Source organism: Acipenser ruthenus, chromosome 4 (genome assembly GCF_902713425.1).
Source record: "Acipenser ruthenus chromosome 4, fAciRut3.2 maternal haplotype, whole genome shotgun sequence".
Taxonomy (NCBI): domain Eukaryota; kingdom Metazoa; phylum Chordata; class Actinopteri; order Acipenseriformes; family Acipenseridae; genus Acipenser; species Acipenser ruthenus.
The window spans coordinates 50,100,761-50,165,576 of NC_081192.1; the positions used below are offsets into that span (position 1 = coordinate 50,100,761).

At 38.5% G+C, this 64,816-nt stretch overlaps 3 protein-coding genes across 16 annotated transcripts in view; 1 reads left to right on the top strand and 2 right to left on the bottom strand.

Annotated features, from left to right (window-relative positions):
* The window catches only part of LOC117400371 (A-kinase anchor protein 9-like), a 166,556-nt gene extending 147,040 nt beyond the window's left edge, over positions 1-19,516 (top strand). For 10 of the 12 annotated variants that reach the window (XM_034918696.2, XM_059022497.1, XM_034918713.2 and 7 more), the window contains 16 exons: positions 158-297; positions 696-887; positions 1,213-1,401; positions 1,809-1,956; positions 4,125-4,341; positions 4,562-4,712; positions 5,629-6,267; positions 6,489-6,709; positions 6,954-7,062; positions 9,811-10,002; positions 11,366-11,566; positions 11,840-12,069; positions 16,984-17,078; positions 17,259-17,376; positions 18,254-18,387; positions 18,645-19,516. In XM_034918696.2, the coding sequence (XP_034774587.2) occupies positions 158-297; positions 696-887; positions 1,213-1,401; positions 1,809-1,956; positions 4,125-4,341; positions 4,562-4,712; positions 5,629-6,267; positions 6,489-6,709; positions 6,954-7,062; positions 9,811-10,002; positions 11,366-11,566; positions 11,840-12,069; positions 16,984-17,078; positions 17,259-17,376; positions 18,254-18,387; positions 18,645-18,688 (3,020 nt within the window). In that variant the 3' untranslated portion in view covers positions 18,689-19,516. The remainder of the gene's footprint in view (positions 1-157; positions 298-695; positions 888-1,212; positions 1,402-1,808; positions 1,957-4,124; positions 4,342-4,561; positions 4,713-5,628; positions 6,268-6,488; positions 6,710-6,953; positions 7,063-9,810; positions 10,003-11,365; positions 11,567-11,839; positions 12,070-16,983; positions 17,079-17,258; positions 17,377-18,253; positions 18,388-18,644) is intronic. The other 2 variants (XM_034918699.2, XM_059022498.1) reach the window with 2 other exon arrangements.
* Positions 19,517-23,952: 4,436 nt separating this feature from the next.
* LOC117399525 (lanosterol 14-alpha demethylase) lies at positions 23,953-30,731 on the bottom strand. Of its 2 annotated transcripts, none has more exons than XM_059022499.1 (11): positions 30,638-30,731; positions 30,326-30,404; positions 29,579-29,677; positions 29,284-29,460; positions 28,423-28,549; positions 26,813-26,987; positions 26,400-26,519; positions 25,827-26,022; positions 25,533-25,628; positions 24,556-24,724; positions 23,953-24,447 (listed from the first exon to the last, which is right to left on the bottom strand). In XM_059022499.1, exons 2-11 carry the CDS (start codon positions 30,341-30,343, stop codon positions 24,269-24,271), a joined length of 1,356 nt encoding a protein of 451 aa, XP_058878482.1. In that variant the 5' UTR covers positions 30,344-30,404; positions 30,638-30,731; the 3' UTR covers positions 23,953-24,268. The 2 variants fall into 2 exon arrangements, with proteins under 2 accessions (XP_058878482.1, XP_033854662.3); XM_033998771.3 differs by having other exon boundaries at positions 30,219-30,404.
* A 5,809-nt stretch (positions 30,732-36,540) lies between these two features.
* Positions 36,541-59,619, bottom strand: LOC117400520 (krev interaction trapped protein 1-like). Of its 2 annotated transcripts, none has more exons than XM_034000603.3 (17): positions 59,415-59,619; positions 56,515-56,692; positions 54,845-55,004; positions 53,085-53,174; positions 52,819-52,948; positions 52,255-52,498; positions 51,820-51,935; positions 51,205-51,348; positions 50,808-50,964; positions 49,587-49,694; positions 49,329-49,485; positions 47,748-47,899; positions 47,264-47,430; positions 41,366-41,453; positions 39,906-40,112; positions 39,120-39,236; positions 36,541-37,300 (listed from the first exon to the last, which is right to left on the bottom strand). In XM_034000603.3, exons 2-17 carry the CDS (start codon positions 56,614-56,616, stop codon positions 37,211-37,213), a joined length of 2,229 nt encoding a protein of 742 aa, XP_033856494.1. In that variant the 5' UTR covers positions 56,617-56,692; positions 59,415-59,619; the 3' UTR covers positions 36,541-37,210. The 2 variants fall into 2 exon arrangements, with proteins under 2 accessions (XP_033856494.1, XP_034774571.1); XM_034918680.2 differs by lacking the exon at positions 59,415-59,619 and adding an exon at positions 56,189-56,304 and having other exon boundaries at positions 56,515-56,632.
* Positions 59,620-64,816: the final 5,197 nt, after the last annotated feature.

The following is a 64,816-nucleotide window of genomic DNA, read 5'->3' on the forward strand; positions in this document are numbered from 1 at the left end:
TGAAGGCTATCTTAAATTCAAAGCCGCAGGGAGGGGATGTACAGAAACTATATTATGTTATATATACTTTAGTGTATATGTAAAGTAATAAGGTTATTTAATTTACTCCAGTTAATTTATGTTAAATTCTCATTAACATTTTGTCAACCCCTTTCAGATAGCAGCTCAGACTGGAGTCAGAGAATGTATTATGACTTTTCCGTTCAAAACCAGGAGTACAGAAGCACTCCAGAGGAAGCCAAGAGAGACAATGAAATGCCTCAGGCTTCATCAGAGATGCTACCTGACAGAATAAAGGTAAGTATGGGTTGGAATGAACTGTCAAATGTTTACAATCTGCTGTCTGCCCCAAATGAATTACCTTACACCTGTCTTCTTCCTAAGCAATTACGATTTAAGGTTTACAGGGATTAGGCAAGACCATCGACAGACTTCCAAATCAATAGCAGAATTTTGAAGTATACACTGTAGAACACTGGATACTAGAGCAATAAATACAGAATTGAGTACAGTATTACATGGAATGGCTGTAGTTAGTGACACATACAGTTGGTCAAAGCAATGTGAACTCTTAGCATAATATCTTTAGACTATGGACCCTGCTTTTTCCTCTACCTGTACTTGGTGAGGACTGCCTGCACTACTATTTTTTTACAAGAGAACACTTCATTAAATCACTGATGTTCTTTCCATAGTACTTGTTGCGAGAAGTACATCAGGAGGGAATGCAGGTGCTTTCCCTGTCCGAGGTCCCTTGCATTGAAGGGGAGATTGGAACATCAGAGCACTATTCTGAAAGCTGGCAGAAAGAGAGGCAGGCACTCCTGGCTACGGTGGAGTCACTCAAGGTTTTGATTACCAACATGCAAGTTTACAGCGATACTGAGGTAAATATGTATTGATCAAAATAAAAATATATTCAGGAATTATGTATATAGTGGTAATGAAAACGCATTTAAAACATAATGTTAAAACAAGCAATATTAAGTGGTTGTTTTTTTGTTCAGTCTAAAAAGCAATGACAAAGAAATGTTAAAAATGTACTTGTTCAGGCAACTACATTTTCTTTGCAGTGAATAAAATATCTGGGTGAGGATCACCTGCTTTATATTGCATTTTGGGATGATTTGTTCAATCAGATTTAAAAAGGACCAATATATATCTGATGCATTGAGAAGGATGTTAAAACATGTTTATATTTGTGCCCTTTAGACGTCTTTGAATTTTGCATCAGCTGAAGGTGTTGCAGACTGGCGTGGAGAGCTCCTCCAAGCTATCCAGCAAGTCTTTTTGAAGGAGCGCAGTGTTCTTAAGAGTGCACTCGAAACGCATATGGCATCACTAGAGACTAGCGACATAGTTGTACATCTGAACCAACTAGAAAACTGTCTGCGTGAACAGGTGAAAAATCTGTGTATCAACTAGCAGGAACAGTTATTCATCTCATATCATGATAGAGAATACTTTCTCAAAATGTGTTCTACAGCTCTTCTGTCATTTTACTGGCCCCTTTTAATAAGTGTAATGGTTGAGGTTCTTCTGACTTTGTTTAGTTGAATACTAGGTGTGGCTGATGAAAAAAATTGAAGGTGTGCTCATTCACTATAGTGACTCATGCCTGTTTTGGAGCTGATATATAACACCATCTGGAACACAATATCCTCCTGACCTGGAGTCTAGGAAGAACCCTGAATGTTGGTAAAAAAAAAAAAAAATACCATTCTGTGGGCAGAATTAGTTTTTTCCTTCTTATATTATTACTTTTTTTTTATCAAAATCCAAACTCTAACAATGTTTTGCCTTGCCAGGATGTTAAGAACAGGGATGCCATGGAGATACTTCAGGATGCTGACAGGAATAGTCTGCTGATGGAGATTGGGCAGCTGCAAGCACAGCTGCAAAGGGCTCAGCAAGGTGATAGGGCTGCAGCCCAGCTGGCTCAGCAGACAAGCTCAGGTACAGGCTTTTAGTACAATACGTGATTCACAATTTCTACGGTACAGGATACATTTGCAGTGCTACCTCTTTATAACGCTGTAGTCGGGAGCCATAGTTAAGAGACCTGTGCTATTTGTGTTCCACCTTATAACGAGACTACTAGTGTTAGTGTAATGTTAAAGAAACGTGGTTAAAGAAAAGTGGTTAAAGAAACAGGCTTGTAACCAGAAGGTCCCCGGTTCAAATCCCACCTCAGCCACTGACTCATTGTGTGACCCTGAGCAAGTCACTTAACCTCCTTGTGCTCTGTCTTTCGGGTGATGTGTAATTGTAAGTGACTCTGCAGCTGATGCATAGTTCACACATCCTAGTCTCTGTAAGTCGCCTTGGATAAAGGTGTCTGCTAAATAAACAAATAATAATAATAATAATAATAATGGCATTATGGGGCAAATGGGAGCCATGACCAATATACATACATGACCCTTTTCACAATACTTAAACACATTTTATTTAAATAAGATTGATATTAATGAAACTTTTCTAAAGGGGATTTGGGTTAATGCTGAAGTTTACACTACAATGATACAAAACTGAACGGCGAGGTTTACATTTTAACTTGTACAAGTGTGCACTCAGCCGCCTTGTAGAAAATAATGAACCTTACAATTGATAGCTAATGTTTATAGTGTAGTTTCATAGCACACAGTCAGGACCTGGTGTCACGCAGGTCGGCTGCGTGATTTCACACTGCTTTTGATAAAGCAGGGTTGACCTGGGTGACAGACGCAAGTACACAATGCGCTTATCAGTGCCCCGGAAGCAGCTTGTTACAGACGCTTCCATCCAAGTTTCTCTGGTTTGAACTGTCGGCCCAAATGTTGATTAGAGCAAATGTGTCTTCATCCCTGCTGCAATCTGGCTCATGGTGTGTCTCAAGCAATAAAAATATGGCTCCTTGCGGAAGTGAAACCTTCACGCAGGCGTGGCAGTTTGGGGTTAAAGCATGTCAATCCACATCCTGAGGTGGGTCGCTGGGACCCGGGTTAACCTGGGTACGACCCAGGTACGTTGTTTCACACTACACGGGTAGCCAGAACCCGGGTTCGGACCTGGGTAGAAGTGCCAGTGTGGAAGGTGCATTGTACTACTTCATCACACACATAAGTAACAAGAAGACATGTTAATCCCAAATTTTGGCATGGTTTTTTGGTGCCTGTTACGAGTAATACAGTTCTTGATATTTAATTCTGTAAGAACAGAAAGTTAAGGGGGAAAAATGAAGCTTTCAGAAACATAAGGCATTTTTTTTTAAAGCATAATGAAGGGTTTACTAAATTAACACATTTTTCATTGCCATTTATTTAAAATGTAACTAAGAAATCTAAAAAACAGAGTGAAGGAATACATGTACATTTCAATTTTGTAACCTTTAACCCTTCACGGTCCATTTATTCTGCGCGTCTCAGGCACGTCAGGTCCAATTTATTTTCACACACACAGTTTATTTTAGACGCACTGTTTAAAAGTGTTTTTTTGGACAGTAAAACAGGTTTAAAAGGCATTGCTTATCAACAGGACACTCAGTACTGCATCTCCAGGCCCGCCCCACCCCTTGTTCGCTGTATTTGTCACATACCTCTTCATAGTCGTGCATACTGATAAATCATCTCCTGATCGCTCGTTTTATCACCAAACTCCTCATTAATGTGATCCAAGTCTTTATTTTATTACTGTAACATCTCAAAAAGCTCTGCAAATGTCCGTAAATAACAATATATTCTTTAATAAATGAACTGCATATACTGGACTTATACTGCTAAACAACATAAAATTTAGTTTGAAATTCTTCCTCTTCCGTCTCATCATCACTGGAACTCCAGTCCATAATTTTTGGCCAGGTTGACTGTATTGGTAGAGGCACGATGTACTTTAGAAACCACCGCTGCAGACGCTGTTGTGTGTCCACCAATTTTGCGGTATCGCTCCTCACCGTTCCCCGCTAGCGGTGCCATGCCGCTCGTGTGTGTTCCAGGCTGAGGCTGCCATCTGCCTAATGTCACAGCTGGTATGTTTTTTTTTTTGTTTTTTTTTCCCCCATACCTTGGTTTGTGGTTTTTCTCATATAAGTCCCATAGCTATGGACTATATACTTTGTAATAACTACATTTTTATATCTCCCTTAGATGGACATCAGGACTGCACATTGCAAGACAATCAGGCTAGTTTCGTAGAACTGGAGGTGAATCGTGTGAAGGAAAGTGGAAGTGAGCTGAAGGATCGTTTCCACGCTGAGAAGATGGTGATAGCTAAACTTAAGAATGAGCTTGCGCAAACAAAACTGGAACTCGAGACAACCCTTAAAGCGCAACAGAAGCACTTGAAAGAGCTGGAAACTCTCAGGTGATTTTCTTTTTCTTTCTTGTTCTTCAATATTGTACTGATTTTAACACTGTAACATACCAGCACTAGATTAATATAGGGAATAATATTCATTCATAAAGCCTGTCTGTTTTGTTTGTATAAAAACTACTTTTATTACTAAAGGGTGCCAATGGTGCCTCATTTATTTGAGTAATTTCTCCTAAAACATTGTACTAATTACCGATCACTGTCTTAACAGGACTGAAGTTTCAGAAAAGACTGCTGAAATGGACATGTTAAATGATGCTCTGGCAAATGAGCAAAAGAAATCCAGAGAGCTTCAGTGGGCATTTGAAAAGGAGAAGTGTAAAGCAGAACGAAAAGAAGAGAGAGAAAAAGAAGAATTTGAGGTAAATAATAATAATCTTTATTTTATTTAACATTATTTATTTAAAAATTGCTGCAAAGTGCTTCAAGTGAATAAAACATTGACAAATATTAATAAAAAAATGCAAGAAAAGCAATGAAAACAAAATAAACACATAGAACAGTAAAACAAGGCAGCGAGTAAAAGGAACGTCATTTTAGCATGAAAATGCTATATTATAAAAGTGTGTTTAATCTTGTTTTAAAAGTAGTGACACTTGGCACAGAGCTAGGCAGATCATTCAAGTGTTTTCGGGCCCTGTAACTGAATGCTCTACAACCTGTGTTTTTTTTGGTTTTTGTAATTTGTGGGACAGTAAGCAACCTGGCATTCTGTGATCTGAGTGGGTGTCTAGGAATATATGGTATTAAAAGATCATTTAAATACGATGGTGCAAGGCCATTTAATGCCATTAAAAGCAGCACCTTAAAATCTATCCTGAATCGGACCAGAAGCTAGTGCAGAGATGCTAGCACAAGAGTACTGTGACCTTGTCTCTTAGTCCCAGTTTAAATTCTAGCTGCAGCATTTTGTATAAGTTGCAGTCAAGATATAACATGGCTATGAGTACCATGAGAATAGGGCATTACAATAATCAATTCTAGAAGATACAAAAGCATGCATCAATCTCTCGGTATCTGAGTGGGAAAGAATACGTTACAGCAAATGTATATTGGGTATGATGTGGCTGTTTATATGACCACATTCATTAAAATATTTTGTTTTAACTCCAAAACAGTTAACCTGTTCCAAAAATTGTTCAATTAATTACAGTCCAAGAAAGCAAAGCATTTCATTCATGGTCTCAAAGGCACATTGGCAATATTGTATTTACTTTTGACTCAAAGCATGTACATTACAAAATACCTGTACATACCTTTGCCCCCTTTTAAAATAAGGACTTGAAGTTCACACTGGAGCAGGAGCGACAGGTAGCGGCCAATCAGAAGCAGCAGACAGAGATGGAGAAGGCCCTTCACCAAGCCCAGCTCTCCCACGAGCTGAGCCGCATATCAGAGCTGCAGGTGCTGCTGGATTCGGAAAAGGCCCGGGCACTGGAGCTGAACAGCGCCCTAGAACAGGAGAAAGAGCTGCGTAGCCAGCTGAATCTGAGTCCACAGCGGCGACTGGAGGCAGGAGAATCGGCAGCCGATGCTGGGTGTAGTCAGGTGGAGGATGGTGTCCAGACCATGAAAGAGCTGCTTGGTGACCTGCAAGGCCAGTTGGATGAGAAGCACACCCGCATCGTGCTGCTGCTGGGGGACATGGAGAGACACAAGCTTGAGGCAGTGCAGGAGAGGCAGCGCCACTGCAAGGCCCTGCAAAAGGAGCAGGAGGCTCACAGGCTGGTGCAGGACAAACTGTTGCAGCTGCAACTGAAGAATGAAGAGCTCCAGAGGCTGCTGGACAGGGAGAGGCAGCTTGTCGTCAGACTTCAGCAGGAGAGGGAGCGGCTCCAGGAGAGCCTCAGTGAGCTGCAGGACCAGGAGAACCAGAGAGAGAAGACAGAGAACACAGATCATCCTGATTCTCGAACGGTGAGCTGTCTGATAAGCAAGCAGTAGCTACAAATACACAGCCAGTGATTAGAAATGTTACCAGAGATATAATTAACATTTTTGTGATACAGAAAAGTATGCACCAAACTAGTCAGCCAGATAATCAATCTCATGATGACAATTCCAACTAAAAATGAAAGAATATTTACTTAATGTCTTTATTGAATACCTTTGTTGCACTTCTTTATCTTACAATGCAGAGTCTCTGTAGAGCAGACATACCTGTTGACAGAACGAGAGATTGGGTGCTGCAGCAGAAGATTTCTGACGTGCTGAAAGTAGGCGCCCGCGGTCACTCTGTAAATGAAATCAATGGAGGAACAGCTGCACCCTCAGACTCAAAGCATCTTCACGGCATCATCCAGAGACTTCAGTTAATTGCTTCTAAGCTGAAAACGCTCACAAGCAAAGCTTCCAGCAAGTAAGATAATTGACTGAATTTAGAATTCAAGATTTGTGATAAACCAGTTAAGAAACAGGCTCGCTGACTGATGGTGTTCTCTGATTATGTTACCAACTGCATTATTAATGATATTTGCACTAAGGAGATTTGGAGACTTAAAAGGCCAGGTTTAAATGTAGACAATAGTGAATAAAACTGTAAATAAAACCGTTGTTTTCTGTTGTTTTTCTATTATTGATTTTTGTTTTTTGCATTGTGTTAGGATCCCGTTTGAAGCAGCAGATGATGAAAATCTTATTTGGTTGCAGAACAGCGTTCAGGACATTGTGTCTCAGCTTCAGCAGCTACCAGCAATCCATCCTAAAGAAGAGGTAAATAAGACACTTAGTGTGACTTCCTGTTATCATAAAAGTCAGTGATGCACTTCAAGATCTTGTCAACCCAACACAGTCAGACCTGGTTAATGCGTACAGAACATAATAACATAAGAAATTCTAGAACGAGAAAAGGCCATGATCGATCGCTTAATGCAAGCATGGTCTGTTAACAAAAAAAGCCAAACCATTTAGTTAGTAGGGGAAATGAAACCTCTGGGAATCCGTGTCTAAACGGACCGCCTTTCCTCCAGGCGGCTAGCTAAAGGTCTTATTATGGTCACAGAGAGGGTTATACAGTATTGTTCATGACAGCATTGTCTATTCTTGAAGGATCCGATAGTCTCTGTTTCAACAACTGTCCGGCAGCGTGTTCCAGTGGTTCACCACCCTTTCTGTGAAAAAGCTCCTTCTCCCCTCGGTTCTGAAATATGCCCTTCTTCCACCTGTGGCCCCTGGTTTTGTTCTCTGTGACCTGTGAAAAATAATTCTCAGCAGTTACTTTGTTAAACCCCTTGACAATTTTAAATACCTCTATTAAGTCACCTCTGGCTCTCCTTCTTTCTAGGCTATACAGATTCAGCTCTTTCAGTCTGTCTTCATATGACATACCCTTTAGTCCTGGAATTAATCGTGTTGCTCTCCTCTGTTCTCTCTCCAATGCCTCAGTGTCTTATGATATGGGGATCATAACTGGACACAATATTCTAGGTGTGGTCGGTACCAGTGCTTTGTATAATTTTAATATAACTTCTCTTGATTTGAATTCAACTGTCTTGGCTATATAACCTAACAGTCTATTTGCCTTTTTTATAGCTTCTCCGCACTGTCTAGTTGGCTTAAGAGATTCATCCACTACTACCCTCCTCAAGTCCTTTTCATACATAGCCTCCATTATTTCATTACTATTCATGGTGTACTTGCCTCTAATGTTTTTGCGCCCTATGTACAAGACCTTGTGTCAGCCCAAGCTTGAATCTTGTCTAAATCTCTTTGTATTATTAAAGTTGCAGATTGAGAGTTGACTACCCCTCACAGTTTTGTGTCGTCTGTAAATTTGCATAGTTTACTGATTAAGTCTTGGCCAGAGTCATTTATATAGATTTAAGAATAGCAATGGTCCCAATACTGATCCCTGTGGTACCTCACTTGTTACATGACTTCAGTTTGATGCCTGGCTTCTAATTATAACTCTCTGCTTCCTATCATGTACAGTTATGAATCCATGCTGCTACTTTACCATTTATTCTTACTGATTTAATCTTTAGATATAGCCTTTCGTGCTGCACTTTGTCAAATGCTTTTTGAAAATCTAAGTAGATGATGTCATACACACTGTCCTTGGCCACTCTAGTAGTCACCTCCTGAAAGAAATCTAGTAAATTAGTTCAACCAGATCTACCCTTCCTAAAGCCATGTTGGCCATCACCTATAATATTGTTACTATATACACTGCTGTGCAAAAGTCTTAGACATGTTGCATTTTTCTACTCTGATTCTTTATGAGCATCAACAATTTACTCAAAGCCTCCACTAGTGTTTTCTACTATTATAACAACATTGACTTGCATGAAGAAGGAAAAACAGAGTGAAATAGCTCGCATCACTCGGTTTTCAAGGTGTGGTATCCGAAGCATAATCAACAAGTACAGAGAAACATCATCTGTAACTGACAAACCCAGGACTGGAAGTCCCAAAAGGCTGTCAACAAGGATGAGCAATACTTGAAGATAATATCCTTAAGGAATATAAAGGAGACAAGTGTTGAATTGACAACAGAACTGGCAGAAGGCACAGGTGTCGTTGTCTATCAAATCAACAGTACGAAGGTCACTCTTGAAATCAGGACTTAAAGGATGTGTTGCAGTAAGAACACCTTAAGAAAGGGGAACAAGACTAAAAGGCTAAAATATGCACAAGAACACAGAAATTGGACTATGGAACAATGGTCAAAGGTGCTTTGGACTGTTGATGGGTGGACAATGACACCTGTGCCTTCTGTAAATTGTTGATGCTCATAATGCATCAGAGTAGAAAAATGCAAAATGTCTAAGACATTTGCACAGCAGTGTAAATATTTCTCCATTTTGGTCCTCCTTATAGTTTCCATGATTTTACATGATTGATGTTAAACTTATAGGTCTATATTTCCCAGGGTCAAATTTGTCTCCCTTTTTAAATATAGGAACAACATTGCCAATTTTCCAGTCCTGTGGGATGGCTCCATTATTTGTAAATTCATTGAATATATAATATATGTTTACATGGAGAATTAACAATTGCATTACTGAATAGGAATCTGGATAACTCAGTCACTGGGTTTTTTTTTTGGGGGAGTTATTGTGTGTCTGATACAGCCTGCTAAATTTGACTTTTGAATCTCAGGGGTATGTACAATGACTTTAAAAGTCCTTTACTTGAAACATCTTTAATCATTTTCCTGAGTTTGAGTGACCTGCCAATTTCATGGTGTTATTTTAATTGCATATTTCATTGACTGCTAATCGTGCAATGTACTGAAACACTGCTTAAATTTCAACTTCCTTGTTAAAATGTATGGCGTTTTTGATTTTGAGTAAAACAAATAAGGCTGTAAATATGAATGGTTGGTTTGCAGTAGTTAAATGTAGGATACCTGTGAGCTGTAATGGTTGCTGTGTTTACCTATTGGTCACATGATGAGGGGCAATTTGTTTGCCAATTTCATTCCATTTGGGCGGCATCTAACATAACGTGTCTCTCCAGCAGAGTGTGCTGCTCCCCACAGGCAGTAGTTCCTCCAGCTCCTTGACAGAGCGGCTGCTGAGGCAGAATGCGGAGCTCACCGGGTTTGTGAGCCGCCTCACCGAGGAGAAGAACGGCCTGCGCAACTCTCTGATCAAACTGGAGGAGGAGGTGCGGCACTCCCGCCAGCCAGGTCTCGGGGGGCTTCGTTATGTAAGTGGTCAAATACGACTTTTATAAACATCCGTGTCTGGTCTCCTTGCTTAACCCTTTGCGGTCCTATGTCGAACATTACAATTTTCCTTTTCCGGTCCGATGTCGCACCCTGTCCAACATCATCAAAAAGTCATAAAACACAGGTCTCTAGTCGTTTTTTCTCCGGAAAAAGCAGAGAAAACCATTCAGTGGCTGAGTGAGAACAATAGGAGCCGAGGGAAGCCGAAAAAAAAGGGGCGGATCTGAGCAATACACATAGCCCCGGCACCACAGAGATAACACGGACATAAACAAACAAGATAGCTGCTTCTGCATCCAGCGCTCAAAGAATATCACAGACATTTGCAGAGCTTTTTGAGATGTTATAGTAATAAAATAATGACTTGGATCGCATTATTGAGGAGTTTGGTGATAAAACGAGTGATCAGGAGATGATTTATCAGTATGCACGACTTTGAAGAGGTATGTGAAAAATACAGCGAACAAGTGGTGGGGCGGGGCTGGAGATGCAGTACTGAGTGTCCTGTTGATATGCAGTGCCTTTTAAACCTGTTTTACTGTGAAAAAAATACTTTTAAACAGCACATCTAAAATAAACTGCGCGTGTGAAAATAAATTGGACCTGACGCGCTGAATAAATGGACTGCTAAGGGTTAATGATCCGTCGGCTGAAAACTAAATCGGTTCAGCTTTTCAGGTTCGTAACAGGAGATTGCAACATAGTGTGCACCATTGACAATGAAATTTAAACTTCAGTGGGTTCTCTCCTTTGTAAAATAGCAAAGTATTGAAGTGCTGAGTTTTAAACTTCAATTTGATGCCAGCAATTCTATGAAAGCAGGTTCAGAGGCACCAACGATATATGAATTATAAATTCTATAGTACAAAATCAGATTGTTTTATTATGTTCTAACTGTATATACTGTACATAAGTATATTAGGTCCCTAAAAAGACAATTTTAGTCCTGGTAATCAGAATTTGGGGAATTCACTATATTCCATACATTTACTGAAATAAATCCATCACTGCTTCTTAATTGCAAGGGAAGATAAAACAGGTGTTTCACATCTCTCTATGATCTTCCTTGTAGTAGTTTAATTTAATTCATCAAAAAATTGTGGATTAAAAAAATAATAATAATAAACCATTCTACATAATCCAGCTCCACAATTCTACCAAATGTAAGCTTTCTCACTGAATTGTCAGTCAGAATTGTACAATTATTTATTGAAGTTATATATTTAATTATTTTAAGTTCAGTTAGCAAGTAACATTTGTTGTATCCAACTCCATTTTTTCTTTTTTTTTTTTTTTTGTTACAATGACAGTGGAAAATTAAACATGTCCTATTTTGTAAAGTCCAACAGGAAGCCCCTGGATAACCAGGATACCATTGATGTTCTCACATCTGATCAAGAGACCTGGAGTAGGGAAAAAGACAACCTTGAAAAATCACTCAAGCAGGCGGAAACACAAGTGAACAAACTAAGAGCAGAGCTCAGAAGCGATGTATGGTACAGAGATATGACAGGGTCTGACGTGGACAATGTAACATTAAAGGTATGTTACTTTTAGCATGCATTTATGCACTGCATTTGCACCAGTGCCCACGAGAAGACACTTATGCCAAAAGAGACAGGATCAGCTGTACATATTATATAATATGTAACCTTCAAACCTTGTAGTGTTAAAATGATCATGACTGCAGTTTTTGCAATAAAAACTGTACAAAACCAATCGAAAAAAACACTGTTGGCATCAGTTATGATGTGCTGTAGTTTGCAATTAATCTTTCTCAGATTTTAATAGCCTGCCATGTGTTTGTATCCCCAGAGGATCTATGGCAAATACCTGCGAGCAGAAAGTTTCCGCAAGGCTCTTATTTACCAGAAGAAGTACCTGCTGCTGTTACTGGGAGGCTTTCAGGAATGTGAAGAGGCTACCCTCTCCCTTATTGCTAAAATGGGTGGACGGCCGTCTCACAACCTTGAGATAATAACACCTCGCTGCAGAGGTTTTACCAGGTTCAGATCCGCTGTCAGAGTTACTATAGCCATTTCCAGGTAAGCCTTCTGATATGTCATCTAGAATTTTTTTCTGCCATACAGTATGACCTTTTATTGTCTTTCAGACAATCGGGTGTCTTAAGGAAATACAGTGCTTCCCCTTTTATTAAGCTGTAGTCAGGAGCCATAGTTAAGAAACTACTAGTGTTAGTGTAATGGCATTATGGGGCAATGGGAGCCAAGACCGTACCGCCTTATAACCTGTTCCGCAGTAAAAGGGCCGCCTTATAAAGGGGGAGCACTGTATGTATAATGCGTGAAATAAATAATTATGGCAAAAGTTGCCTGTAAGCCCACCCTTCATTGCCGCCAGTGTCTGTCAGCACCAACACATCTGATCTACAACCCATCATAAACTTGCTCAGTGTCAGCTGGCCCATTCTGTCACTATTGAATTTAATTCTGTCTAATCTCGTCCTGCGAGAAAATGTACTCATTATCATAAAGTGTTATTGTTGCCATTCTTTTTATTGTGCACCTCCCAGCACTAAACCACGAGAAAGACGTACTGTATCTTTGGTTAATGACAGACAAGCAGAGGGAGGGGAGCTGTTATGTTTGACTGAGCTCAATATGATGCGCTTCCAGATATGTTCAATCACACCTGTTCACTGGCAGTGTCACTGTGATTTTTCCGACTGTGAGTACCATGCCAACTCAAAGTTTAAAAACAAAGAAGTAATAAGAACTGTCTAAAGCGACAGTGAAGTGTTCTAGGATTGACCTAATGTTCAGGTAAGAAATGGGTGCACAGCAATTCGTCCCCGACAATAATAATAATGTTAATGTCAACTTAGTTGTCAAGAACTGCCAAGGACTAGATTAGACAGAATTAAATTGAATTGTGACAGAACGGTCTTAAGATTGCAATACTTTAAAATGCAACGAAGCATTACACATTCTAGCTCCTTTCATGTCTTCAGTGTATATAAATTGCTAATTTATATAGACATTTCAGTGACCATTGCTGTTTTATAATCCGGTGTTATTCCCCCCCAAAACACCAATGCTAAAAATGAACACACAATAGGTAGATAATTATTGTTTTGCTGAAACTCTTACACCAAAAAAAAAAAAAAACTGAGCAAGTAGCTATGACATGGTTCAAGCATCAGCTCTCTGTTTTATGAAACAAGTAGGAGAGCGAGTGAACAAAACACAATCTTGAGAAGTGTATAGGTTTCTGTTTTTATTTATTTTTGTGTAATACATTCTCACTACCTTATGTAGTTCTGCTTTTTAACTAGTAAAACGCATGCTTTCATGAAAGGGGTTAGAATGCAGGTGCTTGAAAACAGCATGTTGTTTTTTTTCCCTGAATCAAGTGTCCAGCAATGCACCATAACAAAACTGTAAATCCTTTGCAACTGTAAATTAAGAACCATGAAACCTATATAAAGTGTCTCAAATGTAAACAGCTAACGTTATGTACATCCAGCCATTCCCTATCAAACATGAAATGTAACCATTACCTGTAAAGATCCCAGAACCTGAATAGAATACCAAAGCTGCGCACAAGCCATGCTCGCCCCCAAGTACTTAAGAGTGCTACAGACACAGGTACTAGTATCATTTTCCTTTCAGATCTTGAGGGGAGAGCATGCAGATAAGTACCGGTTACTTTTGTCTGCATATATTTCGCTACTAACGCAATAATTATTTGAAATGCTGTATTTTTAGTTTACTAATTACACATCAATCTGTTGCTTGTTACTTCCCATAGTGGTGTTGTGTTTAGGAATGATATTCTTATTTCTGAACTGTAATTGTTATTACTGTTTTGTGATGATAACTGTTTTGTTTTGTGAGGAGGTAGACTCTGGCAGCCCATTACCAGTCTATGTATCCCTGTCGGCAGAGCCGTTGTCATTAATTAAGAGGGCCACTGCAAAATTGCAAGTGCCCTGGCCTACACATGGGACAAGGAAACAGTCCATCATTTGACGATGAGCCTGTTATGTCTACCGTGTCCCCTCCCCCAGTGCACCCGGATTTTCTTTTTGAAGTCCAATCGTCATGGGATCACGCGCTGCTACAGCTCCAGCTGTATCCAGGGCAATGGGCTCATTATACAGCCTGCATGACGCAGAAAAAACTGGGGTTGGCTTACTTTCCTCCTGTAGACGTTGCAATTGCCTCGCTGGTGCAGGCGCCTAAACTAGAGCTCTTGACCAAGGACGCTACCTGCCCTGACAAACAGTGTCAAGTCTCAGAAAACATTCTGAAGCGGGCTTACTCAGCCGGTGCATTCACCGCACTCCCTGAGAGTCATAGACCCTCACCACAGCAGCTAGAGGAGCTGCACTTGGTGACTAAAAACCCGCTCCATATCTCCACACTGAACAGACAGGTTGTGGGAAGTAATCTTGCTGCAAGAAGACAGCTTTGGCTTTCCCAGGCACGAGTGTCTGATGGGGATAAAGCACCGCTGTTAGACGCCCCCATTACACCAGGACATACTTTTGGTCCTGCGGTAGATGAGATGCTGCAGTACTCTCATCATGCATGGGAGTCCACAAAGGAACTGGTGCATCTGCTTCCCAAGCGGCCACCCCAGGTGCACAAACCAGCGGCAAACTGGCACCCAAGGCTCCAGCAGCCTCAGAGACCGGCACAGCCGGCTGTTATTACAGCCAGAGGCACACCGTGGCAACTTTAACAAGTTCCGCCGCCAGCCACAGAAACAAAGACCTCAGGCTAAGCCACAAGCCCGGCAGTGGCACTAGGGCCCTGCTGCCACAAGCCCAGGGTTCCTTTTCAGGGAACCACCTGGAGTATTGGAGTCAGTGCACCACGGACAACTGGGTGCTTTCTATTGTACAGACCAGCTATTCTCTCCAATTCAAGAACGGTTCCCCTCCCTTTCGGGGCGTGACTACAACATTAGTCACATACCCACGAGACGCTGCAGTATTGTCTCGGGAGGTGACAGCTCTGCTACAAAAACAAGCTCTGCTACGGTGCCACCCCTCCACTTGCCTCAGACCAATCCTCGACCTCAGGCAGGTCAACCTGTATCTGAGGTTCAAAATGTTGACCATGCGAGAGCTGTTGCAGTCAGTCAGGCTAGGTGAATGGTTCACCATGGTGGACTTAAAGGACGCATATTTCCACATCCCCATAAAGCCAGGGCACAGGAGGTACATGCGGTTTGCTTTCCAAGGAACAGCGTACGAGTTCCGTGTACTGCCATTTGCCATCTATTTCTAGGCGTAGCACTGGATAGCATCACCAGAAGAGAGGTTATCACCACGGATGCGTCCAGCCTTCGCTGGGGTGCTGTGTGGAATGGTAGTGGTGCCTAGGGGCTATGGAACCCCCCACGAAAGGGTAGCCACATAAATCTTTTGGAGCTGCAGGCAGTTTATCTGGCCCTGCAGAATTTAACAGGAGGTTCAAGGGAGACACATGCTTGTCTGGACAGACAACACTACCGTGGTGGCTTATAGAAACCACCAGGGCGGCCTTAGGTCTCCCAGCCTCCATCGTGAGACCTGCAAGCTGTTCCTCTGGGCACACAAACACCTCCTCTCACTGCGGGCGGTGCACCTGCCTAGGGTGGTAAACTGGGCGTCAGTCCTCCTTTCCAAGAGAGTTCCCAGTGCCTCAGAGTGAGGCTTCACCCCGAGGTGGTGAGCCTCATTTGGTACAGGTACGGGAGAGCAGAAATAGATCTCTTTGCCTCCCAGGAATCGACCCACTGCCCCCTTTGGTACTCCAAAACAGGAGACGGGGACCCGCTGGCAATAGATGCCTTGCCACACAAGTGGTCGAGGCAACTGTTGTATGCCTTCCCACCGCTCGCCATACCCTGCTGTGTCTAGAAAAAGTCAGGCAGGACTGGACCAGGGTGCTGTTATTGCTATTCCCTTACTGGCCCAGGAAATTTTGGTTTTCAGCTCTGATGCAGCTCCTGAGCAACCAGCCTTGGAGCCTGAGCAACCAGCCTTGGAGCCTGCCCAATCATCGCGATCTGCTCAGTCAGGCGCAGGGAACCTTATGGCATCCGAACCATCTAGCCAGCTCTGGGTCTGGCCCCTGAACGGCTGCAATTAAGCCATCTGGGTCTGTCCAGTAGGGACATTGACACCCTGCAAAATGCCAGAGCAGCGTTCACACGTTCCCAGTACGTGGTGTCTGCCTCGTGGGTTTCAACCCATGATTTGTATGGCAGTAATACTGCAATTTTTGCAGGACCTATTTGATGAGGGGAAATCCCCATCCACGTTAAGGTCTATCTGGCAGCCATTTCGGCCTGCCATGTCAAAATTGACTCGGTCTCCCCAGGAGCTCACTTCCTGGCAGGACCATTTTTGAAAGGAGCTCATGGAGCGAGCATGGCTACGTCACGGGCGCTTGCGCACAGCGTTGCTATTCTATTCAGGTTCCGGGATCTGTACAGGTAAACACCGATTCGGTAATGGTTACATTTCTGTTTCAGGGAACTATGGTTATGACAATAACCCAACGTTCATCATTGTGATGCAGAGCACTCTCCATTGCCTGACTAAGTTTGTATTTTGATTTTATTTTTTCAAAGCTGCATTGTTCCATTTTTACAATGGAAAAGTGACCCGTATTTTATTTTTGTAACAATTAGGATGCAAATCACCCAGAAAACATTGATTTGTGTTTGTTTGAATTACAATTTCATCAGCATAATAGGCTCTCTATTTCTTTTTGGTTTTTTTTATGAATGAGTATGAAATCGCCTTGGTGCTCTTGGGTTGGATTTGTTTTGCCTTTTTGCCCCCTAGAACTGCCTTGGTGCCCCTGAATCTTCACACCCAACGAAGGCAACATTGCCTTGCCCTTCATGACCTTAACTTCATGCCCTGTATGATCTTCATTTTCGCTGTGTAGGTTGTCGTCTTTATTACCTTGTTAGAACAAAGTCACTTTGTATTTCAGAATGAAGTTTCTGGTCAGAAGGTGGCAGAGAGCTGCAGGTTCAGGGTCAAGCCCATCATCCAGTGTTAACAGAAATGGATTTGGTCAGATAACAGGTAAGAGATCAGTTGCAGTGAGTAACAATGGAACTTTATTTTATTTTATTTATTTTTTCTGATGAAAAAGGTCTTCGTATTTCCACAAACTTGATTTAAAGTTGAAATTTATCTTTGTTCAAATATTTCTCATCCCTGGTCCTTGTTATTTTGGTGCTAATGACTTTTCAATTGTTTCAGGTAATGAGGCAAGAACAGGCTCCCCATACCTCCATCCTGGGGGTGTTGAAGCATATGGAGACCGCAGAACGAGGTCAGAACTGGAATCCCCAAGGTCAACTCTCTCACTGCAGCAGAGGTACGACATGCACTTTGTATTCTTCAGCATCTCTTTAGTTTTAATATGTTGCAAGCATGCTTTAAATATGAATTTTGAAATCCGAACAGCCACATAATGTTATAGGTGGTAATGACCAATGTATAGTACAGATGGGTGGTCCTTAATCCTTTACAGTCCATTTATTAAGTGCGTGTCAGGCGCGTCAGGTCCAATTTATTTTCACACGCGCAGTTAATTTTAGACGCGCTGTTTAAAATTTTTTTTTTCCACAGTCAAACGGGTTTAAAAGGCCCTGCATATCAACAAGGCACTCACTAGGCATCTCCAGCCCTGCCCCACCCTTTCGTTCGCTATAGCTTTCACATATGCTAAGAAATAAATAATAATAATAGTCGTACATACCTGTCAATCATCTCCTGATCACTCGTTTTATCACCAAACTCCTCAATAATGCGATCCAAGTCTTTATTTTATTACTATAACATCTGAAAAAAGCTCTGCAAATGTCCGTGATATTCTCTGTGCGCTGATTCAGTAACAGCCAGCTTGTTTCCTTATGACCACCCCTATCTGATGCCAGGGGCAGGTATGACTATTCATGAGATACGCCCTTATTTTTATTTATTTTTTTTCTTCGGCTTGTCTCGGCTCCTGTCGCTCCCACTCGGCCATTGAATGGTTTTCTCGGCTTTTTCCGGAGAAAAAACTACTAGAAACCTGTTTTTTGCATTTTTTTGATGATGTAGGACAGGGGCCAACATTGGACCGGATAGGAATAATTGCAATGTCGGACCAGGTCTGACATAGGACCGCAAAGGGTTAAGTCTTTTTTTTTTTCTTTTTAAGAACTTGTGGAAGCTATAATAAGAGTTTGTGTATTTGTGTTCTACTGTAGGTATCAGCCAGCTGAGTCAAGTGCAGGTTCCCTCGCTTGTTCTCACCTCCAGAATTATGATCCTGACAGAGCACTTACAGACTATATACACAGACTGGATGCACTGCAAAGGAGACTTGGGAGCGTACAGTCAGGTAATGCAAAAAAAAAAAAAAAAAAAAATGTTGCATGCTACTGATTTAAACTTGCACTCGGTTACATTCATATAAAACGCCATATTGGAACAATCTACATTTTGTGTAATATATTAATACAACTTTTAAAAGTGTTCTTTGTGACATGAAACCAAAGCTACAGCATTCTTGATGGTCAGTTTTATGCAACAATAGCAGTATAGATGCCCTTGGATGTGGGTTTTGTGAAATATGTTCTTTTTTCCTCCCCTTTACAGGCTCCACTTCATATGCTCAGTTGCACTACGGGACAAGAAGATGAAGTCCTTTGGGTATACACACAAATTGACTTGAAACTGGATTGCCTTTTCTAAAGATGAGCTGCTGTGTTTTTGTATCACTGTTTTGTTTATATTTGTGGGACCAAAGTAAACTTGAGTGTAATACTGTACCTGGTTTTCTTGCCAGTATATAAGAGGAAATAGCTTTTGTGTATTAGTCTGCTTTTTTGTTGTGCATAAAACAATCGGAGATGGTTTAAATGTATATTTATGGAATGCTAATTTAAACAGATTTATTTATAATGCTGTATGTATTGTATGGGTGGAAGAAAACTAGTGAATGTTGCTTTAAGTGCAAAGCACATCTGTGAGAAGGCTACTAAGTTTTTACTATGCTGTCCTTTATTAATTACTGGCATTGTGGACAGATGAAAAAGTTTGTAGAGACATATTTTTGTAATGGTAGAAAGCTTAGAATTTTATGGGCATTTTGTTAGTTTAAAAATAAAGACTATTCTAATATTTGAAAAAAAATATTCTGTAATACTGTGATTATATTAGATGTAGCAAAATCTGTTTTTAATTTTGCAATACATTTTAAATAACTATTTTTCTTATTTTAGCAAATGCAGATTACATTCTTTTTCTGTAATTTAAGAATTTAAATCATCTTAAATGATTTGTTCCATGATACAGCCTTCAGCAGCTCAATTAATCTGTGTTATTATTTTACATTTGGTGCAATAACAAGTATTCACGCAAATGTTCATCATTTCACCCTAGATTCTTATGTTATGGACATATGTACTGTACAGCACGTACATTAGGGTGCCTCCAACACAAATTAAAGTTCACTTTCTCTTTTAAAACCGTGCTACCATTAATTTAAGGTGCAGTTCACAAGAAGCTACAAGTGGTTAATGAAAGGTCTTATCCTAGCTTGATGAAAGTTTTAACTAAATGCACACCATTGTGTATCATGTATACAACAAGCTACCAAACTGTAGGAATATCTTAGTGTATCTTGCAGGGGGGGGGGGGGGGGTTATCACTGAAATGGATGCAGCACTGTTTATTAAGAATATTAGAATTATTATTTTAAAAACATTTTATAGGCCACTAAAATGTGATTAATGTGGATCACAGACCACACCTACCAAAAACAACCTTTTTGTAACACGTCATGCATGATGTTTCAAATGGGAAACAGTTCTCAGCCTGTACATCTGGCCTACAGGTTTGTAGGTTCAGCTTGACTTGACTGTTTATGTAACACATGCATGGATCTATTACAATTTTGTACTTGTCACAAATTACTTTAAACACTATTAAAAAATATATATATATAATTTTTTTTTTAAAATAAATATATCATTGAGGTTTTATAGGAAACCTCCATAAACACATACACACATATATACCGATATTATGGGTATACCCATATTAGCCCAAATAAGGCTTTTTTTGTGAAAATAAGATTTGAAAAATACAACTCCTTGTCAAGGCTGTTGCGAAGGTGCATATTATGTACAGTATATAGTATTGAAAATGGATAAAACTAGCTGCAGTGACCATGTGGAAAAGAGTGGATTGAAAAGGGGTCAAGTATCAAAGGGATTACAAAGAAGTTATGATGCAATTTTTAAGATCATGGTTTTCAGTTATCATGCTGTGAAAAATTCGTGTCGCCTAAAACAACACAAGCGGAGACAAAACAACTGCTGTTGAACCACCACTCAGAGCAAATCTTTTTGTGCACTGTGGGTTGGCTGTTTCTTAATTTCCTTGCTTACCTAACTAGTAAGTAAGTTACAGTATTTCAGTTACATTACTATTTTTGACAGAAACCTAAGGTTATAATATCGGCACTCACTTTTAAAATTATATAGAGACTTTAATTATTGTGTGTGCATCATCAGGATACAAAACATGTAAGTAGTTTTTATGGCATTACCATATTGAAATATAAACCTGTATTTCTGGATTAAACAACTATCCGAACTTTACTACATCAGAAAATGTGTACCACTGATGTAATGGTGAGTAAAAAACGTTTATTTTTCCATATTAGTTGCTGAAGTTGTCTTATCTGCTTTATATAATGCAATCTTATCAATCCTTATGTCTACTGCACATTATTGCCATGTTTGTAATTTATCGTCCACTGTCAGTGGTCTCTGTTCCGTGACAGTCTGTGTGTGGCCTGTGATCACAGACAAAATATGACAATAATGGGTATTATAGGCCATAAAAGACAATCGCTAAACTAAATTACAGACTATAGATACTGAAGATATAAACTAATTACAGACTATAGATACTGAAGCGTATATTATTGGTAATCACATTACAATTTTGGAAATTACACTCACCATGGAGTGTTGCGGATCTGTCACAGGTTTTGGAGGGTCCACAACTCTTTCTTGTCGATCCCCATTTAGTCGCTGCCTCTGTTGATCAGTGGGATCGCGCTGCCTTGCTGCCAGTTCAAAAATGTAGGGTTGTGGTCCCTGTTCTCTAAAATTGATTGGGTCTTCGACTTCATCTTCTATGTTTTCAGAGGCAGTCGCCATGTGTGTTTACCGTTTCGTACGTAACAATTTTATTTCTATTGATGAAATCAATACAGAAATGTACTGGTGTGTTTGACCTTCAAGATACACTTAAATGGGATCTGCAGAATAATAAATATGCAAGTGATTTCTGAATATTTCAGCATACCCATAAAGGCTTGGAGTACAAATGAGTTTTCATTTTGCAATTGCATTATACAGGCAAAACATGGAATGTGTGTATTTTACTCCTTATCAATCATAAAAACATTGAAACTCCACAAATGAACTTCTCACTTAATGGTCGCTTTAAACCTTGCTATATATGCTGCAATACAATTGAGAAAACAAATATAAAATAGACACTTCTTTATTTAACGGAACCTTAAATAACAGTAATAAAGTAATACAGTAATAAAGCTCCTAATCAGTTTGGTTGTGTGCTGCTGTAAAAAGATTTTAAAAGTTGACCATGCAAATTCAAGTTAAATATTGATATTCGCTGGCTGATTTCTGCTTGTATACTAATTTAAAGATTCTGCTCCTAAATTAAAATTCTACAAATATACTTATATTTGAAAATCCAATAGTTTGCAAAGGAGATGAAAGACAGTAAAGCAGTAAAAACAGATGCATCATAAGTAAACCTGCAGATGATGAGACTGATAAAGCACTCTGAAGCCCAAACTTATAAAGGGGAAAAAACGACCGCAAAAAGCCACTTAATGTGCGTCTTCAATACGGCTGTACTCGGCGGCAAAATAATGACCTATTTTATAAGACTAATTAGGTAAAGCAGGCGATTACGCAATCAAACAATTTAAATACCCCTCACTGCAATTAGCAGTGGAGAATTACACACCTCTCACAATAAATAGCAAGTTTGGGTCAACCCTGTGTGTGTACGCTACACATTCCAAAAGAAAATGAATGGCACACAAAGACTGCAGCCTGGTACTAGTCATGGTGATGAGGATGCTCTGAAGCAAAAACTGAAAATAACCAATATGGAAGTGGAGATTCTGTTACTCTTCATGAAGATGTGTTACAAGCTCGAAGTACATCACCAGGACAAAGGAATAAAATATGGAATGTGTGGTGGAGTTTGTAATCTAGGTTGCTTATACGCATCATCCAGTTACTGTGCTTCACATGTTAGTTCAACTTCTTATTTCGTATAGAATAATTCCAGGTGTACAGACTTTTCAAACTTCAGAAACAATAAGTTGTATTTATTTACATCCATGGCAGTCAAACGGGTGGAAAATCCTTCCATTGTACAGCAATATGTTCAACAACAATAACTCCATACAGCTTCATACGAACAGTCTTCGGTTTAACTACGACTTATATCTTCTTAAATTCTTATGCAGTTAAAACTCCTATTTCTTATGTATGTCTGTATTTCTGACTCTCTATGATTTTATCTGTATTGAATTATATCTGTATGGTCTATAATATAGCTACATTATTCAGATGTGCCTACAACCAGCTGTACTGTATTTGCTCTAGCTACAAACTAACTGCATCATCTGTCCCTCTGTCTTTTTTTTTTTTTTTTTTACCATTTTCTTTCAAACTTGAATTTAACAATACTGCCTGAACCAGTATTATTAAATACCAGAATGCCATATTACAAAACATAAATTCTGTAGGCATTACTAAAATAACGGTGGAGGATGAGCCCTCATTGTATTGCATGTATACGAGACGTTTTCTTTAGTGCGCCTCGGAATATCGTTCCATCTTTTCTTAATCTCCTCCACCTTTCTTGTAATAATGCCTGCACTCTAGAAGTAAAGGCTGTCGTTAGAACCTTGCTTTGCAGCTGTGGGGAGACCTTTTTAAGTGCTTTTAAGAACCTTTTATAACATGCATTATATATTCTGTATTTGCAGACTTTATTTTCTGTCATGTAAGCTATGAAACATATATTGAAAATTGGAGTTTGCAAAACAATACGGTATTATAAACCGCAAATGTTTCTTTGTCCTTGAAAATGATGTCTCCTTGCTGCAGACAAGTCTCTCACATCACCTTGCCTTTTATATAGCCTACTGTCTGACTGCGGCAAATTAACACCTGCTTTGCAAAATCCCCTTCCAATTTTAGCGGTTTCGTTCAGAAACGCCCCAGAATTACATATGCATATTACAGAATTACATATGCATCAAGGGCTAACGTGCACAGAGACATTGCCCCCACAGATCACATCTTAATTGTGTGTTTATGCCATTGCTTATGTTTTATAAATCCCATCCAAGAATTCAGAACCCTCAGCACCCGTTTTACGGTCTTAAAACATGCGCAGTCCTTTTATAAATCTGGGCCTGAGTGGCATACTTGTCATGGAGAAGGTAAAATTACTGTACCAACAAATGTATCCCTTCAGGTGAGACAGATTTCAAAGCAAGTGCAACTGTACTAGGAACATTTTTGTTTTTCGAGCCAAAAAATCTTTTACAGTTAAGTTTAGCATTTTCCCACTTTATAGTATGATTTTAAACCTTTCAAACCATAACAATGAGTATTTCATTACTGTGCTGTATCCTTGTATTATTCACCAAATTAAGGCTGTAGATAGCAGGTATATATATATCCGTTCCCAAGGTGTTCATAACTCTGAGGTCCAACTGTATTTCTAGTATTTGTTCATTGCTGGAACATTTGATACTCATTTCACATAAGCATAAGAAACAGAATGAGTAATTTCAATGTAATGTATAGTTGCTGTGATTCACAGTCAAGATAGATTTTTGCAAGCATCTTTTATTTAATTAGAGCCATTCATCTGCCTATATAAACTTTATGTATATAAATCAAATATTAAGTGTTATATACATATTAAACAACATACAAATTTAACGATTTATCTTGAAGATTATTTTTATATGCCACACACCTCCAACCAGACAAATTTCAAACGACATATACAGGGGAACAAATGAATTCAAGTAATGACATATTAGTTGAAAAGATTACTTTCTACTTTTCACCATGTATATCTGTACATCAAAATTCTCTTTCATGCATGTATAAATGAGTCATTTCATTTGGGAACTGAGCTGGTTAGTGTACCCGCCTCTTATATCTTATTATCGGGTTATTTGGAGTGTGAATCATGGTTGTGTAGTTTACTGAGGGAAAGTACCCGTCCACAAGATCAAATTCATACAAACGCAGCATTGTGGACCAAATTGTCTTGATTTGTACATAGGCAAAGTTCTCACCAATACAACGATGGCGACCTAGAATAAAGAAACAGGAAGTGTGGTTATATTTACTTTCTTGAATTTAATCTTTAAAATTCAAACTACTTATTGTACTTTCTAATTCACATCTTGGCACTAACTTACCAGCCCCAAATGGTATGTATGCAAACTTCTCTCCTGCTGCTGGGTTGTCATGTAGGTAGCGATCAGGGTTGAAATCCAATCTCTGGAGCCAGGTGTCTTGCAGTCTGTGGTTAACAGTAGGAGACACGCACACTTGATGACCGGGAGGGATTGTGTAACCTGCGGCCTTCTGCAAGAAGAGAACCAAACAGAACTGATGAGAAAGACACAGGCTGTTTAAAATGACACAATAACAAAAGTTTAGGGATATCGCTGGCGAAAAAAGTATTCCCCAGAGACCAATTAAACTTGAGAGGTAGGAACAGGATGGTATGGATTCTACTGTTTTAGGGATCCTGTCATAGCATGGCTATAGGTGACTGCAACAGCACCCCCTATGACATAAAGGTGTTTAATCCAAAGGGTTATTCCAGTATTAAAACAAGCTCCAGCTTCACCTTTTATTTCTTTCAATCTAAAATTTCCCCAGTAAGGAATGTATTTCATAGTGCCATTCAATGCCAAGTCAGCTGAATGATTGCAAAGGTTGCTAAAGTTTTTATAGTTCTTCTGTTGTGAGGCAGCTCCATCACTGAAGTAAACAAGTTTAACATCTTCAGAGAAGAAGGAAGCTTCTGGTATGAACTACACTGTATGTTGCTATTTCCTGTAACTACTGAAGTTAACAAATTATTTTTTGATACCAGTGTTATGCCAGTAACAACGAACCCAGGTTTGCTCTTTTGCATAAAGGTCTTGATAAATCTGGCCCAATCAGTTGCTTGTACTTGCATATGAGTATATAAAAAGGGACATGAAAAATAAATGTAATATTTCCCCAGTCAGTACTAATACTGTATCTTTTCTGTGAATCCAAATAAATGGCTGCAGAATAAAACTGTCTTTGTAAATTATTATAACCACCAAGTGAAAGGTCTGTAGCAAGTCTGTGAATGAAAAAGCAGAGGAGGGGGCAGGGTGGGTTCCTTTAAACGCACTTGAGGAGTCCTTGCCATTCTCATCATGGTCATGATGGGGGGGCGAAGTCTTAATGTTTCTTTTAAGCAGCGATCCAGTAAGGTTAGATCCTTAATCTGTAGAAAAAAAGCAGAGTTTTGTTTCTGTTTAGGGCACTGTCAAAACCTTTAAGGTTGTAAGATGCTCAAGAAGGGTTTCATTTTAACAAGGCTGACTGTTTTATTCAAGGCATCGGTACATTTGCTGTCTCAGATTACTGATGATTAACATGGTTAGACACACCAAGAGGAAACTCAGTAAAATGAAGAGCACACCTGGTCATACTCGAGTGGTGACAGCTCTTCCCCACACACTGCTTTCTGTTCTGCGTAGCAGCTATCCTGCAGAGGCTTGTCTTTGGCCAGGAAGAAGCCCAGCCAAGCACTCGTAGTGGAGGAGGTGTGCTGGCCAGCCAGCAGCAGCCCAATCAGCATTCCAGCAATCTCATCATCATTCAGAGGCCTCCCATCTCTGTAAAGACACCAGAAGAGATTAGTAGCCTACTACCCTCACAACAGGCATGGCTCTGGATTCATTGATAGGCAAAGCATTGTGGAAAATCGTACAGTCCCTTTCTACACTATATTAGTGCCAAGTTTAGAATAAAAAAATATGATTAATTCAGAGACAAACATTTCCACTCTTGTTTGCAATGCTGAAAATCAGTTAGGGTTCACATATTTATATCACTGGGTGGGTGGCCTCCCCTCCCCATTTATAAAGAGTGAATGTTCCCTTGATATTCCCATTAAGAGGTATATGTGTGCCAACTGGTATTATATATAAAAACAATTACCAGATAACCCAATGGGTCTGGAGTAATTCAAAAAAGCTTCTCTGCTGCTTACTTGTAGGTAGCATCTATTAGAGTCTGCAGAATGTCATCCTCTTTCTCCTCGGTCTGTCTGCGCTTCTCAATAACCTTGTAAAATATGTTTTTGACCGCCAGGTGTGCTCTGTCCCTCCGCCTTAAAAGAAAGGTAAAAATAAAAATAAATGTATCTGTTTAAAAATTGGGATGCAGAATACTACCCAAACATTATACAATTATAATTTCAGCCATCGTTTTATCAATAAAAAAGACAACTGGAAGAGCACAAGAAAAATAAAATAAGTAGAACCTGAAATCAGTATTAGGCAGAACAATTATAACTTTTTTTTTTTTCCTGTTCCAAAAGTTGTGGTGAGCTCTGATAACCAAAAAGTAAGAAAACAAGTTGAAAAAGTTGACTAAATGTAACTGGACCCATGTCTTTGTTACCTGAAACTTGGCAGGGGAAGCCATCCTGGGAGAAGCCATGCAGCGTGAGAAAAGCCTCCATCCAAGTCTGCATACAGCTGAGCAACCTTCTCATCCAGCATGGCCCGGACCTCCTTACCGTGCAAACAGCGGCTAGCCGTCAGGATGATGAGCTCAGACAAGGCCTCGAATAGGTCTATAACAAAGAAACACCTCAGAATTAAAATCACACTGGTGAGATTCAATGCACAGACTTTGTGTAGGAACATCTCAGAATTAAAATCACACTGGTGAGACTCAATGCACAGACTTTGTGTAGGAACACCTCAGAATTAAAATCACACTGCTGAGACTCAATGCACAGACTTTGTTGTAATGTCCTGACGGCTGCTATTTAGTAGCATGCTTCTCAGTATGAACCTGGCTTCAAATCCAAAATCGGAAACCGTCCTTCTGTACTGTAAAACTGGGATGAAAAGAAGATTCTGCACCTCTCTCATCTAGGCAAACACTGAATACTGATAATCTGACAATAGTTCATCGGAATCAACTTCTCCACAACAATACGTCTGAGGTAACTCTTTTTGGCATATTCTTTCAAACTGGTTTGTTCAGTTGAAAGTACAGTGGAACTCTGTTTATCCATGCGGGGGGGAGGGCGCATAGGTCCACAGATGTGTGAAATCCGCAGATAAATGAGGTGTCATTGCGTGTGACTAGAATGCATGAATAAAATACAGAAACTAGTAATGTAAACCAAATTAGTGTTTACTGCAATACAATACATTACAAAGACAGAAGAATGTTTTTTCTTTTACTTTGACAGTACTCCTAGCAAAATCTTTTCAAAATGCAATACATCTCCAACCCCATTTCCCTAGCTTTTTCTGTTACTTAAAAAAAAAAAAAAAGATTAAACACTAATAAAAAATAAATATACTCCAAAAAGATAAAAAAATAAAATAGTACAAAGCTACCAGATCATAAGACATTCAGCTATTCAGCCCATCAGAGCTCACAATTGTCCTGTAAACTAAGTCGTGTGGCTAGCAACTAGAAATATCACAAGGTATTATTGCTAATTTATTCCACCCATTAATATTAAATAATGGTAGCTAAGTGTTGCTGGTTTTCTGGGATTTCAAACAAATCAATTCTATTAATTTTTGTAAAACTAAATAAACAAGCCTGCTGTGTAATTTAAACTTACAAGTCTTACATTTCAACAAAATACGTACCAACAGAACTATTTTTTTTTTTTTGTAACAGCTTTTTTTAAACAATTCACTGCTACAAGTTGTTCTTTTGAACCTTGACAAAGTCCATCATAGTCTCTTGTTTCAGTGAGGCAAAATATGTTTGCTGGGCTTCACTAAGTAACTGGCTCAGGAGAACTAATTTTACAGAATTTATTTGCTGTTCATACCACGAATCCTTGCATCTGTAGAGCTGCTGTCTTGGCGTCGACTCCACAGGTTAGCCTGACGTGTGTGTGTGTGTGTGTGTGTGTGTGTGTGTGTGTGTGTGTATTAAGTCTATATTGGCAATAATGTACTGTATTTCAGAGATAAAACTCGTCATGGAGCCGCGGATAAACAGGGTGCGGATAAATGAGGTTCTGCTGTACTTACTTTTTTCCCCGCTGTCCCCCCAGCGTTTAAAATAGTCCTTGGTTTCCTCTTCAATCATAGGAATGTGTTTTTTAAACTGGGAAATGTTCAATCCCGTCTTTAACATTTTTTTCTGCTCCAAAAAGATCTAAAAGGTAAGTGAAAAATGAGCATTCAAATCTCTAACATTTACTTCTAAAAAATATTTTTGCACCTATTCCCGCTAACAAGACACTGTACTTCAAAGCTGTATGCTACCTTAGTTTCCACAGACTCAAGTTTACAGCTCATTCTTGGTGGGACATACGGTTAATTTAACTAATTCAATCTACTGTAGTTTGTTGGCCCAGAGTGCCACATGTATAATGTGGGCTTGGTATCTGTCCATGGTGCTGATGTGTTTGGCTCTCTGTGAGAATAGTGCAGGGTTCCCAAAACAGGCAGAACTGCAACATCACAGCGGGTCCTACCTATCTCTATACACCAAGTTACTGACATTTTAATATGTTATTTCTACTCATGAGCTGGGAATTATATTTCACACAGAAAAAAATAATGCATTTTATTTTGATCTCATAATTCTGTAGGTTAATATCAAATAGAAATGCACTACTTGACTAAATAAATTAGAAAGCTGTGATAAAAAAAAAAAACAAGACAGAACAGGGACGCTTAGTTAGGAACTCACAAGAGGCACAGCAGTTGTACAGTCAAATCTGAAGGCCTGTCATTTTGTAGTGAATCTCTATTTGATCTGAACCCCTAGAATGAATGGATTAGCTATGTAAACATGTATTAAATACAACACTACAATTCTGTATTCTGTCTCTGCCTGTATAAATATCCACAAATGACAACATGCTGATACCTTCATCCACTTACTGGGTTAGGCACATCGTAAGCAACTCCTTTTCCAAAAACAGGTGTTGTAAGCCGGGAATACACATCTTCAGCATTTAATTCTTCATTTTTGCTGTTGAAAATCAATGTTGCTGCATCACTGCCTAATAGGTATGTAAAAGTGTTGCCCACCATTGTAAAACTGAAAACAGGCCCATACTGTAATAAAACAAATATATACATCACCTTTTAAGTAGATGTTATTACATAAATCAAATGTCATTATAGCCTCATCACTGATGGACTGTTTTATGATTTGGAAATGTTAAAGTCTTACCTTTTCATATGCATTTTCAAGAAATTCAATCGGACTCTTTCCAAATGCTATAGCATGACCGAGAAAAGGGATACTTGATGGGATATATGGCGGGTATTTCTGGATAAGAGGGGAAAAAATGGTGTTAAAGGTTATTTTGTGATTCTTTTGGCATCAAAATCACCTGTGACCTGAAGTTATGATAACTGCATACATCTTAGGGTGCCACGGGTGTGCCTACAGATCAACTGGTGAATGTAAACAAACCACTGCCAACAAGGTCTGCTTTCACATAAAGTATACAGAAGGAAATAGATTGAATTAACAAGCATCACCAGGAGTTAGCCTAAAACTGATAACGAGTTCATTGCAGTCATCAGCCGCATAGAATAACCACTGAGCAGAATGAGGCAATGAACAATTGAGTACAAACATTAAGTTACTTTTTTTTAGTATCCCATTAGGGTCTTAGCAAGTTGTTGTATTTAAAGCAGTAGAATATGGTAGCAACCAACTTGCTGCTAAAGTGTTTTGTCTGGAGCGCTGTATATATTGGCCAGCCAATGGTTTTAAACTGACACACAAGAAACAAAACAAAAAACAAACAGGAATGCACTCGCCTATTTTACAATGAACAGAAAACATTTACATTTATACATACCAATTCTTTGTCATGTGGCTGGAACTGTTTGAAAACTGCTTTTGAAAGATACCCCATGCTCAGGATAAAAGCGGTGGTAAAAAGGACCATAGATGTCAAATTCTCACCAACTTTTTCCACCGCATCTGTGAGGGAACTGCCAGCCTCGAAGAGCATCTTTACAATTCACAGGCTATTCCACAGCACCTAGTATTAAGAAAAATAACAAAATTCAATTGCAAATACACGATGTGTTCTACACAGTGTGTCTGCAGCGGGCAGCTTCACTTTTGCAGAAACAGCTGTACATACACTCAGAATCTCGCCACCCAAACACAAAAACTAATATACAGCCTCGCGGCGAATCACTCTATCTTTAAGCATGAATTAACAAAAAACAACTGTACTCTATCAGTAACGAGTAATTTACATTCGGTTACCTCTGTAAAACGACAGTGTGAAAGTGTCGGTCTAATCCAGTATCATTATAAATTTACTGTCAGGTGAGTCGGTGACCAGACTCGTTGATTGGGCGGCGTGATGATTATATGTCTGCAGCTCTGCGCTGTGATTGGTTAACAGTTCCTGAACTGATGTCTGACTATATGATGTCAGAGTGTGCTCGCCAGTAGTGGTGCTGTTGGTTTTTAGACAGCGCAGTATATAGACGCAGTGAGAATAGCGTCAGTAGAGTGTTAGTTTAGTGCAGGACAAGCGTAATAAACATCATTAATGTTAAGTAATAAACAGAGTTTGTACAGTACTGTCAGGGCCGGATTAAGGGACGTGGGGGCCTTACACTAACCCATATTTTGGGGGTCCCTATGCATATTATGGTGAATAGTGTTATTGGCATATTGGTTAAATCGGCCCTGAGATGGAGACAGAGTGTGAGCGGAGCGAGCCAATTGTACATGGAGCGGACATTTCGATATAATTTTATTTAACATCATGAAATCTAAGAAACCACAAAATGGTATCTCGAAAGTAGTGCAGTAGTAGTACAGTATTTTGTGTTAAATTAAGAAATGTCACCGCTTTCAATTTGTCGAAAACTACAAAACGATATGTACTTTCAATATGTCAACGTGACATTATTATAGGGCGAGATGAAAAACTTTTATCCATAGCTGTAATCCCCCATAAAATCTACTAAATAAAAACACTGGTTTGTTTTTCAACGTTTTTTGTCATCTATATGTAGTTGTATGAAATGAGCGATCTGCGTTTAGCAAAGAAACATACAATACGCTGCTGACAGCAAGTAGCCTACTACTAGTGTTAGAAAATATAGCCTTTTACAGTCAATTATTTAGTACAAATAGTGTTGAACTACAGAAATAATTTTAAAAAGGCAGGAAGGGTGTTTATCAGGCCTGATGTATAAACTACTGACTTGTTTGTCCTTGTATGAAATATGGTAGGGATTAGACACTTCAGCAATTGGCTGTGATTGGTTAATCCACCAACGGCAGCCAAATAAATTGCTCTGGATTCAATTTGCGCGTCACCGCGGGACTAGCGGTATCATTCTGCGTTTATCTGCCCAACACCACATGAAAGCAATGGAAGCCATTCAGGCGGCCATGTCTGTCCAGGGCTTAAAACGACAGATCTGAGTAGCCCAAATGTTCCACATATAAACTAAACGAATTCAGCTACATTGAATTGTATTAATGGATTAGATTTACATTAGCTGCAACAACTGATTTGGTTATAACATAAATCTGTGGTTTATATGCATCTAACCAAAGCATCAGCATTTTTTAATCAACAAAATGTGTTTATAAACTAGCAAAGCTTAACTTTCATGGTAAATGAAGAGGCTTACGGACATGAAACATTATTGTACAATGTATTGTTGTTACCTGTTAAGTCTACTATTGTCCACATATCTTTTTGACTTGTTGAACAAAGATGTAATTGATAACTGTGTAAATGTGTGCTGCGACATGTTTGCTACCACTTTCCCATACCGCACGAACCTTCCCCCCTGTGTACATGGATTAGTGTGGGTGGGTCATGTGACCAGTCCAGACCAGACCCAATGAAAACTATCATCTATGGTTGCTAAGGAATACAAAAATAAATCAATAAATAAACACTACTGGCACCAGAATTTAATGTTGCTGGCGCTATATATGTGGTACCCCAAATTTGCACCCATGAGCGTTTTGCTCACGTAACGGACATTCAATCTCAGGGCACGTGGCCCTAAGCAGCAGCCTCGCTTGCCTTGCCTTAAGGCAGGACATGTCTACGCCTAACTTGTTTTATAGTTAGCTCTAGAAATGTCTGACGGGGACGAAATATTCTGGGTTTACTGTAGGGTCGTTCTTTCCTCATCCCTTCCCTCTCGTGCTGCAGTCAAAGAATTGGATGTGCTTCGATATTCTCCATTGTAGATTACAGCTCAGTAGCTGTATCAGCAATCGCAGTTTAAATAAAACACGAGAAGGGGCATGTCTTACTTAGAGAGTGTATTTTGGTGTTTTGCAACTTTTGAAACTAAGGTTATTTGCTAAATACATTATGAATTTCTTAACAAGCTGTAATGCGAGTGTATTTAAAAAAAACCGCAACGCCTAAAATACCATTGCGCCACTGACTTATACAACTTTTGAAAGTTTACAACTTATCTGGAGTCGCAAAGGTTTATGACCTGTTTTTCCCTCTGCCCCTTTTGAAAATCTGGCTGTTACTGTACTGCGTATCATCTGAACAATAAAAGCAGTGTTTTTCTATCATTTTGTGTTTCCTAATCCTGCAATCAAGGTGTACATTGTTGCCATGGTTGCAGCTAAAGAGGAAAAAGCATGTCTCTAGGAAACGTTACACCCAAATGTGAAAATGAAATACACTAACTACATGTGCTGTAAGTAAACCTTAAACCTATGAATAATGAAAGGCATACTAGATCCGATCGCTGCTCAGTGAAATTGCCTGCATTGGATTTTGTGTTGGCAACCACAGGAAAATAAGAACACAAGAAAGTTTATGAATAAGAGGAGGCCATTCGGCCCATCTTGCTCGTTTGGTTGTTAGTAGCTTATTGATCCCAGAATCTCATCGAGCAGCTTCTTGAAGGATCCCAGGGTGTCAGCTTCAACAACATTACTGGGGAGTTGGTTCCAGTGTCCCACAATTTTCCCAAAGGGGCATTCTCTGTTCTGAATGCCCCTTTATCTAATCTCCATTTGTGACCCCTGGTCCTTGTTTCTTTTTTCAGGTCGAAAAATTCCCTTGGGTCGACATTGTCAATACCTTTTAGAATTGTAAATGCTTGAATCAGATCACCGCATTCAGGACTAAATAGATTAAATTCTTTTAGCCTGTCTGCATATGCCATGCCTTTTAAACCCGTAATAATTGTGGTCGCTCTTCTTTGCACTCTTTCTAGATCAGCAATATCCTTTTTGTAATGAGGTGACCAGAACTGAACACAATATTCTAGATGAGGTCTTACTAATGGATTGTAAAGTTTTAACATTACTTCCCTTGATTTAAATTCAACACTTTTCATTATATATCTGAGAATTTTGTTGGCCCTTTTTACAGCTTCTCCACACTGTCTAGATGAAGACATTTCTGAGTCAACATAAACTCCTAGGTCTTTTTCATAGATTCCTTCTTCAATTTCAGTATCTCCCATATGGTATTTATAATGCACATTTTTATTGCCTGCGTGCAGTACCTTACACTTTTCTCTATTAAATATCATTTGCCATGTATCTGCCCAGTTCTGAATGTTGTCTAGATCATTTTGAATGATCTTTGCTGCTGCAACGGTGTTTGCCACTCCTCCTATTTTTGTGTCGTCTGCAAGATTGCTTACTATACCAGAATCTAAGTCATTCATGTAGATTAGGAAGAGCAGAGGACCTAATACTGGTTACCTCGCTCCATTTTGAGGTTTCTCCTCTGATCAATACTTTCTGTTTTCTACATGTTAACCACTCCCTATTCCATGTGCATTCATTTCCTTGAATCCCTACTGCGTTCAGTTTGAGAATTAATCTTTTATGCAGGACTTTGTCAAAAGCTTTCTTGAAATCTAAATAAACCATGTCGTATGCTTTGCAATTATCCATTATTGATGTTGCATCCTCGAAAAAATCAAGCAGGTTAGTTATTACACGATCTCCCTTTCCTAAAACCATGCTGACTGTCTCCCAGGATACTATTACCATATAGGTAATTTTCCATTTTGGATCTTATTATAGTTTCCATAAATTTACATATAATAGAAGTCAGGCTTATTTGTCTGTAGTTAACTGGTTCGGTTTTGTCTCCCTTTTTGTGGATCGGTATTACATTAGCAATTCTCCAGCCTATCGGTACGACCCCTGTGTCAAGAGACTGTTACATGATCATTGGTTAGCGATTTGTAAATAACTTCTTTCATTTCTTTGAGTACTATTGGGAGGATCTCATCCAGCCCAGGGGATTTGTTCATTTTAAGAGCTCCTAGTCCCTTTAAAACTTCTGCCTCTGTTATACTAAAGTTACTTAAAACTGGATAGGAACAGGTCGACATGTGTGGCATGTTGTCCGTATCCTCCTTTGTAAAAACTTTTACCTCCTCCTTGAATGTTCTTTTGCTGTTATAATATTGGGAAAAACTTTTTGGAATTGGTTTTAGCCCCCTTAGCAAATGCTCATTTCTATCTCTGTCTTGGCCTTTCTAACTTCCTTTTTGACTTGCATTTGCAGTTCCAAGTACTCTTTCTGTGTACTTTGTTCTTCGTCCCTGTAACGTGCCTTTTTTCTAAATCAAGGCATGCCTCCCCTCTAGTCGGTGCCTTGACAAATTGCGTTAGGAAGCAGTCATTTTTCATTTCTACCATTTCAATTTCGTCTGTCGTTTTCCCATTTTATATGGGGGAAGTTGAAATAACCCATTAATATGGCTTCTCCTTTGCTGTACACATTTCTATTGTTATTGTATAACTGATTATTTTGCTCGGTGCCCGAATTTGGTGGTCTATAGCATGCCTCTATTATTATGCCCTTTGAATTTGTGTCCATTATTATTATTTGTTTATTTAGCAGACGCCTTTATCCAAAGCGACTTACAGAGACTAGGGTGTGTGAACTACGCATCAGCTGCAGAGTCACTTACAATTACGTCTCACCCAAAAGACGGAGCACAAGGAGGTTAAGTGACTTGCTCAGGGTCACACAATGAGTCAGTGGCTGAGGTGGGATTTGAACCGGGGACCTTCTGGTTACAAGCCCTTTTCTTTAACCACTGGACCTCACAGCCATTATTCTGACCCATATTTATTCTGCATTGTTTTTTTCTTCCAGATTTAATACCTGGGCTTCAAGACTATTTTTGCTGTATAGCGCTACCCCTCCGCCTCTTTTGTCTTGCCTGTCTTTCCTATACAGTGTATACCCACTAATATTATATTCGTCTCCATCACTTTTGGATAACCAGGTTTCTGTAACACCTATCACATCATAGTTACTTGTTAGTACAGTAGCTTCAAGTTCTAACATTTCGTTTTTGAAACTTCTAGCATTTAGATAAATACATTTAATGGCTATCTTACCTGAGCTTTTTTGTAAGTTTCAGTTTAGTTTCTGCAGCTGTCAACCTGCTTCTAAACTGCTGTGTACTTTTCCACGACTGTACTTCTCCCACGTTGTCGCTCTCCTCGCTGTCTCTGTAATGAAACTTACGTGTCTACTGCAGAGTCAGTGGTTTAGTCCACTTCAAGAGGACTAATTTCGGGGTTAGGAAATCACGAGGAACTGAACAAAATCAGTCCCAACTGCAGCGTACTAATCAGACCTTAGACTGATCATGGGAACTAACCAACATACCAATATTGAAAATGTAAACCAGGATAGATCAATTTGAAGAAACATTTTCTATGCAAAGTAGTGCAAATATAATTAGACCAAATCATTTTTTCCCTGTATTCATTTTTAACATTGACATTATCTGTCATATAAAGGTAAGTGGAATCCACTGTTCTGCACAATCCGTATGCTGTATATAGTGTACAATGTGTACAATAGCCTGTATTAGCATCTTTGAACCAAAAAGGTATATTAAATATATTAAGAGAAACTTCAGTCTGTGTATCTTAATTAAATATATTTACATTGAATTGGGAACCTACGATCAGAGTTAAGATAGAATATTTAATTGAAATACTTAACTGTAGGACTTTAATCTTCCAATAGACAACTACAATTACATCTTAAAATATACCGGTCCTGAGAATTCATATCCTTCCCATTAAAAATATTTGGGACAAAAGTATACTCTGCATTACTACATTCAATGTGTTTGTTTTATAAAATAAGCAATAAAACAAGAGACACAGTAAACATACTATATCCTACATTTATTTACAAGAAATGTCAAAACCAAGTATGATCCTCATAAGAAACACTGGAATTATCTTAAATACAGTTAACAATAATTCTAAAAAGTGTAACAGAAAATAAACAGTTTTGATAAATAATAAAAAGCAAAAAATGCTTTTGAATTTAAGTAAAACTGAATTAATAAAATTGAATTAACACATATATGAAAAGAAAGTAATAACATGTACTTACATATTTACAGGCGTCTCACTGTTTTCAGAACATGTTCAAATGATCAACAAACACAAAATAATAATAAAGTTATATAGAGGATATTCAATTAACTTTAACAGTGTACTTTAGTTATTCCACAAATGATTCTGTACTGTGTTAATGTGAGTCAAATAAATACAGCCCTCCATGTATGTAGGGACATGGAATATTCTGTTTATATAACAAGTTGCATATGGAAAACAAAGCATGTTTAAACCTAATTTAAACAACTGCATAACTTTCATTAAATCAAGCTCTACTTAGCAATACAGCATCATTTGGAAAAGTGCGATTCCATAGTCATTCTTCCATTAATACAATGATGGATTCCAGCATGAGATATGGCCAACAATGTATTCACTCTGCAGCGTTGAAAAGTTATTCAGCATTAGATCCTTCAACACTTGTATACATTTTTATCCAAATGCATATTTTTCTGAGATACTTCTTTCATTTGGCATCATCTGTCCACTTAACTTCATGATCAGCTTGACAACGAGTCCTGCCTGTTAAAACGATGAGAGGTTTATACAGTTTTCATTTTAAATTCAGGGCTCAAAAACCAAAGGCTTGATGCAGTACATATTTCCAGCAATATCCACTTATTTATTAGATCCAATACTGTTAAACATCACATATATAGTCCACAGTTAATTATAAATAAACCTATGATAAACTACCAAGGCTACATAACTTTGTTACCAGCAAGCAGCTCCGAAAAAGAAAATACATTCACATCGTAGCAGTAACTTATTGCTGGCCATAGCTTATTTGTATTTTAGCTAAACATTATCGGTTTTCTGGAACCCTTGATTGTTTACTGGCTCCACTTGCTTGCCTTTGCCTTTTTTTTTTTACTAGTTATTTATTTTTTAGTAATGCACCAAGGTAGTTTAATACAGTAACAGATACAACAGCAAGCTAATTTAATCAGGTTTTCTGTACACTTTAGCCCTAGAATTACTCACTATATCGTATTAAAGAATTACAGAGCACCCTGGAGAGTTTACATAAAACACATTACTTTATCTTTGCTGTATCCTACTGTATGTTGCCCATATCACAGCAATATATTTTTAAAAACACAATCCCACACAACTACATAATTATTAATATATTTTATGGGTCACAAATTAGCTGGGGAATTTGAGCATCATATCCATATCAGATAGGATTATGTTATAGAACAAATCTAAAGGAATACTTATATTGCGCTATGCATCACAAGAACTATGATTACAGCAGATGTTACTGGAATGGTCTACTTGTCCCTGCTTGGCATAGCTTTTCTTCACACAATATTTCCAACAAGATTACAGAAGTTCAGGAAGTTTATTTCTGTCTCAGTAAAATCATGCTTCTTCAATGTGCTGCTGGAATTTGAGACATTTTGATCCAAGGTACAGTGTTAATTGAGGCCAACTGGAACTTTCCTACCCCTTCCAGGCATTCTGCGCTTGGAACAGGATGCCTGGAACGGGTAGGAAATTCTAGAAAAGAACGTTCCCTTTTGGGTCATCGTTGCAATCATAGCCACTTTTATGCCGGGTGTTTCTATTTTTTGACATGCAATTCCATTGTAAGCAGTGTTGTTGACAATGTATTTGGATCACCTGTTATGTATACCGAGCATCAAAAGAAACTTATCACTATTATAACACATTTATTTTCGAAAAAAATAAGTTATATAAATGATGAACATTGACAAAATGTTTTTGGTTTCTTTTTAATCACTCGATCATTTATCCTTGACCATGACACGCTTGAGTGACTGACTGAAGCATGTGCCCTTAATCACCTAATTAGTGAGACAGTTGATTGGACACTGGATATGGAGTAATTTCAGCTGTTGAATTTCAAGCTTGAATAAAAGCAATAAAGAAAATCACAGAAAAAAAACAATATGCCACATCTGTCAAGAGAGCAGTGCCTTCATGCAATCTGCATGTTGGAGGCTGGACTAGGACAGCGTACTGTGGTTCGCCATCTTGGGTGCTCACAGCCAGCAATTTCAAACCTGGCGAGACGATATAACCAGACACACTCTGTCAATGACAGACCAAAACTGGGAGACCAAGAGTCACAACACCTGCTCAAGATCGACAGATCATTTTGCAGCATCTTCGTGATGTCAATTGTTAATCAGCACAATAAAATGTCACTGCACCTGCTCTAAAACAGAGTTTGTCATTTTTCAATCACATCTAGTGAATTTTATCCAAATATAAGTGACAAGTTTCTTTTGATGCTCAAATATAAGTGATAAGTTTCTTTTGATGCTCAATATACATAATGGTTAGATTAAAACAACCGCTGTGTTTTTACCTGTTTGGTGTGCACTATGAAACTCATTTTATTTTCCAAGCTGTGTATTTGAAAGTAATGATCTGCCTCTCCCAACTGCCACATAAAGGAGCCGTACTTCAGACTAATAAGCAAAGCCTGGGGATGACAATAAATACAAGAAATAAACACATTAAAGTTTATACGTCTTACATTTATCTGAGAGTGAAGTCTCATTTTTAACAAATCTAACCTGCAGCTAAAAGGTTTGGCCAAAGGTTTTGCATCACCCTATATAATTAACTCATTTTGCTTTATAAAGTCAAATGAAACCTGTTGAATAATGTTACGTTAACTTTAAATTACATACTTTTTATATATATATATATATATATATATATATTTTTTTAATTGTCTCAATCCTAAAAATCTAGGTGATGCAAAACTTTTGACTATAGCTGTATATGCAAAGAGTAATATTTGTTTAATAATTCAACAACTTTAGATTATCTGTACTCAAATACAAGTAAGGATGTTGTCAGTTTGTTGATATTCTGTGTTACAGTAAGTGTTGAATAGCATATTAATGATTTGGAACTTCTGAATTGCATACATACACAAAGATCTAGCTCTGAATGGCATGTAAAAACTATAGGGGGTTAGTTCTGTGTTACGTATAGACCCGAATAGGTCAGAGAGAGTGTTTAAAAAAAAAAATAAATAAATAAATAAATAAATAAATAAATAAATAAAATTTAAAAAAAACACATTTTACAAAACAGTTATAAAATGTAGGTTAGTCTGAAGTTTTGCTATTTTTCCAGATACCTTGGTTTCCATGTTCATAAGGAGTAATCCTTTCGTATTGACTCCCACATACACCCGGATGACTTTATGATTGCTGGAGCTAGCTTTGGTGAACACTTGTCCTGTAAAGAAGGCTGCTCCATATGTGGGAATATCCCAGCAGTTCTGTAGGAAGAGGCGCTGCAGGTGGTGCATCTCCTTACTGACACCCTCACTGGTACTGAGGCTCTGAAACAGAAAACTTGCATTATATCTGCTGGTGAAATAGAACATTTAAATTTTTTGTAATATTTATTTGTTTTTAATCTGGCCTTATTCACAAAGCTCTAAGACAGAAGGCCAACACCAGTTTTTGAAAAACCATAACTAGTTAAACATTTGTAAATACAGTAATCCGTCGGTACAGCTCTCTCAAATTAACCATGTCCTGCTGCACTGTGCTCTTTCTGGTTTCCGACAAAGTAAGCAAACAGCGAACCGGAGAGCTTACGTATCTAATGGTGTGATGCAAACATACAACTAATGTGTAAACTACTTACACTTTAATTTAAAATGAACAGTACAAACACAGCTTCAGTAGCATTTGCACCATCGATGACTCAGAGGCAAACAAAAAGGCAATTCAAAAAGTCTAATTTTCTCAGTACAGAGCATCAAAGCCATGACATAGGAACAAAAGAACTACAGTAACAGGTTTGAAATCTAGATCTGTACAAGTCCAAGCAGGCAATACAATGTACTGTACTTTGCATTTATTTTTCCCATTGTATTTATATAAATATATTATAAATATAATAATTTAGCATTTCAGATTTAAAAGTTATAAGCTGTATCTTTATTTTTTTATTTCATATGCAACCTATTTGCTGCAGTGTTCAATAACGTAATCAGGAAACACACTGTAAGTATCTTAAATGTGCACTGTCATTTATTTATGCACGAAAAGCCTATGCTTTTAGTATAGCACTCTATCTCAAACATTTATTTTCCCTTTAAGCATGTTTTACCGAGGGATTACTGTAGTACCCATCACCTTCTAGCTCCAAAACTTAACTTGTATGCACAGATATGTAATAACTTATGGTTAATCATTTCTGTTAAAGATTTTCATGACCCTACTAAAAAACAGACCCTACTAAACTTTTTTTCTGATGGATTTTTTTTTTTTTTTTTAATAGAGGTAATGTGGACTGCTATAGCACAGAAAATACTTTTTGCTTTAATGAACATTACTGTTGACACACAAAACAAATATGGTTGAGCCATACTAATCCACGTTACAGAATGATATAGCAACTGACACACAATTTATCCTATCCCATAATCATTTAAAAATAAATATGCAAAGTCACCTTCCGTAGCTACAGTTTGAAACGCACAGTATTCAGATCACGATTGCCCTTAGATATTTTACTGACTTGTTGTTTTTTAGGTTGTAATAATGTATTAACAAGCATAATTAAATTATTTTAACAACTCACCTTGTATTCAAGAAGGATCTTATTTGTCCAATGTGGTGCTTTGCTTTTTAGTTTGGTGATTGGCACGATAGATTTCAAATTTTCTTCACTGTTTTAAAAAAAAAAAAAGAGAGAGAGAGAGATATATAAAATACACAGTAGATTAGCAACCCTGGTAAAAACAACTTTCAGTTATTAACAACATTTTCCCAGGAACCAATCCCATCCCATAGACCTTAATGTTAATGGAATTCTGATATTAGCAACTGCACGCTGCTTATTGACAACTTTATTACTAGTTGCCAGTGCTACAGAGTGCACTTGCATGATTGATGCGCATGCTTCATGCAGCTTTTATAACACATTGACTTTGCAACTGCATATGTCTGGAAGACTGAACTATGGCTGAGTTATGACAGCAGGTGAGCCCACTGATGCACTTCTTGAGGCAGTCAGAGCTGCTAAGCACCCACAGGTTGAATAGCCACAGGATACTGCATCAGACAAAGAACCCAAATAGCACTGCGGCCAATCGTGAAAAGGCTTCTAGTTTTTGAGATACCCCTCCCCACGGTAGAACAAGCCACAACTTATTTTTTATTGAAGATTTATATGTAAGAAGTTTGAAATGGATGGTTGTGGTGATCGGAAATGGTGGCAGAACAGTTTTTTTCACACATTTTCAGGATGACTCCCCTTTTGAAAAAGAACGCTCAGAGATGAAAAAAAAATAATTATACACCGTGCTGTTTTGCTGCATTGACTGTACAAAAACACAAAATGTAGTTTTCCATGTTAACGTTATATATATATATAATATGTACAACTTAAAATCCTACCTTTATGAGAGCATGACTGTGCACAGCAAATTTCGTACTTTCTCAGTTAATGTTTTAAGTTTCACCGTCATGCTGATTTAGGTTTTTAAATGTGTGCTCATTTGTGTTCATAAACCGCGTCTACTTGTTTTTGTTTACTTCCTGACTGGCGACAATGTATTGGTTGGTTTCTTGTTGAGGGGGAGTGGTTTTGACAGTAAAAAAACATTCCTGCTGTTGCACGTCTGTGTGTATTCTCCCTGTCAGAGAATTCTGACAGGGAGAATACACGAGAAAACATCGTATTAAAAGTATGTAACCCTGTTAGGCTATGCTATATATTATATTGTTATTGATGTATCATATGCATATGAATTAAGCATATGAATTAATATGTTTTACAGATATTAAATAAATCAGTCAACCTTAATTAAATAAACATTGAATGAATGGATAATAAATATTGACTCGATACCAGTAATTGTGATGATATACAATACTTAAGAATGTTAGGCTATATTACCTTGTTATTGAGTTATTTAAAGTGCTAAGAAAATTAAGCGGATTGTGTTAAAGTAAATAACAAGCTTTTAACTTTATATATTATTATTATATATGTTAACTTTTATATATTAATATAAGTATTACGTTTTATTTTCCATTACAATAGACAGTCATTGTGTGCTATTTTATTTAGCTGAATAATTTACCTCATAATTTGGGTTGCCCGATTTGTATGTTTATGTATTCCTACCAATGGCTTTAACGGTTTCTTGTCATAAAAAAACACCCCTTAATGTGTTACATTAAGGGGTATTTTTTTAATGACGCTTAATTTGCTAAAATGTTGATAACAGGTAATTATGTGTTTACATTATTATTATTATTTATTTCTTAGCAGACACCCTTATCCAGGGCGACTTACAATTGTTATAAGATATCACATTATTTTTATATACAATTACATTATTTTTTACACATTATTTTTACATACAATTACCCATTTATACAGTTGGGTTTTTACTGGAGCAATCTAGGTAAAGTGCCTTGCTCAAGGGTACAGCAGCAGTGTCCCCCACAAGGGATTGAACCCACGACCCTCTGGTCAGGAGTCCAGAGCCCTAACCACTACTCCACACTTAAAAGAACAAATTACAACAGGCAACCCTACTTATAACTGTATGTACCAAGTTAGCAGTAGTTCTCTTGTTTTGCAGTAGAACAGTGGTAGGTGAGGATGCAAATATGGATCACTATGAGGAGCCACCAAAAAAATTTAAAAAAAAAAGAATTGATACAAAACAATGCATAATATGCTCAGAGCAATTGGAAGGAAATTCAAAAAGAGGTCCGGCTATGAAGACTGCAACACAAGAGGGCCTGAAGTCATTATTAGATGGAGCTGAAGTGAGGCAGGATGATCATTGCAGAAGATCAGGTCTCAAAGAACGAAGACATATATGTACCTCGTGGAATACAAAAGGTCACTGCTGATGTACCGAGTACCTACATTGATGCAGCCATAGACAACTTCGACCAAAATGAAGATACTCTGGATGGAAAGTCTACCACACATTGCATGGCCAAGGTACTGTATCAAATATGTGGCATTCCTGATGATATTAACCATATCCCACGATGAAGCAAAAAGTCACTTGAAGGAGCAGCATATGATCAAGATGAATTAGAAAGACACACTAAACCCAACAAAAAACCAGAGCCAACTGCAATAGCCAACAGTTCCATTGTTGCTGTGGATAGAGATAACAAATCCTATCTGAAAGCAATAGCAAATGATTTGGTTTGGAAGCTTGCACGGCTCATACATAAAGACAACCAAGCCATCCCTGTATGGAATAGTTTCAACACTGCCACATCAGTTATAAATCAACCTCTGACAACAATCAGATATCTACCATTCATCCATGCACAACCATCTATACAACCCTGCTGAAATTGGTGGCCATGGCCGAGAAGTTAGGACAACCCCACATCCTAGTCACAGCAGACATACAGATATACAGTAAAGCACAACAGGTACTGTGGAGCAAACCAGAGATGCTTGATGGAAAGGTAACCATGAGACTTGGAGGAATGCACCTATTGATGGCATTCATTGCAAGCATTGGCAAACTGTTTGGAGATGGAGGTCTCTGGCACCTTCTTACTGCAACAGATACCTATGCTGAGTCAACAGCACATCTTATGCTTCAAGGCAAACAACTGTCTAGGTCAGGGAGGGGAATCATATTGGTACTTGATGCACTCTCTCAGTTATATCACTTCACTCCAAGAACAGTAACGTGCTGTGGACATTTTCTGCACGATATGCCAGAATTGTGGCTTTGAAACTGGCTATTAAGCTTCACGCAAAATTTAGATGGATTTACAACGGGAGGTGGTATATCGTAAAAAGCAGACAACGTTAGACAATTTCTTATTTTAAATTGTGTTCTTTAAAATTGACTGTAAGTACACATATTTTTTCTGTTTGCTTTATTCATTGTAAGGACAATTGTAGTACATCGTTGTGTAGTACTATTTGGATAAGCTTTTTTTGTTTTACACGTGTGAAGTAAACAGTTCTGTGTTTGGGTAGTACGTGTTTCTCATGTTAAAACACTAATATTTAAAACACATTTCAGTGCCATATTTGTATAACTACAGTATATATCATTGTTCTATATAAATACACTTGAAAACAGGGGCTTTTTGCTTATTGGCAACTTTCATTTTATGACAACAAGCCAAATTAACATTGCACTGTGGAAAATGAAATTTAGAAACATACAAATCCCTGGATGTGTTTTTGCAAGGCTTGCTGCTGTGGCATTTAGAATTGCACTGAATGCCCTTACGCACACAGAAGCACTTCCTTGCTTGACAAAAATGAAGCCTTGCATAGCCCCAGAAGCAGCTGCTGCTGCACGAAGAGAAAGTTTGTTTTCTTTGGGTACTTCGTCCAAATTAGGAATGAAGAATTGGACCACTGAAATTCAATTAGACTGTAAAAGGCACTACAGAGATCCTCCAGCAGACCGAAGACCCAAGAAGCTGTCTCTTCTTTTGTGTTTCGTTCTTTGCTTGTTTGGTATTTTACATTTCACAATTTGATCAAAATAATTTGCTAAAAAATAACCTTTAATTTTGTTGTAAATGTTCAAATTGCAAAAGTTATTTTGACCGAATCCTGACTTGTTAAATCAAGAGTAATAGATTGTAATGCAGTGTAATTGTTCCTGTGTTCCCTAGTATACTTGCAAATTGAAGGTACATGTCTATTTTTGTCAAATATTTATATTTAACTTAAAGAACCATTTCCAAATATGAAAAGGTTAAGAATGTGTTTCCTTTCTTATGTTATCAGTATAATATAATAAACACATACTGATGATTCAATAGCTCCTTTATAGTACACACTGTTCACAATTGCACACAAAGGGGGAGAAAGCCAAATTGAACAATACCGACAAAAGAGAAAAAAACATTTTTGTATAAGCGTTTTAGAAAAACTTTGGCATTTTCAGGAGCTCATTGCACACCTTGCTGCATATAAATGGTTCATAATAAAATACTGTACCTTAATTTTACCAAGTTGATTCCGATAACCCTCTGTAGGGAGAACTATGGTTTCAGTCTCGGTGTTCAGATATCTAGGGCTTTTTTCATATGCAAACGCTCAGCCTGAGTACCTTAACAAACCTTTTGTTCAAAAAAATGCATGCTAAGAAGTGAAAAGCTGAAGCTGGAAGTTTTTGAGTTTAGTTTGAGTTGGTATTAGGAGGTCCTGAACCATTGTGAAACTGGAATAAGAAAAGTGAACTGGGTAAGGCTTGAAAACATCTGAAAGCTACTTTAAATTAAATGCTTCTGTGAGCAGGTCAGATTATTTGTATTAAGGTAGTTTCATTTACCGTGCATGTATTAAAATGAGTTTAGTTTGTCAAATTACTTTGTTGCTGCATTCTAACCAGCATATTGATTTAATTCAAGTGTAAGAGCTTTATCCAGAGCCATATATATATATATATATATATATATATATATATATATATATATATATATATATATATATATATATATATATATATATATATATATCAGATGAGCTACAGTTCTACTCAAATGTAATTTGCCACTTACAACCGGTTGGCACAGTTAGGTCTTTCGGTTTTACACTTTCATTTCAGTTTTACCAAAAACCGATTGGATGTCAAAAACAGATCAAAGAGTTGATAAAAAAGCAAACTGATTATAATTGACTTGCATCCCTAGTCCCTACAGCTAAAACTACCTTTGGGGATTTTAAACAATAGGATTGAACAACAAGGTTTACTTTCAATAAATTAAAAGTACACAGAGGGCTAACAGACGCCAATCAATTACTGTATATTTGTGTAAATAGACCATGATGCTGGGACACTGGCTTTAACCCTTTGCGGTCCATTGTCGGACTGGGTCCGACATTGCAATTATTCCTCACAGGTCCTTTGTCGGACTGGGTCCGACATCATTATAGCAACACAATAAACGGGTGTTTAGTCGTTTTTTCTCCGGAAAAAGCAGAGAAAACCATTCAATTGCCGAGTGGGAGCGACAGGAGCCGAGACAAGTCGAAAAAAAAATAAATTAAAAAAAAAAAAGGCGTATCTCATGAATAGTCATACATGGTATCAGGTATCAGATAACGGGGCGGTCATAGTAAACAAGCTGGCTGAGTGCGTCAGCGCACAGAGACTATCATGGACATTTGCAGAGCTTTTTTCAGATGTTATAGTAATAAAATAATGACTTGGATCGCATTATTGAGGAGTTTGGTGATAAAACGAGTGATCCGGAGATGATCGATCGGTATGTACGACTATTATTATTATTATTATTATTTATTTCTTACATAGGTGGGGCGAGGCTGGAGATGCCTAGTGAGTGCTTTGTTGATATGCAGGGCCATTTAAACCCGTTTGACTGTGAAAAAAAATACTTTTAAACAGCGCGTATAAAATTAACTGCGCGTGTGAAAATTAATTAGACCTGGCGTGCCTGACGTGCAATTAATAAATGGACCGCAAAGGGTTAAACAACTTTTTTGAATTGTACTTACTTGAGGAATCCTTGCTTGTGCTTTTTGCTCTCATAGTTTCCATAGACAATCTGCAACAGAAGGCTGGCCAGTGTGATTAGCTTGCTGTCTGGTGATGGAAAGAACCCTTTCAGCAGGCTGTGTCGGGCTTCATCAAACAGGATAAGAATAGAAAGTGGATCTTCCACCTTCGGAATGAAAAAATACACAGACCTAGTTAATATAAACTTTTTCAGTGAAGAGGCATATCATTTGAATTGAAGTATTAGTTCCTAAACCAAACAGATGTTTTTATTTTAATATGTACAGAAAAAGAGGAAAGAGGCTGAAAATGTAACACATTTAAGCATTGTTCAACTGTTTATACACACTGTAAGTCATCGAGCAATATGCAAACGAGCTCATGCACACAAACTGCTTGAAGGCAGTCAAACTGGGTCAAGAGTACTAAATACGTTAGTACTTATATATATATATATATATATATATATATTCATTTTCAAACCTTTTTCTCAATGTCCAGTGAGAGCCTCACATCTCTACGTAAAAAGAGTTGTGGTGTTTCCCGGCTGGAATCCAGGAGCGTCAATTCAGTGACGATCTCTCCCCAGTCTCGCACATGCTGGAGCGGCTTGTGGTAAGGCTTCAACTGAAGACCTGGTGGGAGAAACAGCACACACATGACATACCTTACACAACATAGACACAATATAGTATAAAATAAACCAAGTAAAATCTTAGAGAAATGTTTCAATGAGAAGTATTTTCAATATTAACATTCTGGACCAAGCAGGAGGACACATGATTTACACAGGTCTATTGGTGAATACTGTGACACATTTGTAATGTTCATCAATTCAAATATAGTGATACTTTAATACTGCACCTTCCAGGATTGTCAGATGGGTGCAAATAAGACTAGTATACTGTTATGGCAATTTCCTATCCTTAGTGAGAACCTACTATCACTTGAAAAGTGTATTTTATTAATACATTTAAATTGTAGCTACGCCCCCAAAGTTCTTGCAATTTTTCTCTACATCCCAATAACTTAATTTAATATTTATATATGGGAGAACCTATCGGGTTTATCTTTACACAGGATGTGGGTCAGGGGCTATAACTCTTCTGCAGACCTTCCCTAATTTTCATTGACACAGGCATTCAAAAACACTGACATTATAAACAGTTAACAACCTTTACATAAATTAAATCAAATGAAATTTTCCTGACCACAATACAATGGGGGTCAATGAAACAAGCTCCTGATAATATCATTTTGGTTAATGTCACACTCCACTTAATATCAAGGCAATGTAACAGTATTACAATTGATTTCCACCCCACTTAATATCACTTCAAAATGTCTTCATCATCTATACTGTATTTTGATACATTCTCACTGTACTCGACAGCCTTGTGGTCACATGATCACCTAGCTTGACTCTTGGAGATCCAGTGTGTGTGTTCAGTATTTTGACCATTGCATTTTAAAATGAAAAAGTCTCAAATAAAAATATTTAAACATAGCCACGAAGGCTGAAATAATTGCTCTACCCAAGAAAGGAGAAGAAGAAACCTCTCGCTTACAAATTTTCTTCTCACCCATCAACGATCTCAAAAATTCTTAAAAACAGGAATGCAATTTTCAGTGCCTATCACAACTCCCAAGTGGCTTCTACTACTAAAAGAATGCACGTTCTCGTTTGGTTTGTTAGGTTACCGATGAACCTCTTATTTTCACAACTTATGCTCAGTCTGTTTGGCTGCTATTCATTTACAATACTACAATATACCTGTACTGTGAGACCGAGGCATAAGCACTGTGAGCTGCTTGACACTGAATGACAGTTGTTAATATTAGGCAACACACCCTTCGAAGAGGCCGGGATTCAGGAAAAGTGTCTATTTATTACATGAAAAAATACCAAAAAAAATACTGTATTGACTAAGTAATAAGTGGATTAGCGGAGCCCCACCATAAAAAAGAAGTACTTCCGCTCCAATCCCACTACACCTGACTGACATAAAATATCTATTTACAATTAAAAGTTGAAGTTTACAAAATGCTATGTGCTTTGCTTACTAAGGTTTTCTGAGCATATCCAGATAGTGAAGTACTGCTGGGTCTCCTGGGACAGCCTCATGCCCTCCATTATCTGTTGAACAGTGGTGTTATTTCCATGTTTCAGCTCCACAGACCGGTATGACCCATCCATGCGGTAAATTCTAACCTTTTCATACTTAAAAAAAAAAAAAAGATACAAAAATTCAGTCTTTTCATGCATTATAAACCACACTTGCTAATATTCTAAGACAGACATAATGTCAAAAGTGTCCTTACTGGTTTGTTCATGGCTTGCTGGAGTAGCTCAACTGTTCCCTCCCACTCATTCTGCTTATTCTCTTCACAGAGTTGTAAAGGTGATCTTCCTTGCTGATCGAGAATGTGCTGCAAACAGAAACAAGAGCAAGTTTGAAAAGTGACAGTCAATAAATATGTACAATAAACAAAAAATAGCAAAGGCCAGACTTAACTGGGTTGATTTCATTTTTTTTTTTTTTTTTTTTTAGTCATCGCCAATGATTTTTCACCCCAATTTTCTCCCCAATTTGGAATCACCAATTGTACTGTTCACCGCTGCAACCCCCCAGCGACTCGGGGAACGGTAGCTGAAACACGCATCCTCCGAAACGTGTCCCTGCCTAGCCATCTTTTTCCGCACTGCAGATCCACAGCAAAGCCATCAGACCTATAGTGCCGGAGGACAACACAGATCTGAATGGCTCCACAGCAGACCTGCAGGCGCCCTATCAGCCACAGGAGTCGCTGGTGCGCGGTGAACCGTGGATTGCCCTGCCGACCTGAGCCCTCCCCACCTGGGTGGCGATCGGCCAATTGTGCGCCACCCCCTGGGAATTCCCTGTCACGGTCGGCTGTGACATAGCCTGGATCCGAACCCGCGATCTCCAGGTTACAGGGCGCATCCTGCACTCCACGCGGAGCACCTTTACTGGATATGCCACTCAGGAGCCCTGATTTAATTTATTAGCAGTGGTGATGTTGAATAATCTCCAGAGAATCCTATTTTGCATAACCAAAATTATGGAAAACATGTTTTTTTTTTTGTTTATTTAAATATGGACTAGATCAGTCATTCTTCATTAAGCCAGTTTGTAGTGCTGTGTAGACGTTGCAGTTCATCAGCTGAGACATGCCACAAAGATCTACCGACACTTTACCCAAAACAAGGCTGGTTAGTCAGCTGGTCAATGTTTATAGTGTATGATTTTAGTAGTGAACTAAATGGTGGCGTTAAATATGGCAGCCTTAACCACTCTGTTAAATGACATGCTTTCAAAATACAGCAGCCCATATTGGAATAATGACAAGTGAGTATAGGGGCGCCACTAAGCTATCACAAAACCATAAAAAGCTTGTAGGTGCTATGCAACAAGAACTAAGGTACATTGGTCATGAACATTACACTCACATGTGGTAATAGGTAACTGCTTGTTAAACATTGTTATTTTATACTCAAAAAGAAACCGATTTATAACTCACTCTGTCAATTTCAGGATGCTGTAAAAGAAGCTGCACTATTTCAGAGTGTCCTCCTCCAGCAGCAAAGTGGAGGGGTGAGCTGAGCTGACCATTCAGGAGGTTAGGGTTGCACTTCCCTTTCTCTAGTATCAACCGCGTGGCCTCCACCTTTCCGTACCTGCAGAGAATCAATGACAAACACAAAACATGACATAAATAAATGTATCTCCCATTAAATGATAACTTAAATGACTGCTGGCTGTGCTACGCACTACAATTATGCAATGCGGTAATACTGTTTGTCCAACATTGCTAAAAATGATGGTGTCTAATTCTGAGGTTACAGTAGTTTACAGTAATGCATGTATGCTAATACTGTGTGTTTACATACATGCATGTAATGTTTTCATGTACTTACCAACAGGCATAATGAATAGGCGCCCAGTGATCACTATCCAGCTTATTGACTGAAAAGTCGCTGTCCAGCAGCTTGCCTAGTAATTCAGTATCTCCTTCACAAGCACTACGGTGAAGTGGGAAATCATCAACCCACTGATGCTCCCTGGATATGATCAAAGAAAACAGTGCTTTTCAGAGAGAATGTCTCTGATTTACCATGTATAAACACACTTCAGTTTTTTATGATTCTAAATACTTGGCTTCAATCAAATCTATAATACAGTCATCTGAAGAGTAGACTAAAGCAAGGCTTTCCAGCAGTGTTGCACTATAGACAAAATGATAATAGGAAAGTTCATAATTATAAAAAAAACAAAAAAAAACCTGAATAAACCCATGATCATATTCATGTGTGCCACAACCAGTTAAAGCATGAAATGTGTTTTTTTAAATGGATGGGGGGTTAAGTGGATTTAAATCCAGGTTAAGAAGAAAGTCCCTTGAGGCATGCTTATGCATGTTGGTCAGGCTATGTGTGAAGCTCTCATTGCCACTACTACTGTGGATAAAGAGTGTGGCATTCGGTTACCGGTGCTGCAAATTCAGCTCATGTAAAGAATAATCAATCACTCACTTGTCTTCTGTGACACTGCTCATACTGTGCTGCCATTTCTCCCTCTTTGGAATCTGGATCTTGGAATAATCTGGCGCTCCAAGACCAAAGTATGGGTTTATGACCACCTTGTCCACCTGTAAATACATAAGTTACTCTATCAGAGTGTACACCAAGACTGCCAAATGTGATTGGGATTTGAAACTGGATCGTGAATGGCTAAAAAATGTCGACCCTTATACACAGCATGTTGATGAAAAATGAAAAATAACTGCCTTCAAAATAAAATAAAAAAAGGTTTATATCTGGGTCAAATGGGGGGCAGGCAACTCATGAATGCCTAAGCCATGACCGGAACATGTTACCCGCTGTACATCAGGATGGATACTCTTTTGGATATATATATATAGATATATATATATATATATATATATTATATTTATTTCAGCTGCATACCCGATTTGTGTACTGGAGATCAGAGCCGTAAAGAGGATTGTAAATGCACAAGTCTGCTTTCTCCAACGCCATCATTTTACTCTTGATCTCTAGAGCAGTGTAGCCCATGTGCTGCGTGCCTTCTGACTGGCTGGTGTCATTTGTGTAAGCAGGGTTGGTAACATTGGTTTTGACCCTGTCTACAGGAGCCGGTCTGAAGAGAGCTGGTATAGCATGGGACACAGTGTGCTGTTCTGCAAGCCACCTGTGAGGAAACAGGCATACAAAATTGAGCAATTAAACAAATCCATATATTTTAATTGTTTTTGACTTGTAAATAGTCAACAAATGGTAAAGATGAAGTACAAAACGGTCTACGTACAGTACAGAAATTAACTGGTTAATATGACTGCCCCCTTGTGGGCATTAATATCTGTTTTACGTATCGCTGGTTCCATTGGCATGCAATATCTTATTTTCAGCTATGCAGCTAAATTCTCAGTTAGATATGCATAAGAATCCCCCACACCACCCCACCCTACCCTACCCTACCCTACCCCCCATGGCAATTTAATTGAATCTTACTTATCCAAAGCGATTAACATTCTGGCAGTCAAGGCTGAGAAGTGAGTGCTGGTTTCACTGCAGACTCGCATGATGTCTTGTAAGCAGTAAAAACTTGGACTTCCAGGGCAATAAACACTCTTGCTGTTGTCTGCAAATCAAAAAGATTAAACCTTTAACTGTAACTGAAAATTTGTTTTATTTACCCTTCTTACTACGATTAATTCATTTATCAGGACTGCACCAAAATGTATAATCCAAAAACACCAAAAGATACAGTTCCTCACCTTTAACGGTAATTGGTACAATGAAAAGCGATGCTTCTTTTCCAGCATTCTCTCCATGAGAGAACTTCTTTATATGCACCACACGTTTACCTAGGGGGATATGAATAGGGCATCAACAGGTGCTCAGTAATTATGAAAAAGTAGATCACAGGGTCCAACCATTACAAATCAGGACATCTAAGGGTAACATTAACACACCACCATCCCAGAGTTTAATGGAACTTGTTATGTACAGTATTTTTTATTGAAAACTTGCAGCTTGATTGGACCACCAGTTTAGAAGTTAGAGGGTCTCAGTTTCTGTAGGTTTTGAGCAGACACACTGGACGTTCAAATTGTTACATCTCAGGATCCATTTAGAGACATGGTTTTGATGCCATTTTGTTGGAAATTGCTTAGTCAATGAAAACCTCAAATTTCTACATAAAAAATAATAAATAAATAAAAATCAGACCAAAGTTGATCATATTAAAGCATAACACATTTTCAAAGACACAATTTGCTTTATTACTTCTCCAGAAAATTATAAAGCTGTAGCTATCTCAACATATTTATGCATGTTAAATAATCTAACTGTTTTCTCAATGCATGATTAATATTGAGGAGGCAGCTGCAAAATATACTTCCTCTGCGATTACTGATCATGCTTCCTTAGAACACAGACAATATCTGGCCATTTATCTCCCTGGTATACAGATCAGCTGAGATCACTGTTCACAAGGAGATCTGGAAACAAAATTGTTCTACCTATAAATGTGCGATCATCTTTGCCGGGATCAGTTACTATTCAAGTATACAGAAAGATGTGGAAATACTAGTGTGATGTTTAGAACGTTTAATAAAATTCTCCATCCTAATTAGAATGCAACTGCATCTTCAATATCCTCTCTAAATTGTGATGATTTTGCTAATGAACATCACTATGTTAACAAATTTTTGCAGAATTTTTACTGGTGTGAAATTCTTATAAATAGAACACTTTTTTTTGTAGAAATGCAAATCTGCCCTCTAGTGGTTACATAGAGAGCCCTTCATATAACTTAGTAATCAGATTTTTTTCAGCTTCAATTGTAAAATTTGCAACACGCAAAACTGAAGTAAATGGCCGGTTTTATTTCACAGTGCAGCTTGCCTCAAACCATATTAACACAGATTCCGTCTCTGGTATGTCTTGAGTCATAGGCCCCACTCTCCACTCACCCACAAATAAAAACAATAAATAAAGAGGAAAAAAGAAAAAGAAACCACACAACCTGATACTGGGTTTCCTGTTTTAAAAGAGGCTTCAGCTGTTACACATCATCATATGTTGTTTTTTTAAGTAGGCCTATGCCCCAGTTGTCTTCATAGGTCTGACAGGAAACCACTAAATTTTCTTGCAGCAGACAGTAACATATGGTTTCAATACTGAACTTACTGATAATGGCTACATTTTGTGTTCATTTTTTAGTTCGTACAGCAGAATTGCCATTTAACTAAAGCAAACGGGTTATATATATATATATATATATATATATATAAAGTCAGTGTCAGTGTTGGTATGCAAAGTTTTTAGTTGTCAGTTTTTCATGCATGGATATTTTAAGCAGTTCTGTTTATACACATTACAGCAGGCAAGGAGTAGAATAATAGAGATGACAAAGTACAATTCATAACCAGTAAACACAAAGAAATAGAAAAACAAAATGTGCACAGATTTTCAATACCTTTCTGTGATTACAGTACGTTACTTAAAACCATGAATAAGAAACAGCACTTGCCTTTGAACCCTTGATTGTTAGTGGATATGGGTTTGGTTGTCTCATGCACGTACTCCAAAATGGACCCAGAGGTATCTCCATCCCCATGAATTTTGGTTCCTAGTAGCACTTTCTTCCTTTTCTTTTCCTTTCCTTCTAATGGAACTTCTAACAGAAGAATCTAAAAATACAATAATTATCTCTGTAGAATGGGGGTAGCCCTTCCAAATCACAAAGAGTCATGAACATTTTCATTTTCTTGTATATTTATGTTTTACCAGGAGAGGCTCTAATCAGCACTAAGAACCACTTTGTTCAAACTCTTAACATCAAAGAATGCCTTAAAATAGGCCACCTAAAAAACACATTAAGAAGACAATTTAAACCCAAATTATATATGTATTTAACAGACATAAAAATATGGTGCCTTGCTTAAGTATTCACCCCCCCTTGGACTTTTCCACATTTTGTAGTGTTACAACCTGGAATTAAAGTGGATTTAATTGGGATTTTTACAATTTGATTTACACAACATACTTAACACTTTGAAGGTGCAAAATATTTTTTTATTGTGACAGAATAGTTAATTAAACAAAAAAAAAAAGACATTTGTTGGCCTTTTGGCAAAATCCAAACAGGAAAGAGGGGTGAATACTTATGCAAGGCACTGTATACATCTGTCACTTCATGACAATCCATTGCATGACAATCATTTTGCCTTGCCCTAAAGCCAACATGACATTTGCTTTCCTATGGAGTGATTTTCACCGTAATAAAGATGAAACCTCTCCCTTGTTTTTCTATACAGAAATAATAATCTCCATGTTGTATTCTAGTCAGTAAACTATCTATCAGTACACACAGGGATAGGGTATGTGTATGGGAGGTGGTTATCCAGTGTTTTAGAAAAATGGCATGAAAAGATATTTCAACAATAAAATCCCCACTGGGACTGGTCTCTGGGGTAGCAAAAATAAATATAGATATAACCCAAACAGAAAATGTTTGAGTACAGCACCCAATAGGTCTTATTAAAGAGACCTTCTTACACAGAGCGGGGGCACTACACTATCCCTAAACAATTATGGATTTATACATTTAACTTTGGTTAGAGAGTCTTCCTGTTGACAATCCTGTTACTCGTTTACAACCTTAGGCCAAACCCACTATGGTGTATCATATCACGTACTGTGGTTTCCTATGTCAAAATGTACAGCTCAAGTTTATTTTAGTAAAACTTTCCAGTTTTTACTGACATATTTATGCTCCGACTTCTCTTTAAATCAATTTGCTTTTATGTTACATTTATTTAACTGTATAAACTGACAGTACAGTTAACAATATATGGTTATTAAGGGCTATTACCTGAAGTTGAAACATTTGTCAAACCTTCATCATCAAGACTGAACAAGTGGTTCCAGAGATACAGCATTCAGTAGCTCAGCCAATCAGGTTTCAGTATTGTTAAGTTATTTTACATACTGCGAATATAAAAATATGTCTATGCAAATTGTAACTATACAGCATTCAGGCAAGTGGTTTATTGTTTGTTTTGTTTTGTTTTTTCAATTAGTAACAAACAGTTTGGGTTGACTTTGAGAAATTTCTTAACACAGAATCTACACAGAATTATAGTGAAAAACAGCACAGCTAAAAACAACATTGTGGAAAGTTTGTTGTTGAAAGCTTACTTCATAAGCCTTTGCTCTATATTCCTTAGAGTTGAGACTTGCAGTATTCTTTGGTCGAATCACAACAACAAACACGTCCTCCAGGTTATCCTTGTTGCCCATGGTGCTTGAGTAGCTTCAGTTCCCTTTAGGCATCATTAAGACCGTTGGTTTACGTTGGTTCACCACATCTAAAAAACTAAAACCAACAATGTTACACTGCAAAACCAGTTTTCCAAACAATAGTATTAGTGGGTCAATTGCACTGGGGATGATCCTGTGGTTAGTACAGAAGACGGTACTAAACCACTACTCAAGTTAACACCAATTGCAATGAACTAAGAAGCTCAGATAGTCCCCCAGCTACACATTAACAAATCCAGAGTAACTGCTGTTGCCCTGAGTCTAGAGGATACTAAAACACAGTACTAAGTTAGTTCAGCAATTTCTGTCTAAAGACTTGTGGTATCGTACTCCCTGGAACAAATACGAAAAAAAATCCCAAAATGTATTGCAACTTTTAAGAAACTGGACTATTCATAATCAAAAATGATCTAAAATGATTTGAGATCTTCTGCGAGGAAAAAAACAAAACGTTTGCAACAAAACCAGTTTCATCCTTATTCAACTTAACGTAGGCTTATTTCATTAAAAAAATAATACAATTCTAATAAATAATTCCAGTACCGCTTTCCAGTGTCTCTACTTTCAGCCTCTTCCACAAGGAAAGCAGCATTAAAATCTGCTTACAAGTATATTCCATGCAGTTGTGCACTACAGAATTGCTGTGGAATCGGCCATCCTCCACAGTTTCAATAAAATATTTTATACACTCTATGAAATAAAGTTTTTTGCTCCATAATATACTTTTGCACACGACTGCTGGCCATTATTGCATTCGTATGGATGTACTGAGAAATAAAGCTTTTATAGGCTGTACCTGAAATGTGTAATTAGCATTTTTTATTTGATTTACACCTTTTATAGTCTGCAATACACCTTTTAGTCGGCCAGGGTGTCCTCGGCTCACTGCGTACCAGCGACCCCTGTAGACTGGCCAGGCGCCTGCAGACTTGCCTGTAAGCTGCCCAGAGCTGCGTTGTCCTCCGACTCTGTAGCTCTGGGTTGGCTGCATGGCAGGGCTGCAGAGTGAAAAAAAGCGGTCGGCTGACAGCACACGCTTCGGAGGACAGCGTGTGTTCGTCTTCGCCGCTCCCGAGTCAGTGCAGGGGTGGTAGCAATGAGCTGAGCCTAAAATACAATTGGATATTTCACATTGGGAGAAAAATGGGGTAAAATCAATTGGCGACTACTAGAAAAAATATATATAAATGCTTCAGGTTTCATGTAAAATCAGAGGTTGTAGGGCTTTAAATCCAACACTTGTGAATGGTTTGGCATGTAATGATCGAGGGGTGTCGTCACTTAAATATTTCTGTTTACAGATGTTTAGTAACATTAATTAAACTACTCAATATGAGTACTGTACTGTAAATCTTCTACATTGCATTAGGGTGGCTGTTTATTGTCACTACTAAAACACACACACACACACACACTGGGTTTTCACCAAGTTCTAATATGTCCCTCTATGAACACCTTGTGGATTAAAGGCATATTGCTTTGAAAATTGTTTGGTAATAAAATCTGGTGGATGAATATAAAAATAAGATGGACCAGCATTTTAAAACAAAGGAAATACTAAAATCACTTTAATATGCTCCACATTGGAAATGATTCTGATTATAGAACAGTTGCCTCTAGTCTTTTGGCTTTGCCTTTGTGGAAGTGCTTGCATATTACTGTACCATTGCTGATAAACCCCATTATGTGTGGTGTTGATGCTTAAAAATACAACTATAACAAACCATCAACAAATCCCCAAGCAACAGCATGGGACAAAAAAACAAACAAACATTACATGTAATTATTTATGTTTCCATAGTCATTTACAAACGTTTACGTGAATCAGCTCTGGAAAAAGAAAACCAAAGGAAGCCCTTCCCAACAACACACCCACAGACTAAGGAGGAAACTCTAACAAGGGTCCTGAAAAGATCCAACCCTTCCCCTTGACTAACCAACCAATTAGACTTTGCGATTTATAGCTTGATTTAAAAAAATAAATAAATAAATAAATAAATAAATTTAAAACAAAAAAAATAAAAGATATAATAATTTGTTATTACAATTTTAGGGAAAAGGTGAATTGTCTAATACCAAAACTATTTTGTCACCATTGGCTTGGATAGGTTACTGCTTGTGACCAATACACACATTGTTTTTCCCACCTGCAGTGCAAAAAATAAGTCACACAGCACGTCTATTAACACACACACAGCGGTATTTCATCCTATTCATGTTAAAAATTTTGTTTTCGTAATTGAAGCAAGTATTTTAGCGATATGAAAGGCATTGCCACTTCTTAAATGTCAATTGTGTTTAAAACGCTCCTTTACTCATGCATCAGGAAAAATGTTTTTACCACATACGAGTTTACAATTATTTACGAAGAGAATATAAATATATTTATATAAAAAATATTCGTCGGCTACTGGATTTAACACAGAGCCGTCAAAACCGACCAATGCCAGCTGGAGTTCAAATTAACTACCAAAACGCCACTCCATCACTTGTCTGTATAAATTTATGAACTGTATTATAACCATGTCATTTTGTGGTTGACCTCCAACCCAAAATGTCTTGCACACAATATGTTTTCTCTATTTAGGATTAAATAGTAGGAAGAACAGTACGCCGATTTAAAATCATTTTCAAAATGCTTGTTACAGTATGGGTGGTGGTTACACATTTGCAACTAATTAGCTACTCTGAACTTCTCTAAGCAAACTAGCATTGTTTACATCTAATGCAGGCAATATAATAGTTTACATATTCAAATAACAAAAGAGCGTACTCACAGTAGAAGTAGTAACTGTTCAGCTGGAAACAATATAAATAAAACAGCTACATCTTAAAAACAAAAAGAGAAAAATAACAACCGTATGAAACCAAAAGTTTCAGACTTCCTGTGTAACAAGCAGCACACCCTCCCACGGACTTCTTGCTCTGTTTTTGCGAGTGACGTTCAGGGTAGTGTGGTTTAGCGTTTCCGGGTCACGCTGAAACATACTGCTGGTCAGTAGCTTTATATTGAGCTTAAAAGCTTCTTGAGGTTTATCGCTACTAACTGGCAACCTCAATATATATATATATTGAGGTTGCCAGTTACACACACACACCAAAGTGGATAATTCCTGTTATAAAACGGATTAAACTGCATTATTTGAACATTGTTGTCTTTAATTCTAATTTAAAATACCCATAGCTAGGAATTTTAAGCAGGTGACGTTATAAATGCTGCTGTGTGTAACAGTAGTACTAATAAGAGTATATAACCAAAAAGAGTGGAAATTGAAACATTCTATTGTGAGAACGAAAAGCAGGGAGAATGAGAAGTCGCCATATCTGGTCAACATGGAGATTGGAGATCTTTGTTTATTTTAAAAAGTGAGGTAATAACGTGTAATATATAATTGTTCCTAATGGGGGCAGTGCAATGAAACAACATTATCTTTATTTTTTAATATAATTGTTCTAAACGCGTTCTATGCGGTCAGCTTGCCGAAGATATTAATATAGTCTGTGTCAATGTGATTATATTTAATAAACAGTTCTAAACGGTAAAACATACCACAATCCGTCTAACCCATACTCACTTGTAACTCAATCTATTCAAGATAAAGACCTTTTTCCGACCATGCACCTAATTATTGAATTGTCATGTGTAAGAGTATTATAAACGCAATTCATAATTTAAATGAGAAAATATGCATGAATCAATTTAATATATTTGACCTCTTGCACATACAAAATATATACAAAGATGGGGCAATTTGAAATTACACGTCTGTCAGATTTGTATTTATTTTTACTATAGTACAGTGTAAGGATACTTTAGTGTAATATGTATACTGTATGAAAACAGTGTGTGTATCATGTATGTGTCATGTAAACATATATAGTTTGCTTCATCATTAAAAAAAAAAAAATCAATCATGCACTCTTTCTTCTTTTAGGTTTCCCAAGAACATTGAGAGACGACAGCTGTGGGTGTCCAGGATGAGGAGACAGGAGTTCAAGCCATCAAACAGGGCAGTACTATGTTCTGATCATTGTGAGGAGGCATATTTTGATAAAACCAGACAGATGCATTACCGACAGTCTTCAACTTTCCTGATCATCTCCAGAAGGTAGATACGTAATATTGACAAAATACACTTTTTTTAAAAGAAATGTTTAGTTACATCATCCAATTTTTTTTTTTGCAAATGTTGATATTATCATTATAACTACATGGATTGCAAATAAATGTAAAATATGCTAGTTATCCTTTATCAAATCCAAACAATTATAATTTATCCGGTTCTTATTCAAAGGCAAAAAAAGTAGAAATTATTAAAGTTTTCATGTTGAAAATGTTGATTTAAGATATGTACATATTTGCTATATTATTTTTAATTGCAATAGTGTAATGATCAGCATTCTTTTTAGATAGTGAGAAACTTGCCGTTTTGACTGAGAAAGTTATTAGTGAGAAAACTTCAGCCATGCATTAACCCTTTTAATATATTTTTGTTGCATTATATAATTTTGAAACAATATTTCAACACAAGTACCTCAATAATTTTACAATTTACTTTATATTTAAACAAGACATTTATTGTGGCTCTGCCTCTGATTTTGAGTCATCCTCTGATCCTATGCAGCCCTGTCAGTTGTTATCATAGATATAGACTGCATGCTTAACTGGTGGCCTGCATAAAATTGCTTTATAATACTGCATAAAACACTGGCATCTGCACTGCCTTCAACTGTAACCATCTTTAGGGCTACTGATTGTTCCATTCTTGGGAAAACCAAATTTCGTTTTTCAAAAATGGCCAATTCCATTTGTTCCCACTTTTTATCAATGTATTAATAATTAAATATGGCATTTGAACATAAATATAATGTTGCTCGTTAAACTAAGTAAATTAATAAATATTACCACAATTCTTTTTTTTTTTCAATCAGACTGTTGATGTTGTAATAGTAAGTAAAGCACCTGAAGACACTTCAAATCTGTCTTAATGTTTAGACATCACTTGGCTCATTGCTGGCATTAAAATAATCAGGAAAACCTAAGAATTATATTACAACAGTTCAGAAAACCAAATGTCCAGCACAGTTGTGAGAATCATATTTACAGTCTTCCACTGACACAGTAGTTCAGTCTACAAATAAAGGTGTTTTGAAAAGACCTGTTTAGCTTATTACTGGTATTTACAATAACAATAAAAAATATGAAACAGTTTAGTAACAGTCCAGCAACGTCCTGTGAGAGTAATCCTATTTACAGTACTCCACAAATTAAGTTTAGTGTTTTATTGACATTATAATAATAATCAGGATAAATTATTTAACAGTGATGAAAGTGTGTTGACTGACTCATTGCTCTAAAACAGGTTCCCTTTCAATTCGACCACCAATGACATTACGTATGGTATATGCCTGCCCATTGGGTAGGTATCGCTGAGCTCTCTATACCAGAGCTGCCGATAGACCCCTTCCTGGGATGCTCTGATGCACTCGGTCCCGCCCACCGAGGGGATAAAACTGTCATCCAAAGGAAGCCATTTCTCTTTTTCCTTCTCAAGAGGGTAGAGTAAGACCTCTTTGTTGAGCTGAGCGTGTTGATAGAACAAAGCTTCTCGAGTCTATTGAATTTCCCTTGCATTAGTGCTGAAAGCTGGCTTGCCGCTTTCCCGGAATCCTTTCTGTCTTTCAGTGGCCTCCTCGCTTGCGCGCTAGGTCTCTCTTTGTTATCTGTCTGTCGTGTGTGAGCGACTGCCTGTGTAGTCACCCACAAGTGGTTGTCTATTTCTTTCTGAGAGTACACAGTTCCTCCACAGGGCTAGGCCTTGCCGTATCCCCGCTGTTGAGTGACTCTAGCAGCCTTCCTGCAGGTCCCCTGGATGCCAGCGGCAGAACCACGCCGGTCTGTGCTCCTCGCCCTCAGAAGTTCCCGGCCTTCCCAGATTTCATGGAGGAGGTACACTCCTCCTGGGATCGTCTGGCCTCAGGTCCTAGCATGCTAAAGCAGACCAAACCGCTTGCCTCTCTAGAAGGCATGGAAAAGCTTGGCCTAGCGGGGTTCCCCCCGGTAGACTCCACCATCGTGGCCCTGTGTGTTGACTAGAGACCCAGAGTGCCTGAACCCTCAATGCAAGGGGACGGAAATGCATCTCAAACGGGCATATGCAGCAGAGGCGCAGGCAACTCGCCTGTCTAACACAGTGAGTGTGCTTACTGCTTATATGGATGGTATACTGCGCGAGGCCCCGCTCCCTGAGCTGGTGGCCACGGAGTTACGTCTCCTGTCCAGCACACTGCTGCAGATCTCCGATCTCCAAGGGCAAGCTCTTGGCCAGAGCCTGGCTAGCTTGATCGTGGCTCATAGACAACTGAGGCTGTGTGGTCAGGTGCAGTGGTGCAGTGAAGAAATCAGGTCCACACAATCTTTTCTCCCAACACAGTCTGTGTGTTTTAATAATAAAAATAATAACAAACACAAATAAGTCCCCCCCCCCCCTTTACCAGGGATGGTATTGGGGGGGTACACGGCAGCTCTCTTAAACAAAAACAAAAAGTAAACAAAACCGGGACTTTGTCTGTTCCCACGTTCTCTGTGCACGCAGTGCCCTCAGTCCTGAGAAGCGTGGTGCCCTGATTGGTGCGGTGCGGTGCTGTGCTGTGCTGTGCAGTGACGTGCTCTCTATATTTGCCGGTCCGCAGCTCACTCCTCCTCTGCAACACAAAACACACGTAATCCAAAGATCATCAATAATACAGGCTCCGGCCGTCTGCGTTACATTCTCAGCGCAAAGGGAGGTTTTGACCTAGCTGCTTCCCCTTTGTACCCAGCAAACTTCTCCCTGCAGTCAACGCGTCGCCGTGGTTTCTCCGATAGAGGGCTGCCCCGCAGCTGACTGCAATGGAATCGTCCTGAGTACTTGCAGCTACACGCCCCTCCTAATATGGTCACCTTCCGGTTTCCACCTACCACTGAGGTGGTAGATCTAGGAGGCAGTATACCTTCCCCCTTACACAGCGCCCTTTCTAATCGGGAGGGAGATTTACAGCATCGATCCTTTCTCTCTCTATCACAGGCTGTCACAAGCCAGAGTTCCTGATGCTGTTAAGGTCGCGCTGCTTGATGCGCCTATATCCCCAGGACATACCTTTGGGCCAGCCGTGGGAGGTCTTACAGAGATCTGACCGAGAATGTGAGGTGTCCCGGCAGGTGGCCGCGTTGCTCCCCTCCCGCGCTTCCGCGTGGGGCAGGTCAAACCGCTGGCAAGCTCCTCAGACGCGGACTGTCACTAGGACAGTTCCAGTCCCCACGGCTTCACTGGGTGACCAAAGGCATCGCCTACAGGGCACACCAGCAGCAAACAACTGGGACCAACCGGCAGGCAGAGGGAACGCAGGACATGGCCAGTCCACACACCAGTGTCACAGGAGGCGTTTCCAGGGCCAGTGCCATAAACAGCCATCCCAAACTGCCCCGCCTCAGCAGCCCGAGCAGGGACGCTGAAGGCTGGCGGCCTCAGACCCCCTTTTCGGCACAACAGCTGCAGTACTGGCGCGCTTGCACCTCAGATTGCTTGGTGCTCGCCACCGTGCAAAACGGTTACGCGCTTCAGTTCCGCTTGGGACCTCCTCCTTTTCAAGGTATCACAAATACTTTTGTGACAGACCCTCTCCAGGCCTCGGTACTTCAGAAGGAAGCGGCAGCCTTGCTGTGCAAGCGAGCCATTTGTCTTATAGACCCCACCTCCCACGGAGAGGGGTACTACTCAAGGTATTTTCTGGTACCCAAAAAAATGGTGGCTTTCGCCCCATCTTAGACCTGAGGCTCCTCAAATGCTGACGCACCGTCACATTCTCCAGTCCGTCTGGCCGGGTGACTGGTTCACCACCGTGGACTTACGGGACGCGTACTTCACGTTCCCATTCGTCCAGAGAACAGGAAGTATCTCTGCTTCTCTTTTCAAGGAAGTGTTTACGAGTTTGCTGTGCTGCCATTCGGCCTCTCCCTAGCTCCTTGTATTTTATCATAGTGCGTGGACGTTATCCTGGTAATAAATCTCGACGACTGGTTGATCTGTTCCCAGTCACAAAAGGGAGCAGTGGCCCACACGGCGACTGGGCCTCACCATCAATGATGCAAAGAGTTGGCTTACACCGGTGCAGTGCACAATGTACTTGGGTCTCCGGC

What these genes read in the sequence shown, in the direction of transcription:
- LOC117399525 (XM_033998771.3), bottom strand. Translation starts at nt 30,374, where the DNA reads ATGCTCTTCGAGGCTGGCAGTTCCCTCACAGATGCGGTGGAAAAAGTT. An exon ending in GGGGGACAGCGGGGAAAAAA is followed by an intron (nt 26,988 to 28,422) that starts GTAAGTACAGCA and finishes TCTTTGTTATAG; the next exon opens with ACCTATTCGAGGCCTTGTCT. An exon ending in ATACATACCATTTGGGGCTG is followed by an intron (nt 24,448 to 24,555) that starts GTAAGTTAGTGC and finishes TCTTTATTCTAG; the next exon opens with GTCGCCATCGTTGTATTGGT.
- LOC117400520 (XM_034000603.3), bottom strand. Translation starts at nt 56,616, where the DNA reads ATGGGCAACAAGGATAACCTGGAGGACGTGTTTGTTGTTGTGATTCGA. An exon ending in CCTATTCATTATGCCTGTTG is followed by an intron (nt 50,965 to 51,204) that starts GTAAGTACATGA and finishes GATTCTCTGCAG; the next exon opens with GTACGGAAAGGTGGAGGCCA. An exon ending in TTATGAACATGGAAACCAAG is followed by an intron (nt 39,237 to 39,905) that starts GTATCTGGAAAA and finishes TGTCATCCCCAG; the next exon opens with GCTTTGCTTATTAGTCTGAA.